Raw genomic sequence first — 72089 nt, forward strand, 5'->3', positions numbered from 1 at the left:
TCATATAATTTTCTGCCTTTGGATTTAAGTCTCTGAGGATCAGAGTATATGCTGATTTGATCTAGATGCTCTTATCAAATTTTTATGGAATTTCTTTACTACTTTAACCTCAGCTATGTTCATGTCCAAACTCTAACAACTAGGTGATCTTTTTTTTTTCCAAATATGTATTATTACTACAGCAATACATGATGACCAGATTTCCCAATAAAATAATATTTCTTGTAATATCTAGGAACAAATAAGGCCCACTCCAATGATTATTATTTTTTTCTCTCTGAGTACATATGAATTATATTTACTTTGATTTTATATATAGCAAGAATGCTAAGTTTAAGATGATTCAGTTTTTCTATCAATATCCCCACTCATTTTTCATCAAAAGTATCAAAACTGAATTTATAGTTTGTTGATTATATCTGTATACATGTATACAGATATATAGACACATATAAATACCACATATATTTATCATGCCTATATATGGATATGCATTAATATGTACATGTGTATACACACATATAACTATATATGTGTTTGTGGTGTGAATATGCCCATTCCTATCAGACTTTTTTCTATGTTTCTGCCACTATCATTGACAAATTATAAAAGAGCTACACAGGACTAAGGGCTTTTAGTGGTGTTTTTGCTGTTTTATTTTGCTTCATGGATTGCCAACTTAAAAAGAAAATGTATATACAATCAGGTAAGGTAGACTGAGATCATGTATCTCTCTATAAATAGCAAGTTTGTTCCTCAGAAAACAGTCCATTACTAGGATCATGTTTTTTACTTTTTTCCACTGTGATAGAATATACTAGATCTCTTTATTTTGAAGGCAAAACTTTGAGAACTCAGGGTCATCTCCACTCCATAATAAGGCATTGGCATAGGGGATGTGGATGTGATCAGTGTTTAGAATTGTAGGTTAGATGCAGTAATGCATAGAGATTGTATAATCAATATATAAAATATGGTAGTTAAAACAAATATCATTGTAGAAAAATCCTAAAATAAAAACAAAACTCTTGTTCAATTGTCAGAAAAAGAAGAGTAAATAAAAATTCTTGTGTGTTACCTAAAATTTCTAGAAGAAATTCAAAAGATAAAATGAACTAGATATTGATTTTTGTTAATGTCATATTTTGTCTATATATCTGCCAAGCCTAGAAATGCAAGCCATCCCTTGGTGGGTGTGAGAAAAAATGACAGTAGTTGAGGAAAATAAATTCACCTAGCAAACATGGGCTAGTATTAGGCTTCCACCAGTCCCTGACAACAATGGATCTGTGCCTTGAAGAGCCACAGGCCACAATGTGGCTGTGCAGTCCAATATGGGAACTGGAGCTCCTGCTGCAATGTGGATATTGGAAAACTGTGTTCTCTGTTGCCCATGGGTTCCTATGTCTCATTCATTTTTCTTACTCCCGAGCTTGAAGGCCAATCTCAGCTGCATGCAAGGTGCTCCTGAGTACTGAACTCCATCGGGCGCAGTCCTTGGCAATAACCTCCCAGCTGCCGATGTCTATTCCCAGAGCCCTCAAGTTTCGCTTGCTTACATCTCTGTAGCAAAACTGGGGGCATCCAGCAGGTCTTTGGCCTGAGGCTAACTCGCCATAGAGTAGGTTTTTAGGAATGCACCTGTCTTACATGCAGTGCACATGACCGAGCCAGCGCAGCCGTTTTTGTTTCAGTAGCCATAGATGCTCAGAAGTTGCGCATTGGAGCACTTCTGTGTTGGTGATCCTATCTGACCAAGATATGCCAGGGATGCACCGAAGGCAGCGCATGTGGAAGCTGTTAAGCTTCTTCTCTTGTCTAGTATATGTAGTCCATGTTTCATGTGAATTGCAGACCTTGATGGATCACTTCTCCCAAGCTTGAACGGACTTTGGCCTAACCATTAATCTTAAAAAGATGAAAGTCATGTGCCAGAGTGCTTTGTCTCCTCCACTGATACACATCGGTAGCTACCAGTTGGATGTCGTAAGCCAATTTTCATATCTTGGCTCTATTGTCAGTGACAATTTGTTACTTGATTCTTAGATCAATTAGAAGATTGGGAAAGCTACTTCAAACATGGCTAAGCTAGCCAAGCGTGTCTGGGCAAACAGTAAACTGACAAGATGAACCAAATTTGCTGTCTATAGAGCATGTGTCCTGAGTATCTTACTGTATGGCAGCAAAACATGGACTACGTATACTAAACATGGGGTAAGGATGTTTTTATACATATACATATATTATATATATATATATATATACATACATATATATGTGTGTGTATACATATGCATACATATATACATATAAGAGTGTGTTCTTATGTCAAATATTCCTATTTTAGATAGAATAATTTATCAAATGTATACGACAGACTCTGAAAAACAAACGAGCTATTAACGGAAGTTTTCAGAGCTACCATTGAATATTTAAAGGTACTTTTTTCATAAAAAGCTACTTTAGTAGATGTTAAAAAGAGGCAAGTTAGTCAAAATGTAGCAGAACTCTTCATGCAACTGATAAAAAACAATATTGAACATTTGATTGTTTATATTAATGGCACATTTAGTTGTTTTGTTTTGTGTTTTAGTTTTTATGGGGATTGTATTAAGTGTTGTGATAGTAAAAGGTTAACAGCAGATTTTTTTTTCCCCCTGGGGGAGATAATTTTTACATGACACATATTTATCTTTAATCTCCATTAATATTTTCTCCAGCACATTAATAAGGTTAGATGATTTTTTTTCTTTTTGGTGAGGCAATTGGGGTTAAGTGACTTGCCCAGAGTCACATAGCTAGTAAGTGTTAAGTGTCTATGGCTGGATTTGAACTCAGGTACTCCTGACTCCAGGGCCAGTGCTCTATCCACTGCGCCACATAGCTGCCCCCAATTTTTTTTTTGGGGGGGTGGGGCAATGAGGGTTAAGTGACTTGCCCAGGGTCACACAGCTAGTGTCATGTGTCTAAGGCTGGATTTGAACTCAGGTACTCCTGACTCCAGGGCCAGTGCTCTATCCACTGCGCCACCTAGCTGCCCCAAGGTTAGATAATTTACATTAAATAAGAAATGAAGCCCTTATTGTAAAATTTGCCAATTTCTTTGCTGTAAATGCTTATAAATAAAAACTAACAAATAGCTCTCATAAGATGATTTTAATTGGCTGTGCCACAATCTTTATGGAATATGTACAGCCTATAATCTGCTAGCATGGGTAAATATTTAATTATACACTTAATTCATTAAGGAGGAGGGAGAAGAATAATATATTTCATATTTCTCTAATGAAGGTGAGAAGATTTAAGATAGATTTTGTATCATTTTTATTGATCCTATTTACAATTAATTGATTTTGTACTGTAACTGCTTTTGTCCTTTTATTGCTGAAGTCATGGTTCCTCATAGCTTTAGCAATCAGAGAAGAAAAAGAAATTAGAGCAATTAGAATAGGCAAGGAGGAAACAAAACTATCACTCTTTGCAGATGATATGATGGTATACTTAAAAAATCCTAGAGAATCAACTCAAAAATTACTTGAAACAATTAACAACTTTAGCAAAGTAGCAGGATATAAAATAAATCCACATAAATCATCAGCATTTCTATACATGACGAACAAAGTCCAGCAGTAAGCGATGGAAAGAGAAATTCCACTTAAAGTAACGGTAGATAATATAAAATACTTGGGAGTCTACTTCCCAAGATAAACCCAGGAACTCTATGAAGACAACTACCAAACACTCTTCACACAAACCAAATCAGATCTGAATAATGGGAAAGATATCAATTGCTCATGGGTAGGCAGAACTAATATAGTAAAAATGACAATACTACCTAAATTAATTTACTTAGTGCCATACCAATCAGACTGCCTGAGTATTATTTTATAGAGCTAGAAAAAATAATAACAAAATTCATCTGGAAAAACAAAAAATCAAGAATATCCAGGGAAATAATGAAAAAAAATTCACAGGAAGGTGGGTTAGCTGTACCAAACCTGGAGCTTTACTATAAAGCAGCAGTCATCAAAACTATCTGGTACTGGCTAAGAAATAGAGTGGAGAGGGGCAGCTAGGTGGCACAGCTGATAGAGCACTGACCCTGGATTCAGGAGGACCTGAGTTCAAATCCAGCCACAGACACTTGACACTTACTAGCTGTGTGACCCTGGGCAAGTCACTTAACCCTGATTGCCTCATCCCCCCCCCCAAAAAAAAAGAAAGAAATAGAGTGGAGGATCAATAGAATAGGCTAGGCACAGGAAACACAGTAGTAAATGACACTAGTAATGTAGTGTTTGATAAACCCAAAGACTCCAGCTTCTGGGATAGGAACTCAGTATTTGACAAAAACTGCTGGGAAAACTGGAAGATAGTATGGCAGAAATTAGACACAGACCAATATCTGACACCTTATACTAAAATAAGGTCAAAATGGATACATGATTTAGACATAAGAGGTGATACCATAGGAAAATTAGGAGAGAAAGGAAGAGTCTACCTTTCAGATCTTTGGAAAGGAAAAGAGTTTATGACCAAACAAGAGATAGAGAATATTATGAAATGCAAAATGGATGATTTTGATTACATTAAATTAAAAAATTTTTGTACAAACAGAAGCAATGCATCCAAAATTAGAAGGTAGGCAGAAAGCTAGGAAACAATTTTTGTGGCCAGTACTTCTGATAAAGGCCTCATTTCTAAAATATATAGGGAACTAAATCAAATTGATAAGAATCCAAGTCATTCCCCAATTGAGAAATGGTCAAAGGATATGAACAGGCAGTTTTCTGATGAAGAAACCAAAGCTATCTATTCCCATATGAAAAAATGCTCTAAATCTCTAATGGTTAGAGATATGTAAATTAAAACAACCTTGAGGTACCACCTGACACCTATGAGATTGGCTAAAATGACAAAAAAGGAAAATAATTAATGTTGGAGAACCTTTGGAAAAATTGGAACACTAATGCATTGTTGGTGGAACTGTGAAATGATCCAACCATTCTGGAGAACAATTTGAAATTATGCCTAAAGGGCGATAAAGCTGTGCATGCCCTCTGAGCCAGCAATACCACTTTTGGGTCTTTTTTCCAAAGAGATCATGGAAAGGGGAGAGGGACCCACATGTACAAAAATATTTATGGCTGCTCTTTATGTGGCGGCAAGGAATTGGAAGTTGAGGGGATGCCCATCAATTGGGGAATGGCTGGACAAGTTGTGGTATATGAATACAATGGAATACCCTTGTGCTGTGAGAAACGATGAGCAGCAGGAGTTCAGAGAAACCTGGAGGGTCTTGGGTGGGCTGATGATGAGTGAGATGACCTGAACCAGAAGAACCTTTTACACAGTATCATCAAAATTGTGTTGATCTACTGTTATGGAATGTATTCTTCTCACCAATGCAATGGTACCAATGGTTCCAGGGAACTCATGATAGAAGAGGATCTCCAAATTCAGGGGAAAAAAAAAAAGAACTGTGGAGTATAGATGCTGAATGAACCATACTATTTCTTTTGTCTTTAGTCTGTTGTTTTTCTATTTTGAGGTTTTTTGTCATTGCTTTGATTTTTCTCTTATAACATGACTAATGCAGAAATATGTTTAATGTTACTATGTATATATATATATATATATATATATATATATCAGATTACCTGCTGTCTAGGGGAGAGGGGAGGGAGGGGAGGGAGGGAGAAAAATCTGAAATTGGAAAGCTTGTATAAAAAACAGTTGAGAACTATCTGTACATGTAATGGGAAAAAAATAAAATACTTTCTTACAAATTAAAAAAAGGCATCAATGCATATGTGATTAAAAATCTATTCACGGGGCAGCTAGATGGCGCAGTGGTTAAAGCACCGGCCCTGGACTCAGGAGTACCTGAGTTCAAATCCGGCCTCAGACACTTGACATTTACTAGCTGTGTGACCATGGGCAAGTCACTTAACCCCCGTTGCCTAAAAAAAAACACCAAAAAACAAAAATCTATTCACAATCCAAAAAACAATAAGTAAATAAATAAATAGAGGGAAACCAGACCCATTAATTGACAGATAGTATTCCTCTACTAATAAAAGTTATCTTGATCAAAGATCTGTCGCAGTTTACCCTTTTGTTAAACTTAAATCTCAACAAAGTGTAAAAGAAAGGACATATTCAAATATGTCAATGTGACTAAGATTAAAAGTAATCCAGACACTTGATCAGGAATCGTTTTTATTTTTTCAATTAGAGGGGGAAAGTTGGGAGAGAGGACAGACTAGTGATGGGGTTGCCAAATTGAAAGAAAAAATACATAACTCAAACCTACAGATATTGAAGAACAATATTTTCTTTTATTGTATTAAATGTTGCTATGCTGAATACTTATGATGTCCAAATTAATACAGATATTAAAAGGATAAATACATAGATATAGGTATAGGTATTGATGATATAGCTATAGCTATAGATTTGTGTATACTACATATATTACAGACACTTATATTTGCATGTATAAATACATATGTACATATACATAAATGTAGAAAGAGAGAGACAGAGACAGACAGAGAGAAACGGATTCAGTACATGTCATTCCTATCATCTGATGGAGTTGTCCCAAAAATTATTTAAATGAACATAGAGAAGGTAAGATTATATTCCATTACTTTCCCTCATTAAATCTTTTTTAATACAAAAAAGGCCATCATTTTGTATACCTGCCTAGAGCCTCCCACATGTTTTCCAGTGAAATGTGTAGAAGAAGGACTAGTGATTGAGAAATCTAAAGAGAAGCCACAGTGCTAAACATTTCTGCCACAAGATTACAGATTTGATCCATAGGAAAATGACCAGGGGAGAACCTGTGTGACAAAAATGAGCTGATAGCTGGGGGGGAAGCAATTACATTAATCTAGATGAAAAAAAAGATAAACATTTCAATGGCAACAATGAAAAGAAATGGGAAGAAATATACTACAAATCAGTTAATTATCAAAATGATTTGGTACTGGTTATTAAAAAGATAAAGCAATCACTGGAACAGATCAGATACATAAAATAGAAGAGAAAACTAAAACATTAACCTAGTATTTAATAAACCCCCAAATGTCAAGTACTAAGGTAAGGACTCAGTATTTGACAAAACTACTAGGGAAACGACAGCAGTCAGACTGAATTTAGGTTGGGAATAACACCTTAGACCAGGATAATCTCCAATGAATACATAATCTATATAAAGGCTATATCATAAACAAATTAGAGGCTGAAGGAAGAAATTACCTTTCAGATATAATTTTTTTTTTTTTTTTGCCAGGTCAATGGGGATTACGTGACTTGCCCAGGGTCACACAGCTAGTAAGTGTCAAGTGTCTGAGGCCGGATTTGAACCTGGGTACTCCTGAATCCAAGGCCGGTGCTTTATCCACTGCACCACCTAGCTGCCCCCACCTTTCAGATATAAAGAGAAGGGAATCATTTATGACTAAACAAAGGGTAGAGAGAATCAGAAGAAATAAATGCGCAATTTAAATTTGATAAATTTTAAAAGGTGGTGGTATAATTTCCCCACAAATAATCCAATGTAGCTAAGGTTAAAAGAGAAACAATTAAGTAAGGAAAATCTTTGCAGTGATTTTTTTTAACTGATAAATGTATATAAGGAACTGATTCAGATTTTCCAGAAAATTTTCATCTCTGCTAGAGATGAGAGGTTAAAAATGAAAAAACAAAAACAAAAACAAACAAAACAATCAATAAACAATGTATAAGTACTTACTTTGGTGCAGTGGTGGTGCAGTGGTTGGAACTATGGGCCTGGATTCAGAAAGATCTGAGTTCAAATCCTGTCTCAGACATTTACCAGCTGCATGACCCTGGGCAAGTCACTTAATCCTGTTTGTTTCAGTTTCCTCATCTGTAAAATAAGCTGAAGAAGGAAATGTCAAATTTCTCCAGTATTTTTGCCAAAACAAACAAACAAAAAACAAAACAAAACAAATGAAGTCATGAAGAAGCTGACATGACTGAATAACACACAGCAAACTATGTTGATATAAAGCTAAGTGATGCAGTGCATAGAGCATCCAGCCTAGAGTATAAAAAACCTGATTTCAAATCCATACTCAGACACTAACTGACTGTGGGACCCTTGCAATTCACTTAACCTCTGCTTCACTTTCCTTAAATGAAGAATGGGAAAGATAGCAGCACCAACCCATCAAAGTTGTTGTGAGGATGCCATGGTATAATAACTCTAAGGTTCTTAGTGCAGTGCCCAACACAAAGAAAGGGCTATAAAAATGATAGTTATTGTTAATTTATATTCTTACTAAGCTTAAATTTTGAATATAGCCCCATTTAATTTCCCTACTACTAGACTGTAGTAGAGAATCAATCACAGATCATTAGGGTTGGAATTGACCTCAAAGGCTCTCTAGTTCACCCTCTATCAGCATATTTAGGAATAAATTGTGCCTAAGGACAGCACACAGGAAAATGCCTTTCACATTAGCCTAAATAAGTGGTGCAGACAGTAGAGTTTATAGTAAGAACTGTGTGTACAAAGGCAGGTGAGACTTGAAAGAGTGGCATGTCAATGCTTTTGACATTTGTCAATGCTTTTTTTTCCCCTTTTCACCCAAGAATTTTTTACGTGCTCCTGGTATACAGGTAAATAAAATAAGTACAAATAACCTTTTACTGTTGCCAAATTTTTTGTGGCCCCCTACATTCAGTCCTGTGATCCCTATGGGGTCATTACCCACAGTTTAACAAGCTAGGCTCTAGAGGCCTGAGATAATTCATTTTAGAAAGAGGATCTGAGCTATGAATCGTTGCAGATTCTTTCAATCAACAAAAGTTTTTGTTTTAAATTCTTATTATAACAAAAGTTATACTACATATTGATAAAACAAATATAAAAAGCAAAAATAGAAATAAATAGTAGCACTCAAGAAGTTTGTAGTCTACTACTGAACGAATATAAGACTCAAAGCCCAAGTTTCATATTTGATTCCATCAACTATGTTCATTTTTCCATAACTGGTGTGGAGTGCCTGAGTTCAGGTACCAGTATATTATGTCTGTATGTTCATTAATGCAATGCAACTCTAAAAGTTTTCCGGAGACGGTTCTCCTTTTTCTGGCATGAGCCAAAATGCCTTCCAATTTGTGGTGGAAAAAGGGAGAATAGCATTTCAGCAATATATGGAAGAATATGTATGTACACACAAACACATACACATAGTCTTCCCTTTTTGAAGCAATTCCAATGAGAGTGAGGGCCAAGCATTGCCTGCCACTCTCTATTTCACCTCCACTGTAAAAGTTTTCCTTGTGTACTTGTTTTATATGAGATAATTTTCTCCATTCCCTTCTGTCTTCTTCCAATGCATCCCTCTTTCTTGCTACATTTTTTGAGCTCATCCCAACATAAGCAACTCATATGCATACCTTATACCTTTGCCATAATAATGATAACTTTCTTAGGGATTACACATATCGCCTTCCCTATCATGTACAGTTTAACTTTTTTGAGTCTCTTATGATTACTCTTTCATGTTTACCTTCTTATCCTTCTCTGGAGTCTTGTGTTTGAGTGTTGAATATTCTATTTGGCTCTAGTTTGTTGATCAAGTCCTTTATTTCATTAAATATCCATGTTCCCCCTTTACTCACTTTTACTGGCTATGTGATTTTTGGTTGTCATTCTAGCATCTTTGCTTCTAAGAATATTGTCTTCCAAACTCTATGTCCCCATTACATGCTAGCTACTAAATCTCATGTTATCTTATCTGTTGCTCCACAATATTTGAATTGCTTCTTTCTGGCTGTTTGCTATATTTTCTCCTTGACCTGAGAGCTCTGTAATTTGTCTCTAATATTCCCAGGAGTTTTAACTTTGGGATTTTTTAAAGAAGGTGATCAGCAGATTTGTTAATTTTCTATATTAACCTCTGGTTCTAAGATATTGGGTCAGTCTTCATTTATTATTTCTTGAAATATGATATTTATTCTCTCTTTTTTTTTTTACCATGGCTTTCAGGTAGTCCAATAATACTTAAATGACCTTTCCTTAATCTATCTTTTTTTTAAATTTTCAGGTCAAGCCACCCTTGCCCCCACCCCCAGGAAATAGTTCAAATTCTCTTCTACTTTTTTTTCATATTTGTCTTTTAAAAAAAATTCTTGATATCTCATGGAAACATTACCTTTCAGTTGTCCAGTTATAATTTTTAGGGAATCATTTTCTTCAGCAAGCTTTTGTCATGTGTTCTATTCTATATTTAGAGAGTTCATTTCCTCAGTTTATTTTTGCTTTTTTTTCTTTAACCTTTATGCCATATTTTTTCTCTAAGGTGTTCCTTCAGTAGTTTTGTGACTCTTTTTCCAAACTGTTTATTCTTTATTTTAATAATATTTCTGCATAATTCTCATTCATTTCCCCATTTTTTTTCCTCTGCCACTCATCTCTTTCTTTAACTCTTCTTTGAATTCTTGTTTGGGAAGTAGTCAATTATCATTTTTCTTTGAGGCTTTGATTATAGCTGTTTTTACATTGTTGTCTTCTGGGTTTGTGTCTTGGTTTTTCCTGCAACTGAAGTAGCTTTTAATGGTCAAGTTGTTTTAATTATTGTCCTTCCTAATTTTTCCAGCCTATTCCTTGACTTTGAATTTTATATTAAAGTTTGGTTCTATATACATGAGGGTTAGGAAGAATTGTTACAAGCTTTAGGATTCTCTATGCTGCTATTTTCAGAGCTTATTCAGGGCATCTGCAAGTTTTGGATGCTTCCACAGTGGTGTGATCCAGTGACATGTATAGTTACTATTTTCTTGGTATGTCTTCCAGTCTTTACCCAAGAAGGAAAAAGGATCTCTGCTTCTCTGTAACTGTAAGCACTCGTATTTCTCTCTGCACTGAAACTGAAACCCAGAACTGCCTGTGGGCAACAGTTACCAATCAGCATCAGCTGTACGGAGTATGTGCAAAAGGTCACCTGTACTCGATTTCTAGCAAGTACTCTAACCCATAATCTATTTCTCACCATAACATCTCTGAGCTGAGAGTTTTCAAAGCTGCTGCTATAGCTCTCATAGTCACCTTTAAGGGACACCTCTGGTGCTCCTGCTGTGAGTGTTTTGGACTGGCTTCCACCCTGGTGTCATTGATCTCTCCTGCTGACTTCCTAAGTTGTCTTAGGCTGGAAAAATATCCCACCCTGAAATTTTGTTGGCTTTGTCAATCCAAAATTTAATTTAAGGAATTATTTAAAAGTTGTTTGGAGTATAATGTTGAGAGAGTTGGGCTAGGTTGATATCTCTACAATTCCATCTTGGCTCCATTGTTCTTTAATGGACAAAGGAATATTCATTCTTATATTGGGAAAAAAAAAAAGATTCAACCCAACTTATATGATTTGTCACTACAATTAATTTAGACATTCTAGCATGTCTAAGTGATGCCAAAATTCTGAAAGATAAAATGAAGCAGTTTATTGGAGAAAGGCTTTTGCTTAAAGGACATTGTTTTTAAAATCCTTCATAACTGAGTTATTTTGACCACCTTTTTGCTCTTCTCAACTAAACATAAAAAAGGATTGCTGTTTTGTCCTTGAGATTAGTTCTATTTTATTTCTTTTTATTTTGATACATTTAGCAATCATCCTGGGAGGACTTCAAATATGTTAATTTTTACTTTTGTGGTCTGAGTTACTGATTCCTGAAGTGGGGTAAATGACACTGAGTTATAAGTGCAAATATAAAATACATAGTGCTAAAAATTAGTTATTAAAAGAGAAATGAACTTCTAAAGGAAGTCACTACTCATCAAAGCATAAAAAATAGTTTTATATTGAAAATCATGCATTGTTCTTCAATAACAGAGATACTTAACCTCTTTTCTAGCATGGATACTGGAAGTCTGAGGAAGCTTATGGACTCATTTTCAATTTTTTGTTTGGTTGCAAATTTTTGTCTACATTTTGGCTACATTTATAATTGAAGGAAGTGTTAAATCCCAGATGTGTGAAAATAATTATAAACACATATATTTCACTCTCTTTATATATATATATATATGCATGTGTTTATATGTATATGCACATGCAATGCATACATATGCTATATACACTGTGCATGCATGCATTAATACATACATACATACATACATACATACATACATACATACACATTTCCAAGTTTAAATACTCCTTGAAATCTAACTATAGACCCCTTAGGGCACCACAATTGCTAGATTAAAAATAATCAAATTAAATAATAAGTTCCATAACTGAGTCAGTACCACTGAAAATTCAAATGAATAAGTGCCCAAGTTGACAACAACTTTTATTCTTTTCTATTTATATTTCCAGAGGATATACTCATTGACCTTTTAGATATGGAGATAATCACTTGGATGGATGTAGTTAACTATGGTAAGTGGATAGAAAGCTAAATGAAAAATAAAATTCAATGGCCTTTTTTGTGCATCTTCACTTTAACATTTTAAGCTTTTGGTTTTGTCTCTTAATTGGTGCTGGGAATTATTCTATTTGCATGTTTTATTTATTCCTTTCAAGCCATGTGCTGTTAAAGTACCTATTCTATCTTCTGTAGTGTGGAAAGGTACTGATTAGATATACACTATACAGCCCTAGTCATTATTTGGGCATTCTGATGCTAATTTAATTCAGCATAATTCAAATTGTGTCAAATTAGTGTCAAACTGTTAAATATTTTTCAGAGCTTCTGTTTGACAAGTTTGACAATGATTACTCATCAGTGCTTTAGCAGCATTTTTATTTTTTTTGTAAATTTCACTCAGTGAAATTCAGCATGCTGCTTCTGTGCAGTAGACAAGTTTCTGCATAGGGAACAGGGAGGATTATAAACATTACCTTAGTATCTGTCATTTGCTGATAATCCTGTATTGGAAAAGCCAAATGTCCAAAGTAAAATGAACAGGGATTTTTTAACTGGAGAGGATTCTTAATTAGCAAGCTTGTGAAATGAGACAAACTTCTACTCACAAAAAGAACACAAGCCTAGACACAAATAATATGTAACTGCTACACTCACTCAGCATTTCAAACAAATCTTTTGTTTTCCATTGAGGAGCTAACCTTCTTTCAGGTTCTATACTGTAATGACTTTCTAGTTTAGAAATTGTTGGATAACTGGTACAACAAATATAAAGTTTATAAGACTTACATTAAAGAAATGTAAGCTGGATAGTTTCAAACTCTGATTTGTATTTTAAGTAGAATGCATTCCTCCAAGGTGCAAGGTTTTCCCTCCTCAGAGGTCTCATACATTTTAGTAATGAATGTACTAGAAGGAAATCTTTCAGGTATGGATTGAATTAGATGGCTGCTGAGATACCTTTCAAATCCAATTTCTATTTTTTTTCTGTGATTCTAAGTCAATATCATTACATTATGGATAGAAGATGAACAGATGAGAAGACAGGCGGTATTTAAAATGTCTGAAAATATATGCCTTATTTGTCCAAAAAAATTGCATTTGATTGACAAAAGTCTTTCACCATACAGAAGATAATGTGGCAGTTATATCAAGCCCATTGGGCACTTTTAAACAATAACTTAAGGAGCAGCTAGGTGGCGCAGTGGATAAAGCACCGGCCTTGGATTCAGGAGTACCCGGGTTCAAATCCAGCCTCAGACACTTGACACTTACTAGCTGTGTGACCCTGGGCAAGTCACTTAACCGCCATTGCCCTGCAAAAAAACAAAAACAAAAACAATAACTTAGTGGTCATAAGAAGGTTGAGCTGTGGTATAGATAGTGTATGTGATAATCATAGCCTGGCTACCATGAACAATTATGGTGCCTGATGCTTGTCACAGGCAACATTTTGGCCAGATTCCATATTTATAGTTGGAATCTGCAGATTCTATTCATCATCTCAAAGCCCAAGTCTTTGGGTTTCAGGGCAAGTCTCTTGCTCTCGCCCTTGCTCATTTTCTTTTTGTTTCCTTCAGTCATAGATTGTTATCATAATATACAGAGCTTGCAGTGATGTGAGAAATAATCTAGTCTATCAAGCTTCATTTTGAAAATGAGGAAATTGATGTCCAGATGCCCACAAACCACACAGGTACTTAAATTATTTAACATGACATCGTAGGTTTTCCCAAATTTCCATTTAGTTCTGATATTTACTATTTTATCATATCAATACCAATAGTGGTATTTTTCTGGTCCATACATGTGTTATCTATTATAGGAAGTTTCCATTTTTGAAATGTCTTCAACATGAATGGGCCAGTAGCTCATCTGAAACTTATTCTTACAGTGTTCATGGTTTTATATTTTATTACCTTTGCATTTAGTCCCTATCCCTATGGCTTCTTTATATTTAATTTTTCATTGTCTCTTGGTTGAGAAAATATAATTATTGATGCATTTCAATTCCCCGATTAATATATCAACTTCTTGACTATTGTATGAAGACCCAGAGCAGTAGTATTTAAGTGCATGTGTTTGTGTGTGTGTGTGTGTGTGTGTGTCTGAAGGACTCTGAACTGTTACTTGGAATAATATCCCTAAATGCATAAAATGAAATACATAGAATTATAAAGCAAAGCAAATATATTAAAATACAGTTATGAACAAATCAAAGTAAACAAAATTTAGAGCTTCCAGGTCAAGAAACATTCATCTAAAGTATCACCATATAAATTATTGTTTATCTATTGTCTTCATAAATGGGTTATTCTTAGAGTTACCTTTCCTTCATTCTACTCTTGTTGCTGTGGAAGAAGGACAGCAAAGGGAACAAAGACAATTTTTTTTTTCATAGTTTGTCATTGCAAAATAATGCATCATAGAATTGATCTATTTTTGTGGTTCTCCTCATGCAGTAGACTTAGTGTGTTAAAGTTGTTCCAGAGGGGTAGAATTTACAAGAGTCAATCAATTGGATTGGCATTTGAAAACCTTTTTGCTTCTATGTTGTGGAAGTAAAGAAGGACACTTGCAGAAGTTCTCAAACAAAGGTGTCAGACATATACCTCCCCCATCCCCACCCTGGACAAGAATGAGTACCTGTATTGGATTAATAGTTAATTGGGAAATGTTTAACAAAATAAATACAAATTCAGTATAGCACAGATAATGATAATTTGTAATTTTTCTGTCAATATTCACCTCCAGGGATATGTTTCTATTTGGGTCAGATATTACTGCTCTAAAGGTTAGAAGAATTGATGGGTAAACCTTAAAATGTTCAATCATCTTTAAAAGTGGGTTTTACTGGTAAGCCAAAGTCTATGATAATTTCCACTTTACCATGTTTTCACTTGTGATAAAATAATGGAATTTAGCAGATGCCCAAGGGTCTGACTTGATTGACTTAGTAGTGTTTGAATTGAATATGAATGAGAAACTACTAAGTACCCACTTAAAGATGATTAGATTTGAGCCACACCTGGCCCACCCTATCAGGCCTAGTCTAATTTGGCCAACCCTGAGAAGGAGTGTCCTCAGCGACTTTGGACTGCGTTATAAACAGGGAAACAGTCTCAGCCACAATACTTGAAGGACTTCCCCTTTGGGGGAGGGAGAAAAAAGTAGAAAAGGGGACCCCAAGAGGAAGTAGTTCACTCTCTCTCTGGCCCTGGAGGAGCTGTCAGAGCAGACTGGAGACTGGCTGCCATAGAAATTATGGACCCCTGGTGGTGAATTATAAAATCCAGCTCTTTGAATTAGCTGAGCTGAAAGTGAGTTTGGGTTTGACACAGCCTTTGCTAGACCCAGGGAGATTATCCATTTTCCTCTTTCCCTGTTCCCTTGTCTTGACCTTATTAATTTCCCCTTTGCTGTGTATTTTATTCCCATTAATAAAAACCTGTTTTTGTGTGTGTGTGAAAAAGAGGCTGTTAAGCTCCTTTCTTATTGACTTGGGAGAAATAAATTAAAAAGGCAGTTCAGAGGGGAGGAAACTTTGGCCCTAGAGGTCTCTCAATTAACTCTCCCCATATTAAATTTGGCCCCTACACACTTTATGTATGATGTCACTCAAATAGATCCCCTAATTCAGCAACTGAATATGAGAGGATTATTAGATTTAGAGGTGGAAGGAACTTTAGAGACTATTAAATCTATCCCCTCATTTTGTACATGAGGAAACTGAGATTCTGATAAATCATTTGTCTAAGGTTACACAGAAAGTAAAGAGACAAGATAGCAACTCAGGCCATCTGATTCAAAGTCCCATGCACTTTCCACAATACCACCCCACTGACAATATATATTCAATTGCTTTCTTTTCTATAATTCTTGGGACAATATCCCTCTGTGTTTTAAAAAGAAATTCTAAGTCTGAAAGCAAGCACTACTCCCTTACAGTTATGAGCTGCATACCTAAAATCCATTATATCCTAGGTAAAATTTTTATCCAAGGCCTTTTATAAGAGGAATTTAAAGCTACCATTTTCCACATGAGTTTCTATGCATTATGATTATTGTATCTTATTGTTAATGTGTTCCTGAAATTTTAGGTAGCTAGATAGTATAACAGATATATTTCTGCATGAGGAGTCAAGAATACACATTCAAATTGTGCCTCAGATATTTCACTATTTGTGTGGCCTTGGGCAAGTCACTTACTTTCTTCCAGACTTGTTTCACTCAGCTGTGAAATCCCAGATCACAAGATTCTTATGACTATTACATGTGATGACATGTGTAAATCATTTTTTTAAATTTGAAAGCACTATATAAGTGCTAGCTATTAGTGCGGGGCTCATTTCTCATCTAAGTCATAGAAAACAAAACCCTTCTTTCAGAAGAGTGAATAAAACGGCTTCTACATCTTCTAGTTCACATCTTCCTAGGGACCTAAAAAGTTCACATGATTCAAAATATCAGATATTGTAAAGGTCTGTGAGTTTTCTTCCACATGTTGTAGCACAGGGCTTTATTTTCCTTTGCTCCAGAGTTCCCTACCACACTAGACTTTTTTGCCTTTCTCTCTCTCCTGGTATTTTGCCATGTTGTGACTCATAACTATACTCCCATCTATAGCTTTTCTAAATATATTTATACTTTATTTTAATGAAAGTATTTAACGGAAGTATTTTACTTCTTTCATTGTCCCCCAGAAGTCTGCTAGGTATACAGGGAGGGAGGAAGGGAATGTACCCACCAAAATATTTTGGTCCATACATATTATAGAACTCTCTGATGAGTGAGATCTTTCCTCCTGGTCCACAGGAAACATTACCCTGGCTGGATATTCTGATCAATTGATAGTTATTATGAATACTTTCCTTGTCCATGTTCCAAGTACTTTATAGATAGTCCACACAGCTGTCTATACATTGTAAAGATAAGGGTTTATACATGGCATTTATTTTCTTGATTCATTTAAAGTAGGAACAATGGGATGAAAAGGGACAGACAGTCTTCTATGATAGGCAGAAATCACCCCAAACTCTCAAATGCTTTTTTTTTGTTTGTTTTCCAAAATTTATCTTAAGTTGGTTTCATCTTCATATGAACTTTGGCGTATGTTATATCCCATTCCTTAGAATCAAGTGGAGTATAAAGTGGAGACAGTTGATAGAGTGATTTTCAAACAATAAAAAAGACATCATTTATAAATGCCAAATCAGAATTCAAGAAAATGTTATGGTTCATCTTGAAAATACCATAAATAAATAATTTCCACTCCCACTTTTTAATCATTATTCTTATTCTTCACTGTCTTTTTTCTATCAAGAAAAGTCAATTTCATTGAATTTTAGCACATCATGCTTTTCCTACAAATATGATTTTCTCCTACTGTGTTCCTGACTCAGATTCTTGTATATAAGTCTGTTAAGGGCTAAAATTCTAGCTAGTCTGTCTAAAATATCTAATGAGTGGTCGCCAATAAATTATAAGCTTTAGCAAGAGTTAGACTTTTAAGCATTTATTATGGAGAATAAGAATTTGGTAAAGAGAGAAGAAAAGGCCTAGATTCCTATCTATTAAAGGGAGAGCACATTTCTAGCTCCGCTCTCCACTAGGGTCCAAAGGAAAGAGAGCAAGTCAGAGCGCCCAGCTCTTCCTTCTTCCTCCCACTAGTCAATGTCACTTCCTGACGCCAAAGAAAAGACTCATATTCTTGCCCTCAAAGACCTTCCTTTCATGGCGGAACTTTTCTACAGTAAGTCTCCAGCAGGTGGCATCATTCCAATCGTTACAAGTCAATTGTTCAATTGTTTAATTTTTCCAGAGGTGGATTTTTGAAGATTTGGATTTGTTGAAAATATTATTTTTTCTATGTGACTAAATCTTAAAAGTAAACTTCAGTGCCAAAATGACTTTATAAAACTTCAAACCTTCATTTAAAGGTAATTTTTTCATCTGATTTCTTAAACTGCAATCAGTCAGTAAAATGCATTGAGTTGTTTGCTCTAGACAGATTTGTACTGCATAGATCATGTTGGATGTTATGAAGGAAGAAGAACATTGTTTCATTACATAAAAAAATACCCAAGTTTGTATTTTTAGGTTATCATTGGTAACACTATATCGTGTAGCCAGAAGCAACAGTAGAGGAAAGCTCTCATTACCTAAAGAATATGGGAGACATTGGATATGAGAACATCCTAGCAGCATTGTGAAGATAGAGCCATGAGAGACCACACTTTCCTTCTGATTTAAGCATCTCACTTTGGAGATGGGGATTCTAAAGAACAGAGGGATTAAATGATTTATTTCAATGCCACACATGTATTATGTGATTGAAGCAAAATGCAGTATCAATGTAATAGTATGATTTTCATTTACAATTATCAAAATTAATTTATTTATTCTACATTATGGAAAAAATTGCAAAACATCTTTTACATTAAGAGAGACAAGTGAATTGCAGATATAATTTCAAATTTTCTATAAAATTATATTAGCACATATAATATGACAATGAAAAGGCACAATGGATGTAGAGTCAAGAAGAAAATAGTTCAAATCTGACCACTGATAATCCCTAACTGTGTGACCCTGGGAAAGTCACTAAAACTTATATTTGCCTGAGTTTCCTTATCTATAGACTAGAGTTAATAATACTACCTACATGGGGGCGGCTAGGTGGTGCAGTGGATAAAGCACCAGCCCTGGATTCAGGAAGACCTGAGTTCAAACCCAGACTCAGACACTTGACACTTACTAGCTGTGTGTCCTTGGGCAAGTCACTTAACCTTCATTGCCCTGTGCAAAAAATAAAGAAAGAAAGAAAATAAAGAAAAATAATAATAATAGTCCCTACCTCCTAGAGTTGATGTGAGGTTCAAGTAAAATAATATTTGTAAATTTCCTTAATACAGTGACTGACACATAATAGGTATTTTATAAATGTTAACTATTATAGTTATTAACATATCACTATATAACTTACATGTGTCTTCCTCATATGTATACCATGTGTGATGCTTTGCAAGTATTATCAATTTAATTGTATAAATAAGGGAACTCAGACACAAACTACATGGTTTTTCCATAGTTACACAATTGGAAAGGGCTAGGGCTAATAAACACACACATATCTGTTTTACTCATTGTAGTAGACCTTGTTTCTGAATAATTATCAAGCAAACAATGTATTCAAATGTCCAAAGCAATAAATTTAAAATAGAAAAAAGAATGACTATTACACTCTCACATGTTAAGTTATAATGGGTCTAAGAGTTATAAAACAATGATCTCATTTTTTAAAAAGGGAAAAAAAATTGGCTCATGAACCAAATTTTAGCAACCATAATTTCAAATATTGATTAAATAACAAAATCAGCGCTTTAAATTTCATTTTAATTTTAAATTTATTTGTAAAATGAACAATTTTATCATTTGCATCAATTTCACTTAAATAATTTCATTAAAGCTTCCATGTGCACTTGATTGAACATAAATTTAATTGAGCATTCACTTTCTGCAGAACAATTTACCAGTGTTACATGAATATTTCATTATCAAACATGTATCATGTGGTCTGATGATAAATTAGCAAGGTTATTTTCTACCGTTTTTGACTCTAGAAGAAAATATGCCAATCCCTTTAAAGGAAATTATATAAACTGAATCTGTGCTTGTTTTGCTGTTGTTGTCATCATTGATCAGTCATTCAGTCATATACGACTCTATGTGACCCCATGGACTTTTGACCGTGGGGTTTTCTTGGCAAGTGCTTTGCCATTTTCTTCTCCAGTGTATCCCCATTTTACATATGAGGAACTGAGGCAAATAGGGTTTAAGTGACATTTCCAGGGTCACATGGCTAGTGTTTGAGGCCAAATTTTAACACAGATCTTCCTGTTTTCAAGTCCAGTACTGTGTATGCTGTATTGCCTAGCTGAATAATAAAGTAAATGTGGTAATTTATATTTTACAATCCTCATAGAATTTATAAGAACATGAATTTCATTTCAACAAATTGGACTTTGAATCTCTGAAAGAGTACTTATTTTACCCCATTAAGGAATATTGACTAGAATAAAGACTTTTCCCCTAGATGCATTCTGAGGCAGCTAGGTGGCACAGTGGACAGAGTGCTGGGCCTGAAGTCAGGAAGATTCATCTTCTTATGTTCTAACATAGCCTCAGACACTTACTATGTGACACTGGGCAAGTCACTTAATGCCTATTTGCCTTAGTTTCTCATCTGTAAAATGAGCTGGAAAAGGGAATGGCTACAGACAAGAAAACTCCCCCAAACCCACTTTACTGTTCTGTCATCTTCTCTATATCTCTCCATGTGATAAAATAATATGAGAAATTACATCCAATACTTCACTGAAAATTATCTATATCTATATATGTCTGTCTATATTTATATATCTCTATCTCTATATCTCACATTACATTCTCAGTATTCACATGATTTACTAGTCTAGTTAGTTTAAAAAAAAAGAAAAGGATATGATGTGAGTATGTGATGTCCAGTTCTAGATAACACAAAAGAAAGATGTTGACTTTTAGTTATCTCTCCAGTGCTCATAAACAATTCCTTAATGTGTTCAAGGAGTTTGATGGGAATAAGATCCTATCTTATTAGTGTGTAGAGTTTATGTTCTGGCAACTTCTGTGTCTCTACCTTTCTCTGTCATTTTCTCTGTGTGTCTCTGTTCAATGTTCTGACTCTGTCTACCTGTCTCTGTCACTGTGTCTCTCTGTCTCTGTCTCTCTGTCTCTCTCCCCCCCCCCCCTTTAAGGATGTATTATTTAGCACTTCTCCAATACTGAAGCATTGTTTCATTTCTCTGATGTGTTTCAAAAGATTATGAACAACAGTTTTGTAATAAATCCACCACTCAAGAAGGACATATTCATTCAGCCCTAGTGATCACAGATCATTGTTATTTGCCTATCTGCTCCATTACCTTGGTTCTCTACTTCCTGTTGGCCATTGTTTTGTTCTATCCTTTATATTTCACAGATCAACCTCCCCACCCCAGTCATGCTCCCTTGGGGAGACCCTTAATTTTGACAAGGGGAAACCAGGAAAAGAAAGCTGTCCCTTAAGGGAGGGGCACAACTTAATCTGGTTCTTTGTTTACCAAACCAGTGTCCCAGGTTAAACTGGTCAGCAAGTAAATGTCCCTTGGGCTAGTAGAATGCTGTGGCCTCACTCTTTTTCAACTAAGCCTCTAAGTTGATGGAGAATGAGACAGACAACATTTCTATGGCAGATACTGACAATTCTAAAAATCAATGCAGCATGAATGCTAATTATATTCAATACAGTAGAAATTAGAGGTAATGTTAATTTTTATTTCTAACAGTGGTCTGTAGATTTAGTCTAATAGTTCATACATGATAAATACTGTAAATAAAAAAGGTAGAGAATCATTTAGAAGGAGAAATCCTAACTAGCCTATATTCAGGAAATTTCATAGAAATTTAATTTATTCCAAGCTGCTCTCTGCCAAAAAAGCTACCCGCCCCTTTTTGTTAAACCAGCATTGCCCTAGTGGTTCAACATTGCTTAAAAGACCAAATGGATAGTATGGCTAATTAGACAATAAAGTCATCTTGTAATGTAGTAGAAGAATGAAGGAATAAAAAATGCATTATACAAATATTTCAGTGGAAGAAAGGCCTTCAATCACTTATTTAAGCCATCCTATTCCAAATCTTCTTTTCATACCGATTGTTCCCTTTTTCATACTCTTTCAATTTTTCTCTCTGTCTACTGGTTCATTTCAGACTGCCTAAAAATAGGCCCATTTCATCCTTATCCTGAAAAAACAAAAAAAAAACAAAAAACAAAAAACAAAAACCTTTCCTTGATTCTTCTATCCCTAACTCTTCCTTTAGCTCATCTGTCCTTTATTTCCTTGAAAAGGCCTTCTACAATAGGAACCTCTCCTTTTCTCTTTTCTCTCTTAACCTCTTAAAATTTGACTTCTGACCTTATCATTATACTGAAACTGGGCCCTCTAAAGTTACTAATGATCTATTGGTTGCCAAATTCAGTGTTGTTTTTTCCCCATTTTTTCTCATTCTCCTTGTTATCTCTGAAACCTTTGACACTATTGATCACTCTCTTCTTTTTGATGCTCTCTTCTCTCTCATTTTTAAGGACAGCATTTTCTCCCCATCTTCCTCCTAACCTAATTGGCTGTCCTTCCCTGTCACTTTGGCTAGATGTTCCTGCAGATCACACTTCTCTCTCTGTTTTACTTCATTTGGTGATTTCATCAGCTCCTATAGATTTAATTACCATCTCTAATGCTGATGATTCTCAAATATTCCTTTCCTGCAGCAGTCTCTTTGCTGCTTTCCTATCTCACATTTCCAACTGCCTTTCAGACAGCTTACACTGTCCAGTAGCCATATTAAACTTTATATGTCCCAAAGAGAAGTCATTGCCATTCCCCCAAACCCCACCACCCCCAACATTCCCTTTTACTGTACACAGAAACAGTACCCTCCCAGACTCAAAATGTAGAAGTGTTCCTATATTCCTCAAAATCGCTCATCCCCCATACCTAAACTGTTGCCAATGCCTCTCTATTTCACCTGTGTAACATCTCTCAAAAATGCCCCCTTCTTTTCTCTTACACTGTAGTGCAAGCCCTCATCACTTCATGCCTTGATTATTGCATTAGTCTGATGGTGGGTCAGCCTGCTTCAACTCTCTTCCCACTCTGATCCAGTCTCCATTCAGCCACTAAAGTGATTTTCCTAAAACACAACTGATCATGTCAGCTCCCTAATCAATAAACTCCTGTGACTTTATATGACTTATAGGAGCAAATACAAAATGCTCTGTCTGATATTCAAAGTCCTTCATAACCTAGCCCCCTCCCTTTTCAGGCTACTTATTCCTAACTCCACAATACATACTCTTTAATCCAATGACACTGGTCTGCTGGCTATTCCACAAACAAGACCCTCCACCTCAGCTCTAGGCATTTTTTTCTGGTTATCCTCAATTCCTGGAACTCTTTCAGTTTTCCATTGCAATTACTGACTGCCTGTCTATCTTTAAGTCCCAACTACAATCCTCCAGAAACTCCTTGCTTAACCCCTCTTCACTCCAGTGCTTTTGTATTCTAATTATTTCATATTTATCCTGTAGATCTCTCTCTCTCTCTCTCTCATGTATCTGTATCTGTGTGGATGGATAGATAGATTAGATATAGATAGATAGATGATAGTTTGTTTGAATTTCATCTCCCCATTAAAATGTAAGCTCTTTGAACATGGGAACTGTTATTTGCCCCTTTTTGTATTGCCAACATTTAGCATAGTACCTGGCACATTGTACATGTTTAAAATTTGTGAGTACATATGTGAATAAGAAATCCATTTGCTGAGGTGTTTGTATTGTGTTACTATTGGAGGGGTCTGTGAGAAAATTATTAATAATGGGGACTCAGAGACCCCCCCCAACACACACACACACACACACACACACACACACACACACACACACACACACACGCACACAGGAATTCTGGCTGGTTTTGCAGGGCCAGCCCAGAGTCAGTAAAGTTGGACTCTGGATAGAGACAATACAGATTAAAACCACACCTACCTAGGGGGCAGCTAGGTGACTCAGTGGATAAAGCACCAGCCCTGGATTCAGGAGGACCTGAGTTCAAATCCAACCTCAGACACTTGACACTCACTACCTGTGTGACCCTGGGCAAGTCACTTAACCCTCATTTCCCCACAAAACAAAACAAAAACAAACACACATACACAAAAACCAAAAACACACCTACCTGAAATCCTTTCCCCTCAGAGGGTCTGTCCTCTGGATTCTGACCTCAGCACATACTGCTCATGGACCACCCTCAAGTCCAGTAAATCAATAGAATTTTTTTTTTATGAGGCAATTGGGGTTAAGTGACTTGCCCAGGGTCACACAGCTAGTAAGTGTTAAGTGTCTGAGGCTGGATTTGAACTCAGGTCCTCCTGACTCCAGGGCTGGTGCTTTATCCACTGTGCCACCTAGCTGCCCCCTAAAGCAATAGATTTTAATGATGCTAGCCAATTATCTTGGAGAAGTATGTAAGGGCTGCCTTTCCTCAGTACCACAGGGAACTTATGCTCTCTCATGGTCTCTCTTGGCATGGGATGCTGAAGGAGGCAGCCACACAGCCAGTCTCTCTCCCCTCTATCCTAGGTATGTAGGGCTTCTGAACTTTTTGAGCAATGTACTCTCTCTCTTTACTAACATTTAATATGCTTTAATAAATGCTTAATGCCCCAAACTGGTGCTATAGCCTCTAATTTCTAAGTAGCCATATATTGGAAAATAGTGAATTTTCTCTAAAACTTAGAACAAAGACAGGCACCCCCATATAATTTCAAACGACAAAAGTACATTGATGAGATTTTATCAAAGTATTTCAATCATGCAAGATGAATTAATAATGATTCCTTACATTTGTATGCCTTTTTATAAGTTAAAAATATTTTCCTCAGAACAAACTCTGTGAAGTAGATAGTTTCCATAGATTGTAAAAGAAGAAATTGAGAGTTAAGGGAATTAAGTAACTTGCACAAAGTTATCAAATAAATAGAAAAAGCTGTACCCCAAATATATAGATCTTCTTATTACAAATATCATATACTGCCTGCTCTTTGCCACCTGAGCCCTGGAGAATGACAACACTGCTCTGCTGCTGTCCAGGAAGCTGATTTACTTCCCGCTACCCCGGGCCCTCAAGGTGGTGGTGGACCCTGTGGAACCCCAGGGAGACATGACGTTTCAATGGGACCTCAGAGCTTGAACCAAAAGTGCTGAAGCCTTGGCAAGATTGTTTCAGAAAGGAGTGGTCCTGGTTCTATGGCCCCTCCCGGGTCCCCAGGCAAACCTGGAGGCAATGAGATTTTGGACCTGCAGGAAGGCTATGGGAGCTACTTCGCAGATGACCCCTACAGCGCTGAGCCCCAGGCGTCCGGGATAAAATGGTCCAGATCGGGTGAGTGGGAAGTACGTGGCCTCACGAGGTGGGTACCCCGGGTGAGCTTGGAAGCCACGATCTGGACCTCACTGCAGACAGCCAGGCCCTGCCTTCCAAGTCTTCCCTGGGACCTACAACGAGGACTACTTCCTCACCGTCATCGAGAAGGGTGCAGCCAGGGGGCCTCCCATGCCACCCATGGCCATGGTTGAGGAGGAAGAGACCGAGGCTGCCACCGGAGGCCCCCCCATCCCCGGGTGTAGGGGCTGGAGACAAAACTGCTGCTGTTACCTCTCCTGGAGACCTCGGGATCTGAGGGCCCTCACCTGCCGCCCCCTCCCCCAGGGGCATCACTGATCTGGAACTGCCGGGAGGGCCTGAGGAGCGTCAGCCACTTCCGCCATCAGAGACCCTGGAGCCGTGGATGACAGCGCCACCATCGCCTGTGTAGGCTAGAAGCCAGGGGAACCCAGTGATGTGCAGCCAATTTGAATTCGGCTTCCATTTGGAATGCCACCCGCCAACCCTGCAGGAGGTGTCTGGGGAGGAGTGCAGCTGCTCCCTGTGCCAGGAGATGCTGGACTGATCCCAAGAATGTGACCTTGAACCCTGATGGGGACACCTGTTCCGCCAAGACGTCGCCTACTAACCAGCAGCAGGGTGAGCCTGTGTTGCTGGCCTAGCTCTCTAGTGAGCCGTGCTGTGTCCTCTGGGAACAGACCCCAGCCCCTCAGCAGAGCAGCCAGGAGGCACCCTGGACCTCACTCTGATCCGAGCCCACCTGCAGGACAAGCAGCGCCCCCCCCCCTTACACCTTCCCCCAGGAGTTTACCCAGGAGCGGGGCCGCATATTCGGGCAATTCAGCAAACTTTCAGAGGATGAAGCTGATGTCCAGTCCATCACTGACCTTCAACCCTTCTTGTAGACTTGCATGACCCAGGCTTTTCGGGACACCAAGTTCCCAGCTATTCTGTTGGAGCCCCTCCCTCCTCCTATCCCAGGCCCTGGCCTGGCCCCTGCAGAGCTGGGGGGGGGGGGGGCAGCCATGGTAACTGAGTTCCTCCGCCTTGCCCTGGAATGGCTCCATCATCCCCTCACTCATTTGTTCCTTCACCTATTGGTCCTTCTACATCCTCCCCCAGATCCTGTTTTTACTTCTCTCAATTTAATAAAAACATAATCCAGGGGACAAGGTCCCCCAAGTCATACAGAACCAGAGTGAGCAGGGAGTCCTGGGGGTCCCTGGCATGGGGCTGGCTTGGTGGGCATGGCTGCTTTGTGGGCAGCCCTGGCCGGAGCAGAGCCCATCCCTTCCCCCCCATATTTAGCGAGGCTTTTCTGGGGGGGCCCAACCTCAAGGCTGCCAGTGAGTTACCTCCACTTTAGACAGTCTTTCCTTTTAGGACTCACACACCCACTTGTTGTGAGAAGTTCCGACCCCTCAAGACCTGAAGGGCTATTTTTCTCTGGACACCTCAGAAGTAGGCTTAGTTTTTCCTGACAATCTCTTCCTGGAGAAGCTGGAAATTGGAAGGTTCTTTGGGAAGCCTCCCCATGGAGGTAGGGGGTTGCCCCTCTTGCGTGGGGCCCAGGAGCTGCCTTTACTTTGTCATCTTTTTCTTGTACTGAGCTTGGAGTTCACTGAAACACCCATAAAATAAACTTGCCAGCCATGCCTCTCCCTGCAAAAAAAAATACCACATATTTTTCACTATTTCATTAATTGCTGCCCTGAGTACACAAGCTTCTCATAATGAGGGGTTTGTTTGTTTGTTTTTTTGTGGGACATGAAGGAAGTAGTAAATAAAAGTCATCAAAAGGAAAAGGTATTCTAGGTTAAATGTTAAATTAAACAGTTCTTTGTATTCATTAGTTTCTATTGTGAGGGCCAAATTTAATATATGGAGAGTTGCATTTGTTTAACATCAATTAGACCTTTTTGTCAAAAGTTTAAAAAAATGAGGTTAGGATGGAAAATAATGAGGCATCTGCTGTGCATTCTTGAGCAGTAAGGTAAGAGTTAAACTTATGTTTCAAAAATATTATTCTACTTATGTGCACAGTATGTATGTATAAGAGTAAGGAGATTATATTTATGTAATTTAAGAAGTGTTTAAAGTAAGAAATATATATCATGAAGAAGGATAATATAAGGACAGGATGATTAAAAACATTTTGAAGAGTATTTTGCTTTTGGAACCTGAGATATGTTGTAAAAATAGAGCTTATGTTTGAACTTTTAAATGACTAAAATATTATGGTTTGATTCATTTTTTAAAATTATTTTTTGTTTAGATTCTTTGGTTCATGTCACAAGGTGCTATATAAGGATGAGATTGGGAATAAATTCAGAGAAAGTTTTGTACTTTAGAAAACACTGCCATTATTAGTGTCAGATGACCTGAGTTGAAATTAGAGCTCTAGGGGCAGCTAGGTGGTGCAGTGAATAAAGCACCAGTCCTAGATTCATGAGGTCCTGAGTTCAAATACGGCCTCAGACAATTGACACTTACTAGCTGTGTGACCCTGGGCAAGTCACTTAACCCCAATTGCCTCATGAAATCAAAGCTCTACCTGCCTCACTTTTGGCAAATCTTTGCTTCCTTGCACCTAAGTTTGTAAAATGAGTGGTTTGCTCTTTATGGTTCCTGATGTTGCTTCCTTTAGATTCTTTGAATCTATGGTTGTGTGTTATTTCAGTTATATCATTGGGTTATCTTTATTGCTTATTTCTATAATTATGGTATATGCTGTATGGAGTCCTTGAGTCTCATGATTCATGATCGTAGCTCAACATAAGCATATCTGAAAATATCCTTCATTAAAATTATGGTTTAAAAGAACAAAATAGAGGACCCTACATCACAGGTGCTGCTATACCTGGAGCCACAACTATTTCTCCCTTACTTTAATGGTGTCTACCACTACATTCTGCAGAAAGTGCAAGAAAACTCTATTCCGATGCTAGCCCCCACACCATGACATATTCTTGCTATTTTAAAAATTCAGCATTTCCTTAACATGAAGCATGTTTTCCCCCAAACAAGTGGGAAACTGATTTTATTTTTCTGAGAGCTACTACCTTTATTAGACATTCCTCATAATTTCTCATGTAAAATTTTAACCATTAGTATCAGAAAATGTATCAGAAATTTATTACTATTAGTATCAGAAAATAGACAAATGCACTTTTTTAAGAATCAAGCCTCAGGGGATGAATCTAATAATGACAATCATGGAGTACTCCAGAGAATATCTGCTCAGAATTCCATAGCCATAAGTTCTAAAGGCTTTTCTGGCTGAAATTCTCCATCAGTGCAATTCGACCCTTTGGAAGCAGTTCTAAATGTTGCTGCTGACCTCTATTTAGCTATAACAATGTTTACTTCTTTAATACCAAATCCAGTGTACTCCTAATAATGCTATTTTCCCTACCTTCTGCTCTTCTTTTATTAAGCAACTATGCCCCAACTAATCTGGTCTTTCTGCCACCTGGCATCATGGATAAGGAATTAGCTTTAGAGTCTGAAGGATATAAACTTAGAGCTTTCTGAACCTTGTCAAGGCACTTAAACTTTATCAAACAGTAAAGAGTTTTGAGGAACCTATGACATAATGTAAACTTTAAAGTGCTACCAAAATATCAGCTATTATTTCAATTCCAACACTCCTAACAGGCCCTCATTTTTTCCATGACTCCACTTTCTGAATAGGCCTTCCATTCATAAGACGAAGCCTTAGTTCAGTCTACCACAATGGTTAACCAATCTTAATAACTACTGGTATGGCTAGTTCTTTAGACTCTATTCCCCAAAGCGCTACACCTATAAATAAGTAACTGAAGCCCCAACGGAGAAGGGAAATACCCGACCTCATTCATCAAAAGATACACAAGGGGCCATCCCAACCAGAGCCAAAGGCTCCCTTCAAACCCCTTTTTCATTCTGCTTTCATAAAATAATGCTGACTTTGCTTACTAAAATATATAAGATGGAAGAGAAGGCTTTATCTTTAGGATTAAATTCATGCCTAATCAGTAACTCAGGACTACTCAGTCCTGGATAACATATCTCTGGTTGAGTATCACTTTGGGCTTCCCGTGTTATGCTTCTTGGGGAATGAGGAGTCACAGAGGTATAAAACATGAAGCCTCTGAGGATGGAAAGCTGGTGGCTGCCTTCAAAGGCCTATGACAGGTTATTCCCAGGGAAGTATAAACTGCAGCAGATAAGGGGAACTACTGAATAACTACCTTTATCTAGTGTGAGGTATTAGGCAAAAAAAAAAAATTAAGTTGAGGGTTTTTCAGCCAGCATTATTCAAAGAAGAGAAAGTGCTTCAATATTCTAACATACCTACTGAAATTTCTTATTAGATAACTATGGCATGAACCTTATAATTGGATTACTTTGATGAAGACAATAATAATGGAAACCTATGTAATACAGATACTTGGGGATTGTTTAAAAACTAAATTGTGGGTTCTAATCTGCTCCCCCCCAGTTTTTTTTTGGGGGGGAGCTAGCTAAAATCACTGATAAATTCAGCAAGAGGTTAGGCTTTTAAAGATTTATTAAAATAGATTGTAAGCTAGTGAAGAGAGAGAGAGAGAGAGAGAGAGAGAGAGAGAGAGAGAGAGAGAGAGAGAGATTGAGAACAGATTCCTTATAGCATGGAAATCCTAGTTTACATCTAATTCAGTATAGCCAGAGAGAAAGAAACCAATTTCCTTTCCTAGCAGCCCACCACTAATCCTCTCCACTAATCTCTCACCACTAATCCTGTGTCTGAACAACTAAAAGGGGCCCTCCTGTTGTCCATCACCCGCCATGTGCCTATTCCTCGCCAAAAAGAGGCTGCTTCCTTGAGCAAGCTTCCACTTCCTAGTTCTTTTCTCCCTCCCCCAAAAGGGGAGGTCCTTCAAGCTTATTGGTTGAGAGTGGTCTCTTGCTGATGTCAGTAGTATACCACCTCTGAGAACGTCACTCAGGGCCAATGTAAAAAAAAAAATTAACTTACTAATCTGAGAAATTTATACCTGTATTAGCATCTGAAAAATTATATCTATAGCTGAGGAATTATATCTGGGTCATAAGTCCCTTTGTGGTCGCCTTTCAATGTAAAAATTATTTAAGTAACTGGCCTAATCTGTAAACTCCTAATTGGCTATCTGACTGCTTTTAATTTAGTATGTGCTATTTAAAATTCCTCCACTGCTTTTCCCAAATCTATAAGCAAGCAGGCTCTTCCAACTTAACAGTAAAGGGTTTATTTAGATGAATAAACTTAGAGATAAAGGCAACAAAGGTAAAATATGACCTGACTGCTTTTTAAACTTTCTTTCCTGCCATTGCTGCTTCTCACCTGAGGTGAAGAAGTTAATTTCAGTCCCTCACACCAGCCAGGTGTAATACCCATCAAATCACCCTTAAGTAGGTACTTAGTCAGTTTCTCATTCTCACCCAATTCAAACAATACTAAATCAATCAGGTGGGACCCCTGGGGATCTGCCAAATCCCATTATTTTATAACACTTGCTTTTAAGATAAGCCATTTCTTTTAGAGCAGTCCCCAGTTTTCATCAGCTCATCAGCTAAAACAGTGAAATTGTTCACATTTAGACATAAACGACCTTGATACCCAATACTCTATGTGATATCAAGAATTACAGCTGGACTCCTGCCCAACTATTCCCCCCAAAAATGTTCATCAGGCATAATACAATTATAAAAAGTCATCTGAATCGATTTTTGAGATATTATAAAAGGGAGGAAGATGAATTCTCAATGAATGGAAAATATTAATGGGGGTGTTCTTTTTTTCCTATGGAAAGGGTATTGGGTATTATTACTTCAGCTCTTGTAGGCCCATATATAAGATTTCTTGCTTTCACATATATATTTTTTTAAGTTTTTAAAAATTATTTTTGTATGGTGGGTGGGTGGCACTTGTACCTATGATTTCTTTGGAATAAAAAACATACATGAGGAATCCTACTCTGTCAGTGAAAAATAGAAAACATAATGTAACTAAATAAATGTAGAGGGTTGCCTGCATCACCAAGTGGTTAATTGCTCTTTTTTGAAGAAATGTTGGAATAAAATATAAGAATTAAAAACAAATAAGATTATATAAACCACACCTTTCCTGTCACACAATTATCAAATTAAAAAACCTCAAAAACCAAATTCTTTAAATATCTACTTTATTTTCAGGATCTAAGATATTAAGACAGTTTTCCTTGATATCATCTTAAAAGATGATGCCAAGGTTTTTCTTTTTTGTTTGTTTGTTTGTTTTTGTTTGTTTGTTGTTGTTTTTAATCCTGGCTTTCAAGGACTCCAGGAAGTCTTAAATTACATTAAATTTATTGTCAAGGTCACATTTTTTTCCAGTGTGATTTTTCACATTTCCTTCTATTTGTTTCTTTCTTTTGATTTTGTTTTATTGTTTCTTTTTTCTTTTTTTTTTTTTAATTTTAGTGAGGCAATTGGGGTTAAGTGACTTGCCCAGGGTCACACAGCTAGTAAGTGTTAAGTGTCTAAAGCCGGATTTGAACTCAGGTACTCCTGACTCCAGGGCCGGTGCTCTATCCACTGCGCCACCTAGCTGCCCCGTTTTATTGTTTCTTGATGCCTCATAAAATAATTAAATTTCACTTGTCTAATGCTACTTTTAAGGAATTATTTTCTCCATTGAATTTATATACCTCCTTTTCCCTTTGGTCAAATTTACTTTCTAAGTAGTTCTTTTTTGTTTGTTTGTTTTCCCCAGTAAATATTTGTACATTTTTTTCCTCATTTTGTCAATGTTGCTTCTTAAGGAGTTATCTTCAGTGGATTTTGGAATCTCTTTTAACATTTGTTTTATTCTGATTTTGTAAAGTGTTATTTTCTTCTGTATATTTTTGTTTCCTTTAACCAAGTTGTTGACTCCTCCTTCCCTATTGTTTTCTTGTATCACTCTTCATTTCTTTTCCCAATTTTTTTCAGCCTCTCTTATTTGATTAAAAAAAAAAATTGAGCTCTTCCAAGATTTGAGACCAATTAACTTTTATTTCCCCATAGAGTCCTTGCATTTAGCTTCTTTGATTTCACTGCTTTCTTCTGAGTTTGTGTTTCAATCTTGCCTATAACCATATTAACTTTCCATGGGACAATTTCTGTTTTATTTGCTCATTTTCCCAGTCTATTAATTTACTTTTAACTTTATTTTAAAGTTGGGCTCTGCTTCTGTCTCAAACTTTAGGTTTTCCATGCCACTCTTTTCAGAGCTACTTCTGGTCTTTTGTAAGCTTTCAGTTCTTCCAAGTTGGTATGATCTAAGTAGAGGTGGTAACTGTTGTCTTTCCTGTGCTCACATCTGTGAATCACCACAAGTACTGTTTTCTGCCTTGAAATTGTGAACAGGGTCTCCCAGCTCCATCCAGTGCTCCTCTTCACCCCAGGACTGTAATCCAGAACAGCATTTGAACAATACAACAAGAGTCCTGCTTCCAGTGTTAGCAAAAAGTCTCCATTACAATCTGGACTGAGAGCTCCTGAAACAAAGACTGACACAGATTCAGTCACCCCCATGACCTGTTGCTAATTTGTTGGGTACAACCTATTCTGTAATGTTATGAGTTGTACTGAGCTTGACTCTCACCCAGTAAGATAGACCTTTCTTGCTGATCTTGTAAAATTTTGGGGGCTGGAAATTTATTCCACCCAATACTTTTGTTGGTTCTATAGCTCCAGAATTCATTTTGAAGCTTTATTTTAGTGTTTTTTGGAGGAAAATTTGGGAGAGCTTGGGCAAGTCCTTGACTTTATTGTATCATCTTAGCTCCTTATTCTCTTTAAATAATTTTTAATGAACTGGTTTAAAATTATGGAAAATATAAAATCTTACTGTATTTATTGTTTGTTATAATAAAAAAAAATTATCACATTGGAAGGATTTGAAGCACAGGGTAATCCAATCTCCTCATTTTATAAATATGAAAGTAAGGCCTGGAGTATTAAAGGGATTTGTGTAAAATCATATACCCAGTTAATGGAAGAGATGGGAATAGAAAACATTTCTATGGATTCATAGCAATGGCCATTATATTATCTTAAATAATCACAAAAATAATTATTTCATTTGGTCTATTTACTAGAAAGAATGAAAAAAATTAAATTTGTCCTCAAATGTGCCTCAAAAATTTCAAAATTTTGGGAAGCAAAAAGCAGCATAACATAAGTGGGTCCACCGTGTTAATATGAAGGGAGAAGCCATTGCTCACACTGACAATGGTCAGCACCAGGAAAACAGCCTTTTATGCCTCACAGATTCTCCCAACAACAAAAATACAGTTGGACTATGTTTCCTATGGTCCTATGATCATGAGGCTACTCACATAGGATTTGCTTTACCTCCATCCTTTTTTTTGGGGGGTGGGGGGCGGGGGAGGTAAGGGTTGTAACAATCATTCTCCCAAGACAAATGTACCAGATTTTCTTTTGTGGTAACCTATACATAAAACACATAGACAAGTTTGGAGGAAAACACCCATTTCTACAGACTAAAGTAGGTGAGAGGTGGTCTCAGAGACAAGAAGACTTGGTTTCATTTACTGTGTGACTGGGCAATCTGTGTCACCTCTCAGGAAACTCAGGCCACCTTAGTAAGATTAGAAGTTAAGAAAAGAGGGGCAGCTAGGTGGCCCAGTGGATAAAGCATTGGCTCTGGATTCAGGTATACCTGAGTTCAAATCCAGCCTCAGACACTTGACACTTACTAGCAAGTAACTTAACCCTCGTTTCCCTGCAAAAAAAGAAACAAACAAACAAAAAAAGAAGTTAAGGAAAGGGTAATGAAAAACATTAGTAGGTAAATTTCCCAATATGATGGATGATAGATGTATAGATAGGAAATTCTTATCTCCTTTGCATTTTATAAAGGATGCCTTCCAAAGCACCATTATTTATCTATACCTGTGTATATATAGAACATATGGCATAAGATTAGATCTATACAAATGTTAGATGTTATTGTTGATAAATGCTTTGCTGGCACCCCTCTGCTACATGATGGGGTACAAAACCCAATAGTTAAATTGGGCAGGTCTTCAAGGATTTTAAATACTGTTTGATAATCACAGGTCATTCCTCTCATATTCAATTCTGAATTCAATTCATGATTCATTTGTAGCACCTACTGGAGGTAAGGGTTTTTATGGAAAAGTTTATTTTTTATCTGATCAATCAAAGGAGACATTAGTGGTAGCCAAGTTATCCCATGTTAAATTTCTATGAATGTTGAAATGAAATGTCACTACTTAATTTACTGATAAAAAAGTACAACAGAAGGATGCATCGTGGGTGTCGACAACCTATATTTTGTTACTTTTGATGTCATATGCCAGAAGAGGAGTGAAAATATTTTTGAGGATATATATAGAATAGTGGAAGGAGTTGTACTAGTTATACGGCAAGAAAAAGATTGTCAATTTACATCTTAAACATGAAGAAGAAGAAGAGGAAGAGGAAAAGGAGGAGGAAGAGCTGAAGAGGGAGAGGGAGAGGGAAAAGGAGGGAGAAGACAAGGGGGAGGCATGGGGGAAGGGGCGAGTCAGGGGGAGGGTAAGGAGGAGGGAGATTAGGGGAGGGAGAGAAGCAACAACAATTGCAGCAGCAGGAACAGCAACAATAACAACAATAAGCAGAAAAACTGAATAATACTCCATGGAGGAAATATGGTAAAATATGTGCTATAGTTGAACAACAATTAGAAAGCTGCCTACATCAGCAGGGTAAATGCATACCTACTCAGATGAAATCAAAGATTGTTCAAAATGAAGTGAATCTTCTAAATTTCTGCTTGAATATAAATTAACTTTCTACTTATTAGAAAGTGCTCTTTCTTGACAGTGATTTCCATTTGTTTCTTAGCAGTACTCAAGACAACAGCACTTTTACTGTTGCATACTATTCTAATTCACTGCATTAAAACTCTAGAGGCAAAAGCTTTTGAAATCAAAAGCACAGTCAGAGTCCTTGACCTACTGCTGACCTGTTGTAGAACTGTTTGCAGACCTATTTTTGGATACTTGGAACATGTGCAGTATATATCTCAGTCGAATGTTTGGTATTATCCTCACAGCAAATCACCCAGCTCAAAATGAAATTTTCAGTTCAGCCAACATTGTTCTATTATTGATGTACTTGTTCTGCCTCGTAAATAAATACCATTGTAGACTAAGTTGCTAAAGTATCTGTAGAGACATTTTTTTCAATGCCACTGGAATCTTAAAACAATCTTAGATTTCACATAAGTTTCGAGCTCACATTATTATATTATCTGCTTCAAAGATTCTGAGGTTCATTAGCTGAACAAAATAAATAATTTCTTCCATAAACCCTGACATAGACATGAAGGATGACAGAAGGGTAGGGGAAATCATAAATTAGATATGAGCCATTATAGCATATTTATTGTTTGAAATATGATATAATGACATTAAAAAGTGTTCATAACTATGTCTGAGGTAATAGCAATGGCATTTATGAAAACTATACTAAAATGGTAAGCTTTTGAAAAGTGGAGGGAAAGAAAATTTCTTGTGCATTAACAAATATTTGTTTGGATAGACCTGAACATTCTAAATCTACATATAAATCTAGCATAATAGTTGTGCAAAAGGTGAGAAGAATTCTATGTTTTATTCTTTCTTGGGACTATATCCTCCCCCGCTTCCTCCTCTCTGTGGGTGTGGGTATGGATATGTGGGTGTGTATATACACAACACATACACACATATATACATTTTTTTGCTCCTTACACATAGCATCTGGCACATAGTAGATGCTTAATAATATTTATTGAAGTACTAATATAGTATTAAATAAGAATTTATAAGGATTTTATGAAGCAAATAAGAGAGGTAGAAGAAAATTGGGAAAAGAAATGAGAGTTATGCAAGAGAAAGTCAATAATTTGGGAAAAAAGAATAACAAATATTGACTGAGGAAAAGCACTCATTAAAAAGTACAATTGGCTAATTGGAAAAGGAGGTGTGAAAGTTGACTGGCTTAAGAATCAGAATTGGGCAGATGAAAGCTTATGACTTAATGAGACAACAGGAAGAAGTAAAGCAGAATAAAAAGAATAAAAAAGTAGAAGAAAATGTAAAATATATCTTGAGAAATACAACAGCCTGGAAAATACATCCAGAAGGGAAACCAAGAATAATTGCACTACCTGAGGACCATGATCAAAAAAAAAAACAACAATAATTTATTTCTTGACATTTTCAAAGAGAACTGCCCCAAAATCTTAGAACTAGAGGAAAAATAGTCATTGAAAGAATACACAAATAACTTCCTAAAATAGTCCCCCAAAAGGAAAACTCCAAAGAATAATGTAGCCGATTCCAGATTTATCAAGTAAAGTAGAAAATGCTGCAAGCAGCCAGAAAGAAATGATTTAAATATCAAGGAATAATTAGAATTACACAGGCTCTGGCAGCTTCTAAATTAAAGGATTTGATATTCTAGAGGGCAAAGGAAGCAGGATTAAAACCAAGAATGTACTGCCCTGCAAAATTAAGCATAATTTTTCAGAGGAAAAGATGGGCAGCCAAGGAAATAGGGGATTTAAAAATTTTTCCTAATGAAAAGCCCCAAAATGACCAGAAAATCCAATCTACAAATACAAGACTTGAAAGACACATGAAAAGATAAAATGTGAACAAAAGACAAAACATGTTATTTATTAACATTAAAATCTTTACATCTCTACATGGGAAGAAGATACTTGTAACACTTAAGAACCATATCTTTATTAAAGGCAGACAGGAGAAGTACATGCAGATAGAAGTGTGGGTATATATTGATTTCTGACACAATGATATTAAAAAAAAATTAAGGGGTAACAAAAATAATTATACTGGGAGAAGAGGAAAAGGAAGGTAGAATTGGGTAAATCATATCACATAAAGAGGCACAAAAGACCTATTACAATAGAGGGAAAGAAAGGAGGAATCAGCATAATTTAGACCTTACTCTCATCTGATTTGGTTCAAAGAGGGAACAATATACATACTCAGTTGGGGATAGAAATTTATCTTACTCTAGAGGGGAAACTAAAAAGGGAAGGGGAAAATAAAAGGGTGGGGTTCTGATAGAAGGGAGGATAAAACTAGGAGGTGAACGGGGAAAGGGCAAAAGGAAGTGGATTGATAGAAAGGAGGGCAAAAGTAGGAGTTGAAAGGGGAAAGGGCAAAAGGAGGTGGGGCTGATAGAAGAGAGGGTAGACTGAGGGAGGTACAGCCAGGAACAAAACAGTGTTAAGAAGGGCCAGGGGAAAGGAAAGAGAAAAAGTAAAAACAAGGGGAGAAATAGGATATGGAGAAATAAACAGGTAGTAATCCTAACAGCGAATGGGAATGGGATCAACTATCTATGAAACAGAAGCAAATAGCAGAGTGCATTAAAAATCAAAATATTACAATTTATTGTTTAAAAGAAACACATTTGAAACAGGGAGATACACACGATTGAAGCAGAAAGGCAAAAGCCTGTAGCAGAATATATTATCCTTCAGCTGAAGTTAAAAAAACAAAAAAAAACAAAAGGAAGCTGTAGCAATCCTTATCTCTGACAAAACAAAAGCAAATAGTGACCTAATTCAAAGAGATAAGGAAAGAAACTACATCTTGTTAAAACATTCCTTAGACAATGAATTAATATCAATACTAGACATATATCCACCAAGAGGTACAGCATCCAAATTCTTAGAGAAGTCAAATGAGTTACACGAAAAATAGTCAGCAAAACAATAGTAGTAGGAGAACTCATCTTCCCCCTCTCAGAATCAGATAAATCTAAGCACAAATATATATAAGAAAGAAATAAAGGAGGTGAACTGAATTTTGGAAAAATTAAATGACAGATTTCTGGATAAGATGGAAAGGGTATAGCAAAGAATATACTTTTTTCCCATTGGTCCATGGCACCTATACAAAAATTGACCATATATTAGGGCATAAAAACCTCACAGTCAAATGCAGAAAGGCAGAAATACTAAATGCATCCTTTTCATGATGCAAGAAAAAAGGCCATGGAAAGCTAAACCAAAAATTAATTGGAAATTAAATAATCTTATCCTTTTTTAGGATGAGTGAGTCAAACAACAAATCATAAAAACAATCAACAACTTCATCCAAGAGAATGACAAAAATGAGACAATATACCTAAACTTATGGGATGCAGCCACAGCAGATCTTACATGATTTTTTTAAAATTTCTAAATGCCTAGATGAATAAAATAGAAAAAAAGGAGATAAGTGAATTTGGCATGCAAGTAAAACAGCTAGAAAAAGAACAAATTAAAAATCCTAAATTAAACACCAAATTAGAAATTTGGAAAATTAAAGGAGAGATAATTCATTTGAAAGTAAGAAAACTATAGAATTAAGAAATAACTCTAAAAGTTCTATAAAAAAATAGATAAACCTTTGGTTAATTTAATTTAAAAAAGAATGAAGCCCACATTTACAAAAATACATATAGCTGTTCCTTTTGTTGTAGGAAAGAATTGGAAATTCAAGCCATGACCATCAATTGGGGAATGGATAAAAAAGGTGTGGTATAGAGGCAGCTAGGTGGCGCAGTGGATAGAGCACCAGCCCTGGAATCAGGAGTACCTGAGTTCAAATCTGGTCTCAGACACTTAACACTTACTAGCTGTGTGACCCTGGGCAAGTCACTTAACCCCAATTGCCTCACTTAAAAAAAAAGATTAAAAAAAAAGGTGTGGTATATGAATGTAATTGAATACTATTGTGGTGTATGAAATGATGAGCAGGAAAATTTTTGATAAAATATGGAAAAACTAAGAGAACTGTTGCTCAGTTAAATGAGCAGGACCAAGAGAACCTTGTACGCAGTATCAACAACATTGTTTGATAATCAACTGTGATAGATATAACTCTTCTCAGCAATATGACAGTCCAAGAAAATGCCAAAAGATTCATGGTAGAAAATGCTCTCCATATGCATAAAAAAAACTGTGGAATCTGAACGCAGATTTTGTTGTTGCTTTTTTTTTGTTGTTCCTATTTATTCCTTGTGTTTTTTTCCTTTGTTTTTCTAACCTTTCTCTTACAACATAAGTAATGTGGAAATATGTTTAACATAATTATATTGTATAACTTATATAATATTGGTTACTGGCTTAAGAAGGGAGAAGGGAAGGGGTGGGAGAAAAATTTAGAACTCAAAAAACTCTCTTTACATGTAATTGTGAAAAAATAAAAGAAAAAATATTTAAAAAATAGAAAAAGAAAGAAGAAAATCAAATTACCAGCATCAAAAATGAAAAGCGTGAACTCACCAACTACAGAGAGGAAAATAAAGTAATAATTACAAGCTTTTTTCCCAACTATTTGCCAATAAATTTGAAAATCTTAATGAAATGGATAAATAGTAACAAAAATATGCCCAGGTTAACAGAAGAGGAAATAAAATCCTTAAATAAGTCCATATTAGAAAAAGACATTGAACAAGCCATCAATGAACTCCCTAAGGAAAATAAAAATTCTCCAGAGCCAGATGGGTTTAAAGGGAATTCTATGAAACATTTAAAGAACAATTAATTCTAATACTATATAAACTATTTGGGAAAATAGGTGAAGAAGGAATGCTACCAAATTCCTTTTTTGAGTCAATTATGGTGCTGACACCTAAACCAGGAAGGACAAAAACAGAGAAAGAAAATTATAGACCAAGTTCACTAATGCATATTGATGCAAAAATTTTAAATTAAATAATAGAAAAGAGATTTCAGTAATTTATCAATGAGATAATACACTATGACCAGGTGGGATTTAGACCAGGAATCCAAGGCTGGTTAAATATTAGGAAAACTATCAACATAATTGACCACATCAATAACAAGACTAACCAAAATAAAATGATTATCTTAATAGATGCAGAAAAAGCTTTTTTTTTTTTTAATTTGAGCACAGTTCCTCCTGAATCCAGGGCCAGTGCTTTATTCACTGTACCATCTAGCTGCCTGCAGAAAAAGATTGTTGAGAAAATACAGCACCCATTCCTATTAAAAACAATAGAGAGCACAGGAATAAATGGAGCTTTCCTTAAGATGCTAAACTGTAGGGGCAGCTAGGTGGTGCAGTGGATAGAGCACCAGCCCTGGAGTCAGGAGGACCTGAGTTCAAATCTGGCTTCAGACACTTGGCACTTACTAGCTATGTGACCCTGGGCAAGTCACTTAACTCCAATTGTCTCACACACATACACAAAGATGATAAACTGTATCCATCTTAAACCATCATCAAACATTATATACACACATATATTGTAACGATTGGAATGACGCCACCTGCTGGAGACTTACTGTAGAAGAGTTTCACCCATGAAGCGAAGGTCTTTGAGGGCAAGACCAGGAGTCTTTTCTTTGGCGTCACTTCCTGACGCGGGCTAGTGGGAGGAGGAAGGAAGAGACTGGCGCTGAGTCTGGGGCTCTTTCCTTTGGACTCTGGTGGAGAGCGGAGCTAGAAATGTGCTCTCCCTTTAATAGATAGGAATCTAGGCCTTTCTCTCTCTCTTTACCAAATTCTTCTTTTCCTTAATAAATGCTTAAAAGTCTAACTCTTGCTAAAGCTTATAATTTATTGGCGACCACTCATTAGATATTTTAGACAGTTTAGCTAGAATTTAACCCTTAACAGATGGCTGACCACGAAGAGGAAAGCTAAACCTCAGTCTTCTTCTGATCTTCTGGTTGGGTAAGAAATTTCCCCTCCCTCTCCCTTTAACTGCTAAGTACTGGTGTACTGGCTGTGTTTTCCTTTAAATTTTTTCAAATGGACCTTTTAAACTCCCTAATTATCCTATTTTTGATTTTAGTCTGTTTAACCAGACAAATGGGAGATAAGATCATGTTAATGCTTTGTTTTTGTGGATTTTCTATTTTTCTTTTTATTTTTGTTAAAAGAGCCAGCAACTTACTCACACAAGGAAATATCTCTCCCTCTCCCAACCATGCTTTTTCAGAGAAACCTGAAGAGATTCCCGCAGCTTTTCCCAGTTCTAACAGTAATTGTTGCTTTAATTTTGCATGCCTGGAGGCAATGGACCCACCCTCTAGAAGCTTTTAATCCCCTAGCACCTGGAGGCAAAGTGGGGGAAGAGGAATCCAGGCCTGAGTTCAAAATCAAGTCGGATTCAAATTGTGCTGGTCCCTCCCCTCCTCCCCAGACCCCACCCTCTACTCCTCCCATGGCCAAGCCCATTGCTTCCCAGGCCTGGGAAGTCCAGAGAACTGATGCGCATGCTCAACTTTCTCTAACTACATTTGCAGCTTCAGGCTCAGCCCTTTCCCAGCCTGGCTGTGCTTCTGAGACAACCTTAGAAAGCCCTTTAAATTCCAGATATGCTTGTTTTGTTCATAATTTTGCTAACCTGCTTTTGTCTTTAATTAGTAATCTTATAAAGCATTTGTATGGTGAAAAGACTGACAGACAATATAGAGGGGTTAAAGAAGAAAAACTTAAGCTGAATAAGAATGACAATCATCACCATAGTTCAAGACTCTGCTTCTTTTGCCATGGAAGGGTACATATTTTACAGAAATGTAGAAGTAAGCAGCAAGGTATTGATATGAGTATTGGGGATTTTAGATATCGGAATCATAAGTGTTCTGAATTCACTCAGAGTAATAATGTCAGTTCAGAGGTTACATAGGATTTCTATGCTATTATATATACATTTTGAAATTAATGGTATGGGTTTATTTTCATAGAGATTTTCATGCTTTTGAGATTGTGTCTTATACTTAGTTTTTAAAACAAGGAGAATATTTGTAAAAGCTTTTTAGTCATGTGATCAAGTTTATATTTTATAATACTCTTTAAGTTCATGTTCATTTAGATTTCCTTAGTTTGAATTTCACTGTCTTTTATTGTTCCATGTGTATTTTCTTTCTATTCATTTATCTAATTTTGAAAAAATTGCAAGATGGTTTTGATTTCATAATACAGTGTTAATTCTAGGAGTATTGTGCTCCCATATTCTGAGTTTGTTTGTTTTTGTTATTTTTTCTCAACTGATTATTTGATCAAACTCTTTAAAGCATTTCCCTGGCAAATTGTTTGCCATGGCAAGTGTAAATTGATTCTAGAAGTATTATTTTTGATAAGCATATTCAAAAAAAAAAAAGAGGGGAACATTTGTAAAAGTTTTCTTTTTTCAGAAAAAAGTTTTCTTTGATATTCTGTTGTGCTTTAACTTGTATTTAAATATGTTCTGATTTTTCACAAAAGTAATTGTATACTAAGTGCAAAAAGGGGTATTATTTGAAATTGTTGCATAATTATATATTGTGTTCTGAGTCAAGATGTATTCACATTTTTTGCAATCATTTATTATCCTCAATTTTTAAATCCATATGAGACTTGGATTATGGGAACTTATCATTTAAGACATTAATTGCCTTTATTCTGAGTTATCAGATGCCAGTTGGCCAAGATGCCATCCAATCACAAGAGGAATACATGCAAAGAGCAGACATTGAACTGTTACATGAGGGGAGACATGCACGAAGTTAAGGTATGGCCGAGGGAACGGCTTTTGACAAATGTTGAGGTTGGATTCTCTTGGTTTAATATTTTATTTTATTTTTCCCCACAATATTGTACAGATGGCTGGAAGTATTGATCCCACCCATCTCACTTCTACACCTGGCTTCTATGCTCCCTCCTATATGCCTGATGCCATGGACATCTCAATCCCATGCATCTGATTAAGTCTGACTCAGTTTCTTCCAATATGTTCGGTGGCTTGGACATATATTCCATCCACCTATTTTAAGCCTGGCATACTGTATGAGCAGTATATATTGCTCAAGTGTGGGAATGCTCATATCCCATCATTTCTCTGTTCTTTTATGGTAACCCCCATAATTATCTCAGGTGTCATGATAAATACAGTGTTGAATTTGGCCTTGACACCTGTTACCAATTATATTAGATTTTTTAATTTCTCATAATGGCATGAGGATTATTAGGCAGATGATGCAAAAAGTGATGAAACAAAGATAAAAAAATTATTTTTAATAATTAATATCGCAGCAATTGTCTTCTCAATTACCCTCCATAAGGGGGGACTATAGTAATATTATAATTTTAAAGAATGTTTCAATTTTTGTTTTATTATATGTTTCATGTGTAACAACTAAGATTCTGAATTCCCTTAGACATGTTTTTGAGAACTTTCATTGTTTGATTTGATTATTGACAAAGCTATTTTAAAGTTGTGTTAAGCTCAATTTTGTAGGAAATTTTCCTGGCTGATTACCAGCATCCACACATCAACCCCTGAAAAGACTTCCATTCTACGACTACACCTAGAGGACATCTGAGAAAAAACTTTCAGAGACTTTAAATGAACAGTTTTGATTTGTTGTTTTTGTTGTTTTTTTTCTCTTTCTGTTATAATATACACCATCTGTAACATGTATTCTCTGCAGAGGCCCTCCCTTTGCAAGGACTAATGTCAAAGCGTCGGTTCATGAGGACAAAAAAAAATCGCCCCTCTGGACAAAACTTTCCTCTCTTCCTTTTCTATATTGTTGTTCACATATTATTAGTTAGCAATAGTTATTATATTCTTTTTACTGTTCCGTCAAGGAAACATTTTGTTTCTTGAGGAACAACAGGGGGGACTGTAACGATTGGAATGACGCCACCTGCTGGAGACTTACTGTAGAAGAGTTTCACCCATGAAGTGAAGGTCTTTGAGGGCAAGACCAGGAGTCTTTTCTTTGGCGTCACTTCCTGACGCGGGCTAGTGGGAGGAGGAAGGAAGAGACTGGCGCTGAGTCTGGGGCTCTTTCCTTTGGACTCTGGTGGAGAGCGGAGCTAGAAATGTGCTCTCCCTTTAATAGATAGGAATCTAGGCCTTTCTCTCTCTCTTTACCAAATTCTTCTTTTCCTTAATAAATGCTTAAAAGTCTAACTCTTGCTAAAGCTTATAATTTATTGGCGACCACTCATTAGATATTTTAGACAGTTTAGCTAGAATTTTAACCCTTAACAATATAAAACATTAACTGTATAAAATATAATAATTATAATATATAATACATTATATATAATATTAATATATATTAATTATAATTTTATATAATATATAATAATTATATATGTTAGAATTGTTCCCTATAAGATTAGCGCTGAAAAAGGGAAGTCCATTATAGCCACTATTCTTTAATATTGCACTAGAGATGTTACTCTTAGCAATAAGAGAAGAAAAAAAATGAAGGAATTAGAATAGACAAGGAATAAACAAAACTATTAGGACCCACATGAACACAAATATTTATAGCTGTTCTTTTTGTGATGGCAAAGAGTTGGAAATTCAAGCCATGCCCATCAATTGGGGAATGGATAAAAAAGGTGTGGTACATGAATGTAATTGAATACTATTGTGGTGTAAGAAAAGATGAGCAGGCAGATTTTTGATAAAACCTGTAAAGACTAAGTATACTGATGCTGAGTTAAATGATCAGAACCAAGAGAACATTGTACACAGTATCAACAACATTGTTTGATGATCAATTGCTATAGATTTAACTGTTCTCAGTAATACAATGTTCCAAGACAATGCAAAAAGACTCATGGTGGAAAATGCTCTCCACATTTAGAAAGAGAACTGTGGAGTATGAATGGAAATTGAAGTATACCATTTTCACCTTTGTTATTACTTTATTGTTGTTGTTTATTCCTTCTTGTTTCCCCCTCTTTTGTTATGATTCTTCTCTTATAACATGTCTGATGTTGAAATATGTTTAATATTATTGTAATGTATAACATATCAGACTTCTTGCTGACCTTGGGAGGGGATGGGAAAATGAGCTTGGAAGAAAAATTTAAAAATCGAAAAATATATGTTTACATGTATTTGGAAAAAAATTAAAACAAAAAAATGTAAAAAATAAAAATAATCTCTATTGCTAGGCAATGAGGGACTGGGAATAAAAAGGAAAATCAATCAATCAATCAATCAAAAGATGTTTTTAGTCAACAATCATCTTATGTAAATTAGGTATTGTCTTTGGTTCAGTTCATTATCTAGACATGATGTTTTGGCATATCCATGTTTCCAAAGTTTTGGGCAATGATTGAACAAGTAGTGATATCTGATTGTAATAGAATATCACTCTTCTATAAGAAATAATGAGAAGGTGGATTTTAGAATAACCGATAAAGACTCACATAAATTGCTGCAAAGTGAAGTGAGCAGTACCAGGAGAACATTGTACACAGTAACAGCAATACATTATGGTAATTAATTTTGAATGACTTAATTATTTTCACTATTCTCACCAATACAATGATCCAAGACAATTCTAAAGGACTCCTGATGATAAATTTCCAGAGTTAGAATTGTTAGAGTCTGTAGTTCAAAGAATACTATTTTTCACTTTCTGTATGTTTTTCTTTGTGAATTGTTTTTTCCCTTTGGGTTTATGTCTTCTTTCGCAAAATGACTAATTATATTGGGTGGGGGATAGGTGAGGGAGAGAGAAAAAAAGAATGCTAAAAATTGTCTTTACATATAACTGGGGAAAATATTATTCAAAAAGAAAAAACACCTTTTATAATCTACAGAAAATGTGAGAATCTATTTTACAATGATATGCCATAAGATTAATAATAGCTCTCATGAATAATTGACTTTAAGATTTATAGAATACTTTTGTAATAAATTGAAATTGATGCAAAAATTAAATCTTCCCCAAATGATAGGCAAAATAACCTTATTAGTAAGCAACCTCAATGTATAGATAAAGAAACAGGCTCAAAGAAGGAAATTCCTTCCACATATATGTTGAATAAGTATTTAGAAATAATATTTGAGCCCAGATATAGTCTATGACTAAGAAATTTAACTAAATTCCTACCCATCTATCTTTCTATCTAGTGATCTACACTTAGCCATCTGTACTTCTCTATATTTATCTATCTATAATGTATATACATATGTTCATATACATAATGTATATATGTGTGTTACATATATATATATTATATTCATCATATAAAATTAGAATAGGTTGTTTTTGTTATTTTTAAATGATTTATGGCAATTGATTCAAGAATGAATTTGTATCTATTTGAAGACTACTTCCTAAAGGAAATGATAATGTATTTGTGTAGCATTTTACTGCTAAAAAGTGCTTTTTGAAACCTGGCCATCAAATCACCATTCTTCCAATATAAAACTTTAATTTTGTTTGCTTTCAATTTGAATTATACACCTTTCATTCTCTATACCAAGGCATTCATGAGGCTAGCTGATCCCTAGGGTTCTCTCCAGTTCTAAATCTTATGATCCTATGGGCTAGAAAATCAGAAAGCTAAAAATGATACAATTCCTATTCTATCTTGGAAAGACTTTGTGAAATGCTAAGTACAGGAACCATATTTTCATAAAGAAATGGACATTTATTGATCTTGAGTGAATATCTGATATGATGTTTATGGGCTCAAAGATTAGAAAAAATAGCGAAAGACTAGGGGTAAAGGAAGAAGCCTAAAAAATGTCCTCTGAAATAATTTCTGTCTAAATATGAATTTCTTGAACCACATATTCAAGTAACATTTTTTTGTCACTCAGAGATCCAGTGAAAGCATTTGTAGACAGTCTCTTATAGCTACACATGTATGTATATATTTACACATACAAACATATGCACATATTTATATATACATTCAAACATACATATACATATACAGAGAGAGAGAGGGAGGGAGATTGATGAGTAACTTGCTAATAATAAAATTCTTTTTTTTTTTTTCTAGACAACTTAGGTTGCATTAATTAAATGTACATTCCTAATGAAGGCAACTTCCATTTCTCCTTAGAAAGCAAGCATTTAAGTGACCCTCTCTTATTATACTTATACTATTCCAAAGTATTTTATAGATATATCTATCAATGCAAGGACCCTAAAGCCATTTGAGTTAGCAAAATGAAGCTGGCCATGTATCTCCTCTTTGATTCTTGGCTTGTCTGGCTAAGAATGCCTGAAGACAATTCATTTAGCTCTTGATCAGCATCAATTAAAAAAAAAATTACTCTTCTTAGATGTCAAGGATAGTAGAATTGCATCCCTATATCTTTAACTGGAGTTCTAACTAAAGAATAAGGAGATCAAAATCAAAACCAATGTTCTATCTCCTAATAAGTTCCCAAATCTTGAATATATGAGTTAAGACACTTAACAGCCTCTTCTTTTAATCCTTTTACAATCCTTATTCTATGACACAATGCCTTTTTGGCAGTTTATTTATAATAGAGTTAATGGTTTTTAGTAGGGGAATTTATACCACACTTTTCTTTCAATCCCATTGCACAGTACCAGGAAACATGCAGTGACAATACATACACACATATACACATACATATGCATATATTCATACATATATTGATATATGTATACACATGTGTGTATACATATATGAATGCACAAATATGTGTATGATATATATGCACATGCACACATATACATATATAAATTGGTGCAGAATTAAAACAAAATATTGAGTTTAGAAATTGAACTATATAAAATTTTGTATATGATATGAAATAAAACAGTATAATTATCAATACAAATGTGTATGTATAGATTTTTTTCCTTTTTCCTTTTTTTTTTTAGTGGGGCAATGAGGGTTAAGTGACTTGCCCAGGTTCACACAGCTCGTGTCAAGTGTCTGAAGCCAGATTTGAACTCAGGTCCTCCTGAATCCAGGAAAAGTGCTTTATCTACTATGCCACCTAGCTGCCCCCTATACATATATATATATTTTTTTATGTTTGTGTTTATATTTGTCATAATAATACTTGCATGGACTGATGATGAGTGAGATGAGCAGAACCAGAAGAACATTGTACACAATATCATCAACATTGTGTGTTGACCTACTGTGATGGACTATATTCTTCTCACCAATGCAATGATACAGAAGGGTTCCAGATAACTCATGATGGAGGAGGATCTCTAAATCCAGGAAAAAAAAGAACTGTGGAGTATAGATGCTGAATGAACCATACTATTTCTTTTGTTTTTGGTGCTGTTGTATTTCTATTTTGAGGTTTGCCCTCATTGCTCTGATTTTTCTCTTATAGCATGACTAATGCAGAAATATGTTATATATATATACACACACATACACACACATATATATACATATATATATACATACACATATATATACATATATATGAATACACACACACACACACACACATATATATATACTGTAATGATTGTAATGACGCCACCTGCTGGAGACTTACTGTAGAAGAGCTCTGCCCATGAGCTGAAGGTCTTTGAGGGCAAGACCATGCATCTTTTCTTTGGCGTCAGGAAGTGACGTTTGCTGGTGGGAGGAAGAAGGGGGAGCTTGGCGCTTTGACTCACTCTCTTTCGTGTGGACTCTGGCAGAGAGGGGAGCTAGAAATGCGCTCTCCCTTTAACAGATAGATGAATGTAGGCCTTTCCTTCTCTCTTTACCAAATTCTTATTCTCCTTAATAAATGCTAAAAAGTCTAACTCTTGCTAAAACTTATAATTTATTGGTGACCACTTATTAGATATTTTAGATAATATAGCTAGGATTTTAGCCTTTAATAATATGTAACCTATATCAGATTACCTGCTGTCTAGGAGAGGAGGGAGGGAGGGGAGGGAGGGAGAAAAATCTGAAATTGGAAAGCTTGTATAAACAAAAGTTGAGAACTATCTTTACATGTAACAGGAAAAAATAAATAAATAAAATACTTTATTAAATTTTTAAAAGAAAGAGATATATTGAAAGGTGAAAAAAAATTGAAAGGAAAAAACAGTTGCCCCAATACTAAATTACTTTTAATTCAGCATAATTAAATATGCATAATTATAAAAAAGAGCTAACTAACATTTCCAGTATCATCAATATTAAAAATCTACTTTAACTTAGTCCAACATGATTAGAAATTAGTAAATATATGTGAAGTCTCCTAGCAACTCTCTTCCTTACCATAGAAGAATCAAACTAATAAATGGTTAAATAAGGATGAGATGTACATCATGTTTTACAGAAAATCAAGCACATAATGAAGGGGGAAAAGTGCAATGGAGATGCCTTTAAAGTAGGTAATTCTGAGATGATCTAATTTTATTTATATTTTGAATGAGGTAATATTAAAGGATAATTATGGAGTGAAACTCAATACATTTATTCATCAATTATGTTATTGCTATTGTTCATACTTAATTCTCAAGGAGAACCAATGACATCAGGAGGGTGATTTCTTGATTTGCATGTGATTTGGATTTAAGTAAGGAAGAGCTATGCAAAGTCAGCAGCCTCACTCTCTTCTCCAGAGTCACTGGAGTCTAGTAGTGACACTTAAGGTGAGATGACTGGCAATGGCCTAGGATGCAGGAGGATAACAGCCTTTTTTTTTTTTTAAACCTAAGGTCTTCCCCAAGTCTGTTTGTTTGAGGCAATGCCCATTCAGTAATTAAAGGCTAGGTTAAAATTGAGAGAAAAGATGGCCTACTTTGCCTTTCCAAAGGAATAAATATGAGAGGAAGACTGTAGAGAACCCCTCTGCTGCTTCAGAGACAGCATGAGGCAGTCTTCCTCCCCCCTCTAGGCGCCTCATAGAGGTCAAAGAACAGACAGCCTTAGCAGTTGCTGGAAAAGTGATAAGGCCCACAGACTAATTTGTTTTGTCTTGTCTTGCTCGCAATTCTCATGAAAAAATACAAGGAGGTGCTGAAGTTGTCTGTTGGTAACAAAGGTTCTTTCCAGTGAGAAAGTGTATTCACGGCTTGTGGTTTTTTTTTTTTTTTAATTTAAGCTAACTTGTTTCAACAATAAACAGCTCAGTGCTATTAACCTGCCACTGTGTCTGCTTCTCTCTCTCGCCTCTGGCCACTGTCCCCAACAGAAGACCCTCACAGTTTCTGTCCAAAACAAAAAATAATGTTATTTTCACTCATTCTGAAACATTAAAACACAAACAATGAGGAAGTGAGGTTTGGGCTGGGACTTGTTATTGGCCAATCAGTGAAACGCAGAGTGATTTGGGTTCAAAGTCATAGTCAAATACCTTCATTTGAATCACAATGGATGTTTTCAAATCCAATTTTTTCCCAAATCTATATTTCAAGAAATCATAAATCAAACTACATGAGAAAAAAGAGTTAATTCTCCCAAGTTTTGGAAAAATGATAGAAAAATATGCAATAAAAAATTCTAGCCCCCAAATCTCAAGAAACTTTGCAAAATATACGTGATCAACAATTATATTCCTTTGTACAGAGCACCCTTATGTAACAGTATGACTGCCCATGTGGGTAAAAGGACAGAAGGAAAAGGAGGAAGAGAATGAAGAAGGAAGAAGAAGAAGAAGAAGAAGAAGAAGAAGAAGAAGAAGAAGAAGAAGAAGAAGAAGAAGAAAAAGAAGAAGAAGAAGAAGAAGAAGAAAGAGGAGGGGGAGGAGGGGAAGAAGGAGAAGGAAAAGAAGGAGAAGAAGGAGAAGGGGGAGGAGGAGGAGATAGAGGAGTTGAAGAGGAGAACAAGAACAAGAAGAAAGAAAGAAAGAAAGAAAGAAAGAAAGAAAGAAAGAAAGAAAGAAAGAAAGAGAGAGAGAGAAAGAAAGAGAGAGAGAGAAAGAAAGAGAGAGAGAAAAAGAGAGAGAGAAAGAAAGAAAGAAAGAAAGAAAGAAAGAAAGAAAGAAAGAAAGAAAGAAAGAAAGAAAGAAAGGAAGGAAGGAAGGAAGGAAGGAAGGAAGGAAGGAAGGAAGGAAGGAAGGAAGGAAGATAGTAAGAAGTAGTAGCATTGCCCAACTCAAAATATCCACTTAGGTCCCCAGGGGCAGTTATTACTACATAGATTGTTGTTTGTCCTTTGTTTTCAAATAATTCAATGACATCAAGAGAGTGATGTCTTAACTTACAAGTGAACTGAATTTAAGTGAGGCACAGCTGTGCAAAACCATCAGCTTCATTTTCTCCTCCAGAGGCATTAGAATGCAATGACAATGCATAAGTCAAAACAATTGGCTTTGAACCAGGATTATATTATACTGAGAGCATAAAACCCTTTAACATTATGAAGATTGCCAAGAGAAATTTCAAAAGACATAGGCTTAGCCATCCTCATAGGAAAAAAAAAATTAATGGATGAAGATATGTCATACTCAAACTGCCCATTTTTTCTCAAAATTCAAAAGTTAATTAACAATCAACAGTAAGGGTATTTTAGACTGCCACTGAAGATATAATATCTGAGATCACAGTTGATTAAATAATGAGTTTCTCTTGCATTTAATAAAGTATTCTGTACTTCCAATGAAATCAAATGTGTTACTGCTACATAAGCCCCAAGAGTTTAAATGATTTGCATAGGGAGAAAAGTATTGGAGCTGTAATTAAAACCCAAGACTGCTGATATTAAATTCATTGCATCTTTTCTATTACACTAACATTTTTTCAAGGATGTTACATGATTCTGAATCATAGGAAACTAAACAGATGTAAGACTCAAAATTTAAAATTAAGCAGCATTTGTAGTATGCATCATATTGACGATGATGGGAAAAAAGTAGCATGCAAAATGTCACTTAGAATGTGTAAGAACTTTTTTTCTGAATATAATTTTATTTTCCAAAATACTTGTGAAAACAAATTTTGACATCATTCTTTACAAACTTTGTGTTCCAACTTTTCTTCCTTCCTACCTTCTCACCCCTCACCCACAAGAACGCAAGCAGTTCAAAATAAGCTATACATGAGTAGTTATGGAAAACATTCCCACATTAGCTAGGTTGTGAGAGAAAACAGTCAAAAAACAAAACTTCAGATTAAGGAATTGATAAAAACAAAAAAAAATTAAAAATTTGTTTCCATCTGTTTTCAGATACTATCAGTTCTTTCTCTGTAGATGGATTGCAATTTTCATAAGTCCTTCAGGGATATATTGGATCATTGCCTTTCTGAAAATAACCACAGGCTTCCCAGCAGATCATCTTGCATTATTGCTGTTATATTATATACAGTACCTTTCACCCTGCTTCAGTTCATGTAAGTCTTTCCAGGTTTTTCTGATACTATCCTGTTCATCATAACCTATATATAGTACCTTAAACTTGACAAAGATTTTCTTCATATTAGCCCAGCAAATTAGGTACCATACTTTTTGCCATTATAATCAATCATCATAACTATTTCCCTCCATTCTATTACATTCCCATGATATTTATTCTATTTTCTATCTTCTTTTAACCTATTCCTCCTTAAAACTGTTTTACTTCTGACTATCCCCTCCCCTACTCTGCACTCCCTTTTCTCACCATTCCCTCCTTATCTTCTTTTCCTCTTACTTTCCTGTAGGGTTAAATAGATTACTCCTCCCAATTGGGTGTGAATGTTATTCCCTCCTTGAGCCCACTCTGATGAGATTAATGTCTTTGAGTTAATTCTGTGTTCTAAATTTTTCTTCCTCCTTCCCTCCTCAACCCTCTCTAAGAAATCAAGCAATTCAATATGTCATATGCAGTAATGCAGAACATCTTCAACTTACTCAAAAGTGTTTTGCTTTTAACTGCTCTCTCCCCCAATCTGCCCTTCCCTTCTTCCTCTCTTCTCCCCGCCCCCTTATCTCCCTCCCCTCCCTCAGGGCAAAAATATATTACTATCCCTTCTTGATTATGTATATTAGTCCCTCTTTGAGCCAATTCTGATGATACAAAGCTTCACTCACGCCCCCACTCCTTCCCCCTCTTCCGCTTCCCTCTATAAGCTTTTGTTCTTGTTTCCTTCATGTGAACTACCTCTCCCATTCCTCTTCCCCTAGTCTATTCCTGCTACACCTTAACCCTATCTTAAAGATGTCATCATGGATTAGCTAGATGGCATAGTGGACAAAGCACCAACCTTGGTCCCAGGAGGCCCCAAGCCCAAATCTAGTCCCAGACACAAGACACCCCACCCTGTTTGCCTCACAAAGAACAAAACATAAATGCTTTACAGATATCATCCCTTCATATTCAGTTCAGACCTGTGTCTTCTGTGAATTCCTTATTGAGAAAGTTCTTATGAGTTCAAAGTATTCTCTTCCTATGTAGGAATGTAAACAGTTTGATCTTCTAATATCCTTCAAGAAGTCTTTTTCCTGTTTACCTTTTTATGCTTCTCCAGGGTCTTGTATTTGAAAGTCATATTTTCTTTTCAGTTCAGGTCTTTTCATCCCAAATGCCTGAACGTCCTCCTTTTTCAATGAAGTCCCACTTTTTCCTCTGAAAGATTATACTCAGTTTTGCTGGGTAGGTGATTCTTGGCTATAGTTCTAGTTCCTTTGCCCTCTGGAATTTCATATTCCATGCCCTCTGGTCCTTTAATGTAGATGCTGCTAGATCTTCTTTTATCCTTATTGGAGTTCCACAGTATTTGAAATCCTTTTTTTCTAGCTGCTTGCAGTATTTTCTCCTTGACCTGGGAGCTCTGGAAATTGGCTATGATATTCCTGGAGGTTTTCCTTTTGGGATCTATTTAAAGAGGTGATTGGTGGATTCTTTCAATTTCTATTTTGCCTTCTGCTTCTAGAATATCAGAGCAATTTTCCCTCACAGTCTCTTGGGAGATGATTTCTAAGCTCTTATTTTGGTCATTGTTTTCAGGTAATCCAATGATTTTCAGATTATCTTTCCTGGATCTGTTTTCAAAGTTAGCTGTTTTTCCAAGGAAATATTTCATATCACCCTCTATTTTTTTATTCAATTGGACTTGCTTTATTGTGTCTTGGTTTCACATAAAATCACTAGCTTCCATTTGTTCAATCCTAACTTAAGCAATTATTTTCTTGAGAGAGCTTTTCTATTTCTTTTCCCATTTAGCTTTTCAAACTTTGAACTTTTTTCTCATGACTTTCCTTCATTGCTCTAATTTCTCTTTCCATTCTTTCCTCCATCTCTCTAAATCTTCCTTCTATCTCTCCTACTTTCTCTTCAAAGTCCCTTTGGAGTGCTTCCATGGCCTCAGACAATTCATATTTTTCTTGGAAGCTTTGAATGTTGGAACTTTGACCCTGTTATTATCTTTTTCTTCTGAGAGTGGATTGTGGTCTACCTTTCCTGCAAAGAAGTTTTTAATTGTCTCTTGCTTTCTCTGCTTACTCATCTAGACTGTCCATTTTTTGGCTTTTAACTTCTTCTTAAAGTGTAGCACTGCTTCCAGGACACACTGTTCAAGCTATATAGTAGCCCAGGGTATGATTGAGCTTCCTCTCAGCCTGCCTGGTCTGTGAGTAACCAAAACTGCTTTCTCTTTGACCTGGAAACAGAAGTCTGATTGAACTCTGATTCTCTATAGTCAGAAACTTGGTGTGCCTATGCCCCTCCCCCACGGGCCACAACCACTCAATTCAGCCCACTTGTTCAGAATCAGGACGCTTTGCTCCAACTCCAAGAAAGACTGCCTCCATTTCACCCTGGCCTACCACCGAACCTCCTCACCTGTCCCTGATCAGAACCTCAGAAGCTGCTGGTGCTGAAGACTCCAACGGGTTCTGAAAGCCCTGTCTGGTCCTGGCTGGGTCCAGACTTCATGCTGAGTTGTTCAGCCTGGTCAGTAGGTGATTGCAATTGACCTCTTTTGTTGAAAAATAGTCTCACTCTGATCTTATGTGCATTAGGCTTCTCTGTTGTTGTTGCTGTTTTTTACTGCATTATTTGGGAGTGAATGGACAGATTTATCTGGAGCTTGTGGGAGGCACAGCCTCTCTTCCGCCATCTTGGCTCCACCCCTCAGACATTTTTTAATATAATAAACAATTTTATTAAAATTTTGATATCCAATTTTTATCTCTCCTTCCCTCCCTCCCCTCTACCCTGCCTGAGACAGTAAGCAATCAGATATGGGTTATAAATGTACAATTATGTAAAACATTGCCGTATTAGTCATTTTGTATAAGAAAACTTGATTTAAAAAAACAATGAATGTCTGTTCCATAATTACCAGCTCTTTCATTGGAAATAAATAGTATGTTTCATCAGTAGTAATTTGGGATGATCTTGGATCATTGTATTGTTGAGAATAGTTAAGTAATTTCCAGTTCTTCATCTCACAATATTGCTGTGTCTGTGCACAACTTTTTCTGGATTCTTCTCACTTCACTGTATGGTACTTCCTACAAGTCTTTCTAGGCTTTCTGAAATCATCATGCTTGTCATTCCTCTTATCACAATAATATTCCATATCCATTATATACCACAGCTTGTTTAGCCATTCCCCAATTGATGGGTATTCCTTTGATTTCCAATCCTTAGCCATAATAAATAGAGTTGCTATAATTACTTTTGTACCAATAGTTCTCTTTTTTGGGATGTTTTTGGTATATAGATCTAGCCGTGATATTGCTGGATCAAAGGGTATGTATAGTTCTATAGCCCATTGTGCGTAGTTACAAGTTGCTCTACAAAATAGTTGGATCTTTTTACAACAGTGGGTTACCATCCCAATTTTCCCACATCCCCTCCAACATATGATATATATATATATATATATATTTAGTTATATCTGCCACTCTGATAGGTGTGAGGTGATACCTCAGAGTTTTGTTTTTTTTATTTGCATTTCTCTGATCAATAGTGATCTAAAGCATTTTTTCATATGATAATAGATAGCTTTGTTTCCTTGGTCTGAAAACTACTTGTTAATTTCCTTTGAGCTTTTATCAATTGGGGATTGACATTTTTTTTTTAATAAATTTGACATGGTCCTCTCAGTGATAAATGAGGGCTTTATGAGAGACACTTCTTTCAAGAATTCTTTCCCAGTTCTCTGCTTCCCTTGTAATCTTGGTTACATTAGTTTTGTTTCTGCAAAACCTTTTTAAACTTTATATTATCAAAATTATCTATTTTACATTTTGATTTACTCTATATCTACTTTGGTTCTAAATCCTTTCTCTGCCCATAAATTTAAAAGAAAAATGATTCCATACTCTCTTAATTTGCTTATGACATCATGCTTTATGTGAAAATCATGTACCCATTTTGACCTTATTTTAGTATATAGTGAGAGATGTTTGTCTCAAACTAGTTTCTGCCATACTGCATTCCAGTTTTACCAGCAGTTTTTTTTTACCAATAATGAGTTTTTGTTCCAAATGTTTGGATCTTTGTATTTATCATATATTATATTAATATGGTCATTTACTATAATGTCATTTGTACATAATTTATTCCACTCAACCATCACTCTATTTCTTATCCAGTAACAGAAAGTTTTGATGATAAATGCCTTATAATATAGTTTGATATCTGGTATTGCTAGGCCACCTTCTTTTGCCTTTTTTTCATTAATTCCCTTGATATCTGTGAGCTTTTGTTCCTCCAGATGAATTCTGTTATTAATTTTTTTAGATCTATAAAATATTTTTGTTAAGTTGTTTGGTATAGTGCTAAATAAATAAATTAACTTATGTAGGATTGCAATTTTATTACATTGGCTTGGCCTACATATAAACAAGTAATACTTTTCAAATTGTGTAGATCTCATTTTATTTGTGTGAAAAGAGTTTTGTAGTTCTGGTCATATAATTCCTGGGTTTGTCTTGTCAGCTAGACTCCCAAGTATTTCACAGTGGCCATAGTTATTTTAAATGGAATTTCTCATCTAGCTGTTGTTGCCGGACTTTATTGTAATATACAGAAATGCTGATGATCTGCTAGGTTTTATTTTTTATGCTAAAACTGCTAAACTTGTTAATAATTTCAAGTAGCTATTTAGTTTATTCTCTGGGATTTTCTAAGTATAGCATCATATCTGCAAAAAGTGATAGTTTTGTTTCTTCATTACCTATTCTAATTCCTTTAATTTATTTTTCTTTTCATTGCTATAGCTAACATTTCTAGTACAATATTAAATAATAGAGGTGAAAATGGGCATCCTTGCTTCACCCTTGATTATAATGCAAAGGTGTCTACCTTATCCCCATTGAAATAATGCTTGCTGATGGTTTTAGGTTAATCATACTTATATTATATATTAAGGCAAGCACTTTTTATTCTTATGCTTTCTAGTGTTTTCAATAAGAATAGGTCTATTTTGACAAAGGTCTTTCCTGCATCTATTGAGATAATCATGTGATTTCTGTTGGTCTTCTTACTGATATACTCAATTATGCTTATAATTTTCCTAATATTGAATCAGTACTGCTTTCCTGGTATCATTTCCACCAGGCCATTGGGATGGATTGTTGTAAACTTTTTGCTAGTATTTTATTTAAATTTTTGCACAAAATCAATTAGGCAGTTTAGTTTATAATTTTATTTCTCTGTTTTGGCTCTTCCTGGTTTGGGTATCAGCAACATATTTACCTCATAAAAAGAATTTGGTAGGACTCCTTCACTTATTTTCTCAAATAATTTAAAAAGTATTGGGAAAAAATATTCTTTAACTATTTGATAGAATTCACTTGTGAATCTATCAGAAGTCCTGGGGATTTTATTCTTAGGAAGTTCATGGATAGTTTTTTGAATTATTTTTCTAAAATTTGGTTATTTAAATACTTTATTTCTTCTTCTGCTAATCTGGGTAATTTATATTTATTTTAGATATTCATGCATTTCATTTAGATTGTCAAATTTATGGACATATAATTGGCAAAATAGTACCTAATAATTGCCTTCATTTCCTCTTCACTGGTGGTGAGTTTATCCCTTTCATTTCTGACACTAGTAATTTGGTTTCCTTTTCTTTTTAAATCAAATTAACCAATGGTTTATCTATTTTATTGTTGTTTTTTTCATAAAACCAGATTCTAGTTTGTTTAATAATTCAATGGTGTTCTTACTGTCAATTTTGTTAATCTCCCCTTTGATTTTCAGGATTTCTAATTTGGTGTTAGTTGGAAACATATAATTTGTTTATTTTGTAGTGTATATTTTTAGTTGCATGCTCAATTCATTGATCTGCTTTTTCTCCATTTTATTGATGTAAGCAGTTAGGGATATATATTTTCCTCATAGTACCACTTTGGCTGCAACCCATAAATTTTGATATGTTGTCTCATCATTGTCATTTTCTTTAATGAAACCATTGATTCATACCATGATTTGTTATTTTACCCACTTGGTTTTTTTTAGGATCCAATTATTTAATTTCCAATTAATTTTTAATCTTTCATTTGTCTATTATTGAATTCAATGTTCACTGCATTATGATCTGAAAAGGAGGTGTTTACTATTTCTGCATCTGGTTGTAAGGTTTTTATGCCCTAACACATGGTCAATTTTTGTGTAGGTCCCATGTACTGCTGAGAAGGTATATTCATTTATATTCCCATTCAATTTTCTCCAGAGATCTATGATATGTACCTTTTCAAGAATTTTGTTATTTTTCTTAACTTTTTCTTCTTTAATTTTCAGTTAGATTTATCAAGTTCTTTGAGGGGAAGGTTAAGGTCCCCTACTAGAATAGTTTTATTATCTATTTCCTCCTGTAACTCAGCTACTCTTTCAAAAATTTAGATGCTGTACCATTTGGTGCATATATGTTAAGTATTGATATGATTTCATTGTCTATGGAACTTTTCAGCAAGATATAGTTTCCTTCTTTATCTCTTTTTACTACATCTATTTATACTTTTGCTTTGTCTGTAATCATACTTGCTACACATACTTTCTTTGCTTCAGCTGAAGCATAATAGATTCTGTTCTAGCCCCATAGAAGTACCCTGTGTATATCTCTCTGTTTCTTGTAAATAACATATTGTAGGATTTTGGTTTTTAATCCCATTACGCTATTTGCTTCCTTTTAATGGATAAGTTCATCCCATTCACATATATAGTAATCATGACTAATTGTTTATTTCTTTCAATGCTATTTTCCACTTCTTCATACCTGTCCACTCTTTCTCTCCTCACAAGTGTTTTACTTATGACTACCACCTTCCTTAATATTCCCTCCCTTGTATCAGTCCCCCCCATACACACACTTATATTATACCCATGCCTTTTTTAACTTCCTTGTAGGGTAACATATGTTTCTATATCCAACTGAGTGTGCTTGTTTTTCCTTCTTTGAGAAAACTTTGATGAGAGTAAGGTTTACTATTTTCCCATCCCCCATCTTCCCCTTCATCATTATGATAATTATTTGCCTCTCTCTCTCTCTCTCTCTCTCTCTCTCTCTCTATATATATATATATATATATATATATATATATATATATATATATATATATATATATATTTGCCCATGGGACAATTTACCCCATCCAATTTGCTCCCTCCTTCTTCCATGCAATGTTTTTCTTATAACTTTATTTTTTTTTCATGGTGTTGTCCCATAAAATGTGGCCTTTAACTACACCCTTTCTTGACATTTAGTGGTTCTTATTTTTTATTATTTTTGGTGAGGTGGCATAATGAGGGTTAAGTGACTTGCCCAAGGTCACACAATTAGTAAGTGTCAAGTATCTGAGGCCGGATTTGAATTCAGGTCCTCCTGAATCCAGGTGCAGTGCTTTATCCACTGTGCCACTTAGCTGCCCCCTCTACTTATTCTTATAATGAAGTTGTTAAGACTTACAAATATAATTTTATCACATAGACACTTACAGAAGTTAACCTTATTGAATTTCTTACGGTTTTTCTTTCTTGTTTCTCTTTTATCTTTTTATATTCCTCTTGATTCTTGCATTTAGAGGTCAATTTATTTTATTCAATTATGGACTATTAATGAGAAATGATTGAAAGTCCTCTATTTCATTAAATGTACATTCTTTTCCCTGAAAGAATATATTCAATTTTGCTGTGTAGGTTATTCTTGGTTGTAAACCTAACTCATTTGCCTCCCGGTATATTATATTCCAAGTCCTGTGATTCTTTAATGTGGAAGCTGCCAAATCCTGTGTAATTCTGTATGTAGGTCCATGATATCTGAATTGTTTCTATTTGGCTGTCTGTAATATCTTTTCCTTGATCTTTGAGCTTTGAAATTCCTGGGCAGTTTTTGTTTTTGGATCCCTTTCAAGCAGTCATTAGCAGATTCTATCAATTTCTACTTTGCTTTCTGGTTCTAATATAACAGGGCAGTTTGCTTTGACAATTTCTTGGAAGATCTTTTCTTGTTTTTTTTTTTTTTATCACTACTTTTAGATAGTGCAATAATTCTTATATTATCTCTCCTAGATCTATTTTATAAGTCAGTTGTTTTTCCACTGAGAAATTTCACAATGTCTTCTATTTTTTTTATTTTATTTTTTTTAATCTTGATGTCTCACAGAGTCATTATTTCCATTTGGTCCATTATAATTTTTAAAGAATTATTTTCTTAATTGACCTTTTGTACTTCCTGTTTCATTTTGTTAAGTCTATTTTCTAGGGAGTTATTTTTCTCAATTTTTTTTTTGTATTTCTTTTTCATGGCTCTCTAGCATTACTTTTATTTCTTTCCCCAGTTTTCCTTCTACTTCTCTAATTCACTTTTAATGTCCCTTTTAATCTCTTCCAGGAATTTTTTTGGGGCCTGAAATCAACTTATATTTTTTACTCAAGCTTCACCTGTAGCCATTTTGTTACTATTTTCCTCTATGTTTATGCCTTGATTTTTCCTATCACTATGGTGATATGGTAACTGTCAATAGTCAACCTTTTTTCTTTTCCTAATTTTTGTGCCTTTTTTATACTTTGATGTTTTAATGAGAGAGTGTGAGAGTTGGGCTTTATTCCTGCAGAGTCCCATGTTTTTGTGCTGAGATCCTGGGTCTTATTGGTGGCTTTCACTGGGCTTCAGGGCTTAATTGCTTGTTTTCTCTGTAGAGTAAGCTCCCCTTCTCATTGGTATTGAGGGATTAGTCTTCTCTTTTCACCTCCCCTGGGTGTGGACTAGCCTTCTCCAGATGTGGTATACTAGTGCTGAATTGCAAAAGTTAACAAAGTTTTTCTGATGGATGGCACTTGAGGAGTGATATTGTTGCTGGTCTGCCCCAGGTGTAGTGCCCTGCTTCTGGGTTACTCTGTTAGCAGGGCCTTCCTTTTAGCAGTTCCTGGAGGAATGATATTGTTTCCAATCTGCCCAAGTATGTGTGGTGGGTTGCTGCTTCTGTGCTGCTATGGTAACTGGGTCACTCTGCCAGCAGGCTCTGAAAGGTGATTTTGTTGCAGATCTTCTGAGTGTTGGAGCCCCCTGTTCCTGGTTTGCCCCCAAACAGTCTCTCTATTGGGAGGTCTCTGGAGCAGGAACTTGCTGTTGATCTGTTTTGGGTAGGCCTTCACTAATTGATCAGCAATGGGGTCAAAGTCTCCCTCGTGGTCTGTGCTAGCTATGGTGTGCCTAAGGAGGTTCCCTCCTATGTTTCCCAGATTGCTCACTGGCCCAGGGTGCTACTGGTTTGCAGGAGGATGGGGCCTCACTGGTGATTTGCTCCAGGATCAGAGACCTGCTTCAGGCCCCCTGTCATGAGCCCAAAAACTGCTGCTGCTGCTGGACCTCATTTCCTTCACTTCTCTCCCATCCAGTTAAGATAGACTTTTCCTGCTGGGCTGGGAGACTACTTCCCTGCTTCTGGAATGATTCAGAGGCAGTTATATGTCAGTTTGGAGGGGAAATTTGGGAGAGTTCCAGAGGATTCCTTCCTTACTTGGCCATCTTGGCACAGGTTATCCAGAACATGTAAGCTTGACATGAAAGAAAACTGGCAATATGAGAAGAATAAGGTAACAGATGCATGAAGTTGTTGTCTTTCATTCTCAAAGGGGACCATGTCATTGGGAAGGTGATATCATGATTGCAAGGGAATTGGATTTCAGTAAGGCAGGGCTGGGCAAAACTTTACATTCTCCTCCAGAGCCTTGTGGTTCCAGTGGCAAGAAATAGGTCAGGACTATTGGAAATGGACCCCAATAGACAAAGTACATTTATTATGTTAAAATAATTAAAATAAAGCTTCTTTTTTTTAGCATATTAAGGCACTCCCACAGAAAATTTATGGAGAGGCTAAGAAAAATGAGTGAAATTTTATGGAGAAGTAAGAATCTGTTGTACATAAACACAGAACCCATATCTATATAAGTTAAATTATAGCTTCATTAAAGTACCAGATGAATGGAATAATCACCATTATTAAACTAGGAATATATATGGAGGGCCCAGCTAGGTGGTGCAGTGGATAAAGCACTGGCCCTGGATTCAGGAGGAGCTGAGTTCAAATCCGCCCTCAGACATTTGACACTTACTAGCTGTATGACCCTGGGCAAGTCACTCAACTCTTCATTGACCTGAAAAAAAAAGAAGAAGAAGAATATATATGGAATTTGAGAACCACTCCACAAAACATCCTTCAAATAAAGGATATAACATATTTTTAGACAAAAAGTAGTGTTACTAAAATAAATGTGTTAATATTGTGTGGATCAGCATAATCATTATTATAAATAGTAAGATTGTTAAATGAAAAATTTGACTTTTATTTTGTTTTAATGAAAATCTTTTCTAAAGTTAACGTCATTTTATGTTTTTAGTGTTTGTTTTTTTCAGCTTTTCCTGACCTCCCAAAATCTCAGGTTGATTAATTCTTACTTATTTCAATTTACTTAAATAGAATAAGCTCAAAGTATTTAGAAAATTCGCTAGAACTTTACTCAACCATTGGTAAATAAAGAACATGATTTGTACCAGCATGAGTCCAAAGATAAATGAGCATTTAAAGAACGGTAAGAGTTGCTTTTTTTTTTTTTTTTTTTGATAATTCATCTTAGTTATCAAAGTGTCTAGGTATTGGTGGTATATGAACATTCAGATATTTCTGACCCATAGATGCAACTCAAACAAAAAATGAACTTTCTTAAACACAACTACTTTGAATACAGTGATTTATCAGGTAAAATTAATGTTACTTCCTTTCATATTAGTTGAACTTTTTAAAAACTATTTTACCATATTTGATTCTTGTCATGTTTCCCCAATGCATCATTCACAAAAGATATGCCCAAAATGCTAAGGGTCTTAAACTTGTGCATTTACTATCTTAGGGATGTAATGATCACTTCTGGGTGATTTTATCTTTTGATCCAAATTCATTCTAAATTATTGACATCTCTTTTAATGTTTATACACATCATTCACTGGAAATATACTTACATTAACAATACATTTTTGCAGACAACTATAGAGATTATTTATCATTTAAATTTTTCTAATGTGGTATTTCGTGAATTGTATGTAGCCACATAGAATGACTAGAAGAATATAAATTTTAAAGGGATAGACTTTAGCAGTATTGAACAATTTTAAAGCAGTGCTAAAACATAAATAAAAAAAAGATATGAAAATAGTAGTGATGAAAAAATATGAATAAGTTCCCATTATATTGCTATTTTAATTGTTTTTTTCCAAATAAGTATTTTCCTTCAGCATAAACCTGACAATACCCTCAGGACAACTTTAGGTCATACCCTTATTAGGTAATTATGCAGTCCATCAGAATTTTGAGAAAGCAAGAATGGAAGGTGAATATGGACAATGGTGGAGCTAGAGCTACTGGTTAAAAGTAACCTCATCTATATTATATACCAACTGTCACTGGTCTTGCTGAGAGCCAACAAAATCTGGGGACACCAAAAGACTCAAGTTTAAAAAGTTGCTCTTTTGGACTTCCTTTGGAAACAAATAATTGGAATAGGTGATCTATTATTCCATCAATCAACAGACATGCTTAAAGTGTTTACTATGTACAGTGGTATCTCAGTACTCATTATTAATTGGTTCCAAAAGACACAACCAGTGGTGGAAATGATAAGTGCTGAACTAATTTTTCCCATAAGGAAAAATGTATATTGAAATAACGCATTTCCAAACTCTAGAAATTTCACATTTTACTTGCCAATTTATAAATTGATGTGGCCTTTGTATAGTTTCTTTTCTTTCCTTTTTTTTTTTTAAGTTTGAGATGAAGTGCTGGTCTATGGGCTAGAGCAGGGAACTTGTGTTATGGAGCAAGAATTTCACAGTTATAAAATCAAATTATTCCAGAAAGTCATCCAGTCACCCTCCAAGATTGAAAGGTAAGCAAGAGGAAGTCCATTGTTAACTGAGCCTCAGAAGCAGTTCTTTTTCTTGCAAAACAAATGTAAATATAAACATAAACATAAATAAAGATAAAGATAAATGTCAATATCTATGTGTATATTTTTGTGTAAGTATATATATATATATACACATACCAATTTATACATATATGTACACATATGCACATATACATACATTTATTTTTAATTTAATTTATTTGTTTGTTTATTTATCTACTTTCTTTTGGGCCAAATGCTTATTTAGTCCACTCAACGAAGAATTGCCTAGTTACCCAGGCTTTGCTGTTGTCCCTCCACATTGCACTTAAATTAATTTTTAATAACATTTTCCCTCTTCAAAACTTAGGGATTTTCACTGTGAAAAACTAGTAGAAGCTTAACTTTTAAACCCCCATTAGCATTCCCACACAACAGGGTTAGTCTGTCCTTCACAGCCTTGTGCCCTTATAATGCCTTCTCCTCTTGAGTGATGTAGGTTCTGTTAGGCATGTTCTTCCAAAATAAACCAGTCTCATCACAATTGAAGACTTATTGGCAATATAACCCTCAGTCTCTACATAGTCCATAGCCATAATGATTTCTAAGAACAACAACAACAACAAATTAGCTTGAAATGAAAAAGCACAAGAAAGTACAAAGCAAAATATATGGGCTTCTGCACTGCACATGAGCTACTGTGAAACTAATGCATCAGTCTTTGTTTAGTCTGGAGACTCAGAATGTGGGGTGGTGATTTGACTGATCTACTGAAGCATTTTTTTTCCCTTGGCAAAATGTGTGAAACACTGAGTTCAGCAAGTGTCAAAGACCAGGAGTGCTCAGGTACAACTATTCCAAGTACTATGATAATCCCTTGGGATACAAAGGCAAAGATAAGAGTCAAGGAGCTTATATTGTACCCATTGAAATAATATTTACATATCTGTTTATCAATCCAAATATACATATGAAATTTCATATATATGAGGATGAATGAAAGATAAATTAAACAATTTGTTAAGTGTGTTCATATATGTATGTATGAATACACGGCGGGGCGGGGGGGCTTTCTTGGACTCTAAAACTTCTAGTGTCCTCCATTCCAAAATGTACATATGTACATATATAGATATATCTATATCAATCTATCTATAGATATAGATATAGATATATACACAAACACACACATATATGTATGTATATATGAAAATACCTTTATATGTATACACACACATATATACACATATAAATACTAATGGTAATAGCCCAGCTATAAGAAGCAGTCAAAACACTTTCCAGGGCTTTTCCTGAGAAGCTGGGAGTTTCTAAGGAAGAACTAGCATTATTTTCTTTGGATTCAGCCATGTAACATGAAAATTACAAATTTACGTAAAGGAAAAATTGAAGTTCTACATGCCCTTTATATACTACAGAAGGAGCTATTCTTTATTATAAGATAAGCAAGAACAATCTAGACTCAATTTACACTCCTTTTGAAGATTACTCATTGACTACCTTCCACATGAATGGGCACCTACACTATCAAAATGGAGGCATGGGCACTCTTCTTAGACCCAGGGAGATAAGAAAGAGGAAATTGAATACATTATTAACACTTTTCTCTATCATTGAGACATCTCAGTGGCTGTGCCATATTCTTCAATAAACTTCACTTGGGTTTGTAAATTTAACATTGAAGAACTTCTATGTGGCCCAGAGGGGCTGGGCTATTAATCTACTCCCTGTTCTCTACACAAGCATAGAATTTGGGTTAGAACTTGGGATGGTGTCACATTGTGAAGTTTCACCTCTTTCTAGTCCATGATTTTTGATAGCTCAAAACAGTCTTAACATGGTTCCCAACAAAGATTAATGAATTGATTGATTGAAAACATAAGACAAGAATATGGAAGTTATGGTATCTACTCTTTTGACTTTGCAGTAATAAGGTGTTTTTTAATAACTTCAAAATATAAGTTTTTGTTATTGTATGTTTTGTTTTGTTTTGTTTTGTTGGTTTGAATGGCTACTGGAGTGCAAACTATGGGAAATCAAAGAGAAAGTGAGCTTTCCATTCTGGCATTTTTGATAAGGAATCCTAGGTTTTGGGAAAATATATTTCAAAGATACTTAATGCCTCATAGACTAAAATTTTGTACTGGAAGTCAGGATTAGAATAATTGGATATTTTAAACAATTATATTTTTAAGATACAAAAGAAAACAATAACACTAAGGAAATAATAAAAATGGGATTTATCTGAAGAAAATTGTTTGGATACACATGGAATTCACTATATATATATATGTATATATATGTGTATGTATATATGTGTGTATGTATGAGTAAGTGTGTGTGTATGTATGTATGATTATGTGTATATATATATATATATATATATATATATATATATATATATATATATATATATATATATATATATACACATATATATACACACACACAGGAAAAAACTGCAAGGCCAGGTAACAGGGAATAGATATTGTAGTATTGTCTTACAAGTGTACTAACACTCAGAATGAACTGAACATCATAGGGAAAGTTGAAGACAATACAGAGTTTTATTTTTGATGACATATGTTGGGGGAAAAGCATCTAGAAGAGATAGAAATTTACTTCTCATGTGTGGGATTGGGAAATTCACAACAAAGGAAAGCTCAGTTGCTCAATTCTTATATATCTTCTGTTTTCTTGGTCAAAGTTGATGACCTTTACATTGGAAATAAAGAATTTTTAAAAAATGAATAAAGATTAATCACCAAGATTAGTAAAGAGACAAGAGACTATTTTTAAATTCATGTAACCTGACCCAAGTGAACTACAATGTCAAAGTTTGAAAGAAATAACAAATGTGAATGTTAAATCATTCAGTAACATTTGAGAGATTATGTAAAATGTACAAGATTAGAGAAGAACAAATACTGTTAAAAAGTCCTTTAAAGGAATAAAAGAAAGCTTGTAAATCAGTGATCTTGACTTTGATTCTTGAAAATCTCCTAGAATGTATAATTTTTTTAAAAGATGTATTATGGACATCTATAAAGGAAAATAATAATGACAAAGATCCAGTACTAAAGATACAGTACTTCCCAGTAAATTACATTTTCTTTCACAGGAAGCTGTTTAAGTCAAGTCAGCTCATTACCTCAGAAGTCAAAGGAAAAAGAAAAAAGAAGCCCAAGATGGTGTCAATTCAGACACCTTTCATGATTCATACAATTCTGTAGCCTGTCAGGAATTGGGTGATTATGGGGATTGCTTCCCAATGACCCAGAATTAGATCCCTAGCCTAGTCCATGAGATGATACCATGTTAGCAAATTAATGGTATCTGTATATATTTCAGTCCATCATTGCATTTATATTATTTTATTTTATTTTGGTATGGTCCCAGAGGGTAGAACATGGAACTTTCTGAGAAATTTGCAAAAAATCAAATTTAGGTTGGAATAAGTGGAGGAAAAAAATCCTCCTACCAATTAGAGTTCCCTAAAAGTGGGACAAACTGCTTCAGTGTTTGCATGTTACCTATCATTGGAGTTTTTCAAGCATAAAATGGTTGAAAATTGTTAGTTTAATTTTCTTTTTTTTTTTTTAAGAAATTTTAGTTTTAATTTTTTTTTTTAATTTTTGCAGGGCAATGGGGGTTAAGTGACTTGCCCAGGGTCACACAGCTAGTAAGTGTCTAAGGCCGGATTTGAACTCAGGTACTCTTGAATCCAGGGCCAGTGCTTTATCCACTGTACCACCTAGCTGCCCCAGTTTAATTTTCTTAACACTTATATATGTCCATATCACTCCCTGTTCAATAAACTCTACTTTATTGACTCTAGAATCAAATACAAATTCTTCTGTTTGGTATTCCACACTCTTACAAACCTAGCCCCAAACTACTTTCCAGTTTTCTTGAACATTGTACTGATTTAGTCAATGATACAGCCCTGATATATATTGTTATTCTGCACACACAGCATTTCATTTCCATGAATTTTCAATAGCTATCTTCTATGCTTAGAATGCTCTCCTTTTCCATATCCAATTCGTCAAATGCCTATTCTCTTTCAAGATTTAATCAAATGCTCCCCTCTGTGTAAGGGAATCACCCACTCATGATAGTTTTCCACACACACTAATTTTCTTTAATATTCTTTGTGATTACTTAATAACACATTTTAATTTGATGGGAGTATAATCTTATAGATGAAGTAGTGAAAGTCATGTCATATTTACCATTTATATTTCTTTATAACCTGGCACCTTCTTACATTTCCAATTTGTCTTCCATGTTAAGATCCAATCTTTCAAACCTAAGTCATGTATTGAATCTCTCCAATCAATAGTGAGTTAGAGTCATGTACTTCTTAGAAGCTTCCTTTTATTTCATCTACCTCCAGACCTTATTATTGGCTGTCTTTCATGCCTAAAATTGTATGCCTTCTCATTTTTCCTCCTAGAATTCCTGGAAAACTATCATGATGAAACATAGTTATATTACATGAAATATTACATATACTTAAAAAGTGCCCTTTGAGTTCTTTAATGTCTCATTTCATTTCAATTTTCACAGATAATACTGCTATGAAAACTTGAATATTTCTGCAGTATTATTTTAATAATGCTTCAGACCTGCTCATTCCTTTCCTTTTTGTTTTTTGTGAGGCAATTGGGGTTAAGTGACTTGCCCAGGGTCACACAGCTAGTAAGTGTGTCAAGTGTCTGAGGTCAGACCTGAACCCAGGTCCTCCCGACTCCAGGGCCAGTGCTGTATCACTTGTGCCACCTTGCTGCTCTCATTCCTTTCCTTTTGATGATGCTCAATACAACAAAAAGTAAATAGTCTATCAATAAATTTGTAACATAACATAAAATATTTATTTATGCCTGCACATGGTCATGTTATATGATGACATTTACTATTTCTTACCTGCAAAATCAGTATTTAAATATAGAAGTGATTAGTGCAAAGAAGCAAGATTTAAATTCAAAAATCATTTTTTTTAAGAAATACTGTCTAAAACTACAGCAAATATATTGTATTCAATGAACATGTGTTGATGTGTTAGTAATGAGGAGCATTAAAATTATTTCAACCTGAAAGATGATTTTCAGTGAACTGAAAAACACAATTTGACAAGTCACAAGTGTGCTAGATTTAAAAGCTAAAAAGGCATGAATTTTTCATTTGTAAAACCAAATCAATAAAAATGTTCATGTTACATATTAAGAAAAAATTGTTTAAAAGAAGCAAGACATTCCTACCTGAATTTAACTTCCCCCAGACTTATAAGACATAAAAATGAGAGATATAGCTACCAAAATATTAGTAATGCAGGTTTATGTTAGAAGAAATAATGTTGCAGTCTTTCTAAGTCTATCTATTCCCCTCTAATTAAATTTACTGATTAACATAGACCAAAATTCAGAATAGAAAAGTAATAGAGAAATATAATAACTTATTACATATAATTAATGACAAACCAAATGGGGGGATGTAAACACACACACACACACACACACACACCACAACTTTTCCTTGGGGCCAAAGCTATTGAATCCTTGGCTTATAACAATTCCTTAAACAATTGGATTCAATATCAATAGAATATATTAAACACAAAGTATGTACATGGTATTGGGAATGAAAAGATAGAAAGGAAAAAGGAGAGAGAAAGAAAAAGAAAGGCAGGAAGGAAGGAAGGAGGGAAAGAAGGAAAGAAGAAAGGAAGGCAAGAAGGAAAGAAGGAAGGAAGGAAGGAAGGAAGGAAGGAAGGAAGGAAGGAAGGAAGGAAGGAAGGAAGGAAGGAAGGAAGGAAGGAAGGAAGGAAGGAAGGAAGGAAGGAAAGGCCCTACCATGAAGGAAGTTAATTCCTACTGGTTATTTTTTTTCTTTTCCCTTCCCCCCATCTTCTCATTTACCTTTGTTCCTCTCCCATCTCTCCAATGAAAGAAAATAAATAAAGGGAAGTGGGAAAATCAATTTGTAACAACAAATAAGAATAATAGCATAATAAAGCAAAATTAACCCACACAGTAATCATAATCATGCCCCCCCCCCAAGAGAAATGTTTCTGAACCTTGCAACCATTGTCTTTCTTTTAAGAGGTAGATAATACATTTAGTGACTCCTCCAAAGCCAATTAGTTTATTTTGTTTATCAGAAGTCTCTCACTAGTATTATCTTCCTTTTTAAGGGCACTTTCTCTTGTTCCCATTAGTTTCCATATGAAGATTAATCTATTCCTATTCTAAATTGTTTGCTTGTGGGACCACATATCCAATGCTCCTTTCTTTATTTCTAAGAAGAATTATGTTCATCTGGTGCACATGACCTGTACCTTAAACTTCATTTTCACATGTTATTTTTTCTCATACACAAAATTATTAAAAAATAACAAGTTCTACCTCATTTCTACATTTGGGAATCATTCTTTCTTTCTTTTATAAGCCTTCAAAACATAACAAATGCAAACCCAGGATCTCATCCAGTTCTTCAGATTTAACCCAAAACTGCATGAAGACATTAATGTTCTGAAGAAATATTCATCTCTTCTCTTTCCTAATGTTATAATTACATCATCATAAGATTCTTTCCAATTGCTCAAATAAACTTACTTTTTTAGTTGTATCTATTCTTTTGGGGTTTTGTTTCAAAATTACTCCATAGAGGTGGCATTAAGAGAATCAGTAGCTTCTGGAGCTCTCAGCCTAAAGATGTTAAGGAGTTTGCTTAAAAAAAAAAATTACAGGGGACCCTTTGCTGGCATGAGTATGGTTCGCAAAGATTGCCCACCATATTGCCCATAAAAGGTTCTAGGTCACAGTTCCAGGAGAAAGAGGAGCACTTGTGATCTTTCGCAAGAAAACAGAGGCCCTGGTAATAGCTGCAGGGACAAGGAGACCATTACTGTTTGTGACTACAGGGGAGCAGGGAGACATATATGGTAAAGGCCAGAACACTGAGCAGTGAAGCAGTGACCACACCTATGCCACAAGAACAGCACATTGGAAGCATAAAAAATGTGCAGACTCCAAGAACAAGTTCTGAAAATAGGAGCATGAAAAAGCCTGAAGCTTGACCTGAAGCCCTCCTGTCTGCAGATGAACAGTGCCCAACTTTAACACAAAGTTCAAAACAAAGAAATAAGCTTGAAAATGAGCAAACAAAAACAACAAAATGAACATGACTATAAAAAGTTACTGTGGTGGCAGGGAAGAGGAAGATAAGAACTTAAAAGAAAGCATTGTAAAAAAAACAGCTACAGGCAAAGCCTCAATTACAATTGCTAATTAGATTCAAGGACAGAAAGAATTCCTGGAGCAAAAGAAAGAGATAAGATTGGTAGAGGAAACAGAGAAGAAATACGAGTGATGAAAGAAAATTGTGAAAAGAGAATCAGGGGCTTGGCAATATAGGCACAAAAAATACTAAAGAAAATAATACCAAAAAAAAAAAGAAGAAAAGAAAGAAAGAATATGCCTAATGGTAAAAAAATAAGTACAAACATTTGCTGAAGAAAAGAACTCCTTAAAA

At 35.4% G+C, this 72089-nt stretch overlaps 1 pseudogene; it reads left to right on the top strand.

Moving 5' to 3' along the window:
- The first annotated feature begins 3211 nt into the window (after nt 1-3211).
- LOC122732225 lies at nt 3212-28398 on the top strand (annotated as a pseudogene).
- Nucleotides 28399-72089: the final 43691 nt, after the last annotated feature.

Source organism: Dromiciops gliroides, chromosome 6 (genome assembly GCF_019393635.1).
Source record: "Dromiciops gliroides isolate mDroGli1 chromosome 6, mDroGli1.pri, whole genome shotgun sequence".
NCBI lineage: Eukaryota > Metazoa > Chordata > Mammalia > Microbiotheria > Microbiotheriidae > Dromiciops > Dromiciops gliroides.